We start from the raw sequence: 72,089 nt of genomic DNA, 5'->3' as shown, positions 1-72,089 counted from the left end.
TGAGGCAAGGAGAAGATTTGAGAAGTTGGTTTTCTCCATATGGAGTTTGAAAGGCCTGAGGGACATTCAGGTGCTTATGTTTATTTGGCAGCTGGAAATATGGACCTAGATCAGAGGGGAGAGGTCTGGGCTAAAGATGTAAATCAGAGTAGAATGTATACTAATCTCTACACTGAGAATAGAAGGGTCAGGAAGATCCCCTGGAGGAGGGCATGGCTACCCACTCCAATATTCTTGCTTGGAGAATCCCATGGACAGAGGAGTTTGGCAGGCTACAGTCCATCGGGTCACAAAGAGTTGGACACAACTGAAGCCACTTAGCACACATGCACGCATGAGAGTAGAAGTTGTGGGAATAGACTGACCACTCGGAGTGTATGGAAATGTAAGAGTTAAAGGGGAGACCTCAGCAAACCCTAAATGTTAAGTTGGTCAGAGAAAGGCAGAAGGGGCAGAGTATCAGAAGCAGATGGAGAAGCAGGAGAATGCAGCTCCCTGGCCATCAGGGAAGGAATGCCACTGATCCAAGTCCTCAAGGAAACCAAGTTGAAGGAGGAATGAGATTAGTCAGTGGTAAGGTCATGGTTGACACCGAACAGGAGTCACAGTGGAAGCTGATGTGCAGTAGGCTGAGAAGGAAGGATTAGAGACCCTCTTAGAAGAATAGGGGTGTGGGCAGAACATTGAGTCCTATTCATGGCAACTTACAGACTTTAAGCTATCAATATGAAGATTCTCAGATTCACCTGCCCTGCAAGTTCAATTCATTTGTGGTTTCCTGGGGGGTATGTGCTGTGTGCTTCGTCGTATCCGACTCTTTTGACCCCATAGACTGTAGCCTGCCAGGCTCCTCTGCATATGGGATTCTCCAGGCGAGACTACTGGAGTGGATTGCCATTTCCTTCTCCAGGGGATCTTCCTGACCCAGCAATCCAGTCTGGGTCTTTGGTATTGCAGGCAGACTCTTTACCAACTGAGCTACAAGGGAAGCCCCACCCCCATCCCCAATCTCATTCAAAGATGCTAAAGACTGAATGTGTCCTCCGAAAGTTCATGTACGGAAGCCTAATGCTCAGTTGGAAGTGGGGCCTCTGAGGGGTGATTAGGTCATGAGGGTGGAGCCCTGATGAATGGGATTCATGTCCTTAGGAAAGGACTCCTGAGTGGGCCCTTGCCCCTTCCACCACATGAAGGCACAGACAGCCACCTATGAACCAGGAGGTGAGCTGTCACCAGACACCAAGTCTGCTGGAACTTTGATCTTGGATGTCCCAGGTTCCAAAATTGTGAGAAATCAATCTCTGTTGTTTAGAAGCTGCTCGGTCTGTAATATTCTATGTCACAGACTGAATGGACTAAGGGATAAAGGGGTCTCACTAACAGATAGGTGTTGCCTGTTTTCCTCTTTCCTGTCCCTGGGTCTAAGGTAAACTGACAAACTGTAACTTGTAAGACATCCTTACTTATTTGCTAAATCTTTTCAGGGTAATTGCCAAAGGAGCCACCTTGTCATTTCAGACCTCCTTTGGTTTGCTTCAGGGAGTATGAAATAATCTTTCTTACAATTGCCAATAGAGTAGAAAAAAATAAACAAAGTCCAAGTCGGACAATGTGCCCCCTCAGGAGCTGGCCTCTGACTCCACCCACCTGCTCCTTTGTTCAAGGTCAAAGCCTTCCTCCTCCTGGGCAAGTCGCCCCCCTTATCTCTCCCCTCACCAGTCCCACTGCCCTCTTTCCCCTCCAGCTTTGAAGGTCAAGGGGATAAAGACTGAATGGGGCTAAGATGATAGAGTGACAGCCCCTCTGAAAAGGAAGATGGGAGGACTAAAGCCAAGCATGGCCACCGGAGAAGCAGGTGCCTCTCTCGAGACATGAAGCTGGGTGGTGCGGACCTGTGAAATCAATTTGCTCCTCTGTTTTATGAAATATGGTCCTATGAAAATGAAATGAAAATAAGCCAGGTCATCCTCTGCCTCTGTGGCCAGGGAAGCCCAGTGACTGCAGCCCTCTGCCACCCGCCACCTGCCTGCTAATTCAGTCGTCCAGCGAGGAGCCCTGGTTCTGACAGGTGGGCCTCCTGGCAGCGCACAGGGTGGGAGGGGGATGGAGAGCAGGGTCCCTGGCCTCTGGGCCTCCAGCCAGGCTGATTTCATTTCAGATTAAGAGCTGCTGAAATGCAGCGATCAATAACTCAGCTCTTTTGTTTGCTTGTATTTTCCAAGTCCCCAAAGAGATTAGATCTGATTTCACAGACCTTTAGCAAATTTAATTGTTTTTTATTCACAGTTGCTCAATACAACTCCTTTGAAGCTGGAAGTGGAGAGATCCCCTACCCCCGCCCTTCCCACCACCTGCTGCCACCTGCACTCTGGGTCAGTCCACGGTGTGAAGCCAGAGCCCTCAGGTACGCTGAGCCACAGAGGACCCACCAACCAGAGTACAGGTGCCCTGAGTCCCGGGTTCCTTCAAGGCTCCCCTCCACCCTCCCTCTGCCCTCCTCACTCACAGGGCCAACAAAGAAACACGTGGACACAAAATCAAGAACTTGCACTCTGTTTTACCAGCCTTCATCCCAACACCCAAATTGTAGCCACTAATTGTCTTCAGGAAAGTTGAGAAGGACAAGGTGACCTCTTATCCAAATAGGACCCTCCCAGCCTCAGCATGCACCAGACCCTCAATGACAGCTTCCAAGAGGTGACACTAGCTGGCTCCAAACACTGTCCCCCTGGGACCAGCCTAGACGGGTCCTCCTAGGTGACAACCCACTCTCTGCATTTCTCTGGCTTCATCAACACTTCAACATTTCTAAGGCTCTTGCTCAGGAAGGTAACATTTCCAAATAATTTTCTTATTATTTCCAGGAGCTTCCTGAAAGACCCATTACATCATCAACAGAAAACATCAAAGGCCAGCCTCCCCCAAGACTCTTTGTGTCCACCCATCCTAAGCAGTTACATGAGGATCCTTCTGGGTCCTAATGAGACCCTTCTTCACACTTACATGGAAAGACCCCCATAAAACCAGGCTTGGGCATCTCAAAAGCAGCCTGAACGTGCTCTTCTCCACAAGGGCATCCAGAAGACTGTGCAGAAACAGTGCTCTGCTTATAGTGGGAAGCCATGAACTTGGTGCTGTCACATAACAGGTTGGTTTAGTGACTTTGGAGGGGAGCTAGAATTCAGCCCCAGGCTCAGCCCTCCTTCCCCACTTAGATTTCTAAGTCTTCTTTATCTCATTAGAGGGTTTTAAATGTGTTTATTATTCATTTCAATGTTTTGGGCCTTAACATCAAAAGGCCGCTATTGATTGACATGCATGACCTCAGATCATTTGGACATGGTAGTCTGTAAGTCTCAGCAAGGAGTTGTGGCATGCTGTGTGGGCACTATGGCTTTGCTTTCTATCAAAACCCAGCACATACAGCACCTCACTTAAATTATTCCTGATCTACTCCCCACCAACCAAAAACCAACAACAACAAAAAATCCAACCAAAAGAAGCAAAACAGAACAGACAACCCCAAAGAGGTAAGTAACAAACATCTCTACTTTAAAGATGAGGAAACTGAGTCCCAGAATGGCTCCCTCACAGTGTGAAGACGGGAGAAAGTGAGAGCTCCAGTTCAAGCCTTTTCCTTCTTAGGCTGATGGTCTTCACAACAAAGTGCACTCAAATTTGAGAGGGGATACAAATGAAGAATAAGAGGATACAAAATAAAACTGAGCTCTAAGGGCTTCCCAGTTGGTGCAGTGGTAAAAAATTCTCTTACAAATGTAGGAGCTGAGGGAGACCTGGATTTGACTGCTGGGTTGGGAAGGTCCTCTGGAGGAGGGAATGGCTACCTACTTCAGCATTCTTGCCTGGAGAATCCCATGGACAGAGGAGCCTGGCCAGCTGCAGTCCAGAGGTTTGCAAACAGTTGGACGCAACTGAGTGACTGAGCACACATGCGCATACAAACACTGCAAGTAGACTGTAAACGATCAGCATGCTGGTTCACAGGCCAGTCAGATGTTCCAGGCATTTGTCTGTAACGATTGGAGGAAGTTTCATAACTCAGCTTGCCTGCAGGTCTAATGGGTCTAAGTGGATCATGAATCCCTGAGAAATGGGAAATCCTGGCTGGTAACATTTTGCAGTACAGAGAAGGCAAGCGGCCGGCAAGGACCTGCCCCAGGCAGCGTGAGTGACACCACCTCCAGGCAGCCTCCACCCAGGCCCACATGCAAATAACTTTGCAGGACACCAGGAGTCAATTGCTTTCCCATCTTCTATTTTCTCTCTCTTTTTCTTTAAAAAAAAGGGGGGGGGGGCTGCGGTTTGGTGCAGAAATTTTTTGCACTCTGCATTACTGCTTGATGTAATGGTGCAAAGCATTTTTCATTTATCATCATAATGCCAGTCAAAGAACTCCTGATAACGTAAACGCAGGAGGAAAGTCATCCGTACTTGTTGTATGGCAGCTTTAAGCTCTAGGTGTGAAGTGGGAGTCTACGGGTTAAGACTTTATCCCTAACCAGCCAGCCAGGTGAACCCTACATTCAGCCTCTTCCTGGAGGACCTCAGGGAAATGGAAACGCCCTACTGGTGAAAGACAGGAGCTGGGAATGCAGAGCCTGGATGCTGGTTTACTGGAGGAAGTCCAATTTGCTCCTACAGTTCCCTCCCTAGACAAGACAGGGAAAGCTGATGCAATCTGATCAGCCACGCAGAAGGAGCCAGGTACTTTATCACCTGGGGTATCCGGGATTCATCGACTTGCAGGCAGCCTGCCATTTTAGAGGACCGCGAGTTTGTATCAGAAGCACCCCTGGTCCCTGAGGAGGTAGTACTATCGCTGCTTCTCGGCAACAAGCCTCCCTCCCAGGCAGGCCAAACCCTTTAAGCTTCTACCCTGAACACCCGCCTCATGCTGCCTGGTTCCAAGAGAAGTTCAACAACGGTGTGGTCTCACAACAGTGAGCAAAGGACGAACTATACTTCTGGAGATTCTACTCGGCAGCACTTCAGACATTCTCATAGTGTCAGCTTTATTCTAGCAAATTTCTAAATGTAGGGAACCCAGGCATCAACAGAGCTGAATCTTTATCATAAATGTTTTTCTCCTCTAAAGTCACAGCAGTAAAGAAAAAGCATGGAGTATGGGAACAGTGAGAACTTAATTTGAACCCCTGACACCAGTTTAGTAAATAAGACCTTGGGAAACTTGTTTAACGTTCCTGAGCCTCGGTTTTCTCATCTGTAAAATGGGGTAATAATCCCTTCCACCCTGAGGTGATGTAAGAGATAAATGAAATGAAGGAAAGCAGCATCTCTCAGGTTGGGATGTGTAGAGGGACCACTTGAGTGTCCTGTTGAAATGCAGATGCTGATTCGGTGATGGGATGGGCCTAAGTGAGGGCATCTCTAAAAATCTCCCAAGCAAAGAAAACACTGCTGCTCCGGCACTGTGTTTTGTGTAGCAGAGATGTAGTGCTCCTAGGATGCTGCCTGGCACTTAATAAATGCTTAGCAAACATAGATCTTGTTATTGATTGCTTGCTGCTTGTAGACAGCTTCATTCACTGTTATAAAATTAGAAGCAAGAACAATAAGAGATATGTTCCCTGACCTTAAGCTGCTGATTTATTCAATATTCAAGAACTATGTACAATTTAGGAGAAATAAATTACATGTGTGAAATGTATCAAATAAGCAGGTAGATTTAAAGCAGAGGAGGAAAGAATAAGATCAGTCGTTTTCAGTGACTTCCTCTGTGTTACCTCCTTGATTTATACTGAAATACATCTGTTTGACAGGCAGGGGAAAGGAGGAGGTTCTACCCTGAGATTTCCTACTCACCAAAGTGTCTAAAATAGACCATGTTCTAGATGATCTGGAAGAGCAGGATGAGCCAGCTTACTTGGGCAGATTCTTGCTAACACTGGGGATTCTGAGATTTACCCAAGAAGATTTTCACAGAGTGGGTTTCAGAAGGACCTCACAGCTTTTGGTTTTCAATTTAATGTGTGCCTGATCGAGAATGAATGGTCTTTTTAAAGCCTCAGGTATTTGATAGCCATTGCTCATCTGACTTCCAAGCACCCAGCTCCAGGGGTGATGTCCTTCAACTTTAAAAGCCAAAGCCAAATGCTTCTTCCCAAAGTGAAACCAAAAATTGAAGGATACTTGACAAACCATTCTTTTTCCAGCATTTCAAAGAGGAAAAGCTTTTTACTCCTCTCCTCATTTTTTGATCAATTTAATTCTATCTCCCTATGGAGAAGGCAAGTTATAGAACATCTTGGTATTTGCTTAACGGGACTCTTCGTAGCCAGGTTAAGGGAAGCATGACTGCTGTTTCCCCCATTAGAGACAGTCCTTGAGCTCCTACCCTCTAAGGTCAGGAGGCACTTTGTGTGACGGTTGAGAACTTTGCTTTTCATATCTCAACTCTCATGATCACTAGACTTGTAAATCTGAGTGAGGTCATTCATCTTGCCAGCATCTAGTTCCTCCTGGAAGAGGGGACTTTGAAACACTTGTCTTATGCGGGATTGTAGGAGGGATTGCTGAAGCTGAAGCTCCAAGACTTTGGCCACCTGATGTGAAGAGCTGACTCACTGGAAAAGACCCTGATGCTGGAAAAGACTGGAGGCAGGAGGAGAAGGGAATGACAGAGGATGAGATGGTTGGATGGCATAACCAACTCAATGGACACGAGTTTGAGCAAACTCCGGGAGATAGTGGAGGACAGGCAAGGCTGGCATGCTGCAGTCCATGGGGTTGCAAAGAGTTGGACATAAGTTAGTGACTGAACAACAAATTACTGTTATCATGTGTATGGGTAGCAGGCTGTAATGAAGAGCTGTGAAAGGTGGTGCTATGACTGAGCTGTGTCTCCCCAAACTTCATATGCTGAAGTCCTAACTCCCAGCACCTCAAAACACTTAGAGCTAGGTTTTCACATGGATAACTAATATAAAATGAAGTCACACACATTGGCCCTAATGCAATCTGACCAGTGTCCTTATAAGAAGAGGAAATTTGGACAAAGAGATGTCAGAGGTACAGACACAGATGAAAGACCACATGAGAACACAGCAAGAGGGAGGCTGAATCAAGGCAAGGAGAAAGGCCTCAGGAGAAACCAAACCCACCAGCATGCTGACCTCAGGTTCCCAGCCTCCGGAATTGAGAGAATATAAATTTACTTTGTCTAACCCACCAGTCCATGGTATTTTGTGGTGGAAGCCTGAGCATGTTAATCCAGATGAACTATTATGCTCTGCCTCACATTTTGTTTTTGATGTCACATTTTTACATCTTTTATCTTATGTATCCCTTAACTGGGTCTTCCCTGGTAGCTCAGATAGTAAAGAATCTGCCTGCAATGTAGGAGATCCTGGTTTGATCCCTGGGTTGGGAAGATCTCTGGAGAAGGAAATGGCAACCCACTTCAGCATAATGCCTAGAGAATTCCATGGGCAGACCAGGGGGGTCACAAAGAGTTGGACATAACTGAGTGACTAACACACACCCCCATTAACTATTATAGTTTTATTTATTTACAACTTTTGTCTTTTAACATTTGTAATAGTTTTATAAGTGATTATTTACTTCCTTTACTGTGTATTTACCTTTCTAGTGTGATTTATTCTTTCCCATGTGTTCTTATTACTAATCAGTGCCCTTTCTTTTCAGCTTAAAGAAGTCCCTTTAACATTTCTTGTAAGACTGGTCTAGTGGCAATGAACTGACTCCTTTAGCTTTGGCTTCCCTGGAAAACTCCTGAGCTGTCCTTCAACTTTGAAGGATAACTTTGCAGGGTAGAGTATTCTTGGTCAGAAGATTTTTTTTTTTTTCCCCCTATCACTTTGAGTATCATCACACTACTTCTGGCCTGGAAAGTTTCTGCTGCAAAATCTGTGGATAGTCTTATGGGTGTTCCCCTGTATGTAACAAGTTTTTCTTTTGTTGCTTTTATTTTTTAATTTCTTTCTTGTTGCTTTTAAGATTCTCTCTTTAACTTTTGACATTTTAATTATAATGTGTCTTGGTGTGGGTCTCTTCAGGTTCTTATTTGGAACTCTCTGGGCTTCCTAGATCTATTTTCTTCCCCATGTTAGGGAAATGTTCAGTCCTTATTACTTCAAACAAGATTCTCTCCCTTTTTCTCTCTCCCCTTCTGGGAGCCCTATAAGGCAAACCTTGGTCTGTTTTATGTTGTCCCATAAGTCCCTCACTTTAGCTTCACTTTTTGAATTTTTTTTCTTTTTTATGCTCTGATTGAGCGCGTGCCTTGTCTTTGAGTTGACTGATCTTTCCTTCTGTTTGATCTAGTCTGCTGTTGAACCCCTTTAGTGCGATTTTCAGTTATTTATTATATTCTTCAGCTCTGTCACTTCCATTTGGTGCTTTCTTACATTTTCCATCTCTTTGTCCTTTGTGTTTATCCATTCTTCATTCCAGTTCAGTGTGAATCTTTATGAAAATTACTTTTAACTCTTTATCAAGTAAATTACTTATCTCCAATTCAATAAGTTTTGGTGTTCCCACCCCACCCTAAGGTTTTATCTTTTTCTTTCATTTGGAACATATTCCTTTTTTAAATGTTGCTTGAGTCTGTGTGTTGGTTTCTATACAGCAGATGAAACAATCACCTCTCCCAGTCTTGAAGGAGTGGCCTCATGTAGGAGATGAACCTTGTCGTTAAACCTTGCTCAGCTCAAACCTTTGTGCTTGTCCGAGTAGTTATGACTGCTGTGTGTGTGATTAGTAATGTCCAACTCTTTGTGACCCCATGGACTGTAGCTTGCCAGGGTCCTCTGTTCATGGAATTCTCCAGGCAAGATTACTGGCATGGGTAGTCATTCACTTCTTTAGGGAATCTTCCAGACCCAGGCATTGAAACTGCATCTTCTGCATTGCAGGTAGATTTTTTACTGTCTGATCCACCAGGGAAATCCAGCAGTAATTACAAAAATTGGAACCAGATAGGGGTGGGCACTCCTGTCATGGTGACATGGATTACTGCAGTCTCATGGGACCAAGCACACAATCTCCTCTGGCCTCCAGATCTAGGTGAATGGAGAGGTGTCCCTCATTTTTAATTTGGACTTGATTGGCTGCCTCTGAGTTGAGTCTTGGGGTGGGTGAGTCTGAGCACGTGAAAAATTTAAGAGCAGTTTCTCAGATCAATGGATTCTTGTGGGTCTCAGGACACAAGACCTATTAGTTTTCAAATTAGATGTTTTAGGGGATCATCTCTCAAGTGTATGTCTTAAAAGTTGGGGTGCCCATATGGAGTTCAAACCCCTCACTCCCCAGGGAGAACTTCTGGGTTTTAGTTCCCTCCTGGTTGTGGGATGTTACATCAGATGAGATTTATGGCGAGATTTTGTCCCAGCCTCTCCTCCATGCTTTGCTGTGATTTTCTTCTTGTTTGTTTGATGTGAAGTAACCACACAGCCAGCCTATACTTTTTTGTTTGTTTTTTTTTTTTTTTAAGAGAAAAAATTTCCATGTGCAGAAATTTTTAGACTGTAGACTCAGTATGTCTGTGATGTGTCCAGGGAAGAAGACGATTTTCAGATTTTCCTACTTTGCTCTTGAATGGATCTTCCATACCACAGAAATAAAATGGATCATAAAAGACTACTATGGCCAGCTATCCACTAACATATTGGATTACCTAGAATAAATGGATAAATTCCTAGAAGTACATAAGACAATCATGATGAATGAGAAAATCTGAACAAACCAATTACTAATAAAGAGATTGAATTAGTAATCAAAAGCGTCCTAACAAAAAAAAGCCCAGGACCAGAAAGCTCACTATCTGCGGATGACATGACATTATATGTAGAAAATTCTAAAGATTTCACAAAAATATTAGAAATAATAAACAAATACATAAAGTTGCAGGGTACAAAATCAATACACAAAAATCTATTATTTTTCTATACACTAACAACAAACTAACAGAATGAGAAATTTTTTAGAAACAATCCCATTTGCAATTGCATCAAAATGAATAAAATAACTAGAAATAAGTTCAACCAAGAGGGGAAAGACATGTATATTGAAAACTCTAAGACATTTATGAAAGAAGTCCAAGAAGACTAATAAATGGAATGGTTCAGAAGAATTAATATTGTTAAAATGCCCGTAGTATCCAAAGCAACTTTCAGATTTAATGCAATCCTTATCAAAATACCTATGACATTTCCATAGAACTAATATAAACCTAAAATTTATATGGAATCATGAAATATACCAAATAGACAAAACAATCTTGAGAAATAAGGAGAAAACAGGAGGCATCATGTTCCCTGAGTTCAAGCTATATTAAAAAGCTGCAGTAATTAAAATTGTGGTATTGGCATAAAAACAAACACACAGGTCAATGGAACAGAATAGAATGGGCTAAAATGAAGCCACTCCTAGAAAAAAACATAGGCAATAAGCTACTTGACATGGGTCTTGGCAAGGATTTTTTTAATCTGACACCCAAAGAAACAGTAGCAAAAGTAAAAATAAACAAGTGGGCCTACATCAAACAAAAATGTTTCTATACAGCAAAGGAAACCATCAACAGAATTAAAAGGTAATCTATTAAATGGGAGAAAATATTTGTGAATCATATATCTGATAAGGGATCATATCCAAAATACATAAAGAACTCATACAATGCAATACCAAACAATTTGATTTAAAAAAAAAAAAAGATATAAGATCTGAATAGACATTTTTCCAAAGACATACAGATGATCCACAGGGACATGAAAAGATGCTCTACATCACTAATCATCAGGCAAATGTAAATAAAAACCACAATGAAACATCATCATATACTTGTCAAAATGGCTATTATAAAAAGACTAGAAATGAAAAGTATTGGTCAGGATGTGGAGAAAAGGGAACCGTCACCCACTAAAGGTGGGAATGTGTAATTGGTGTAGCCACTATGGAAGACAGTATGAAGTTTCCTCAACAAATTAAAAATAGAACTATTGTATGATGTAGCAATTCTACTTCTGGCTATTTATTAGAAGAAAACAAAAATACTAATTTAAAAAGATATATGTTCCTCAATTTTCATTATAAAAATATTTGCAATAACTAAAATACAGAAACAACCCAATTATCCATCACTGGATGAACTGATAAAGACGATGTCATGCATATATACAATGGAATATTGCTCAGCTATAAAAAGAATGAATTCTTGCTATTTGTGACAGCATAGATGCACCTCAAAAGCATTATACAAAGTGAAATTGACCAAGAAATACAAATACTGTATGATTTCTCTTATGCATGAAATTTAAATACATACAAATATATGTGCGACCCCATAGACGGCAACCCACCAGGCTCCTCTGTCCATGGGATTCTCCAGGTAAGAACACTGGAGTGGGTTGCCATTTCCTCCTCTGATACTCATATTATATTATGTACTAAATATATAAAATACATTTAAATATATTTTACATATTATGAATATAAAGATATATAAAATAAGTTCATTAGATGCAAGAGCAGATTGGTGGGGAGGTTAAAGAAATAATTGTTCTTTTTCTTTAGTTTGAATAAATTAAATAATAAAGCGAAAGTCACTCAGTTGTGTCTGACTCTTTGAGACCCCATGGAGAGTCCATGGAATTCTCCAGGCCAGAATACTGGAGTGGGTAGCCTTTCCCTTCTCCAGGGTATCTTCCCAATTCAGGGATCAAATCCAGGTCTCCCGCATTGCAGGTAGATTCTTTACCAGCTGGGCCACAAGGGAAACCCAAGAATACTGGAGTGGGTAGCCTATCCCTTCTCCAGTGGATCTTCCCAACCCAGGAATTGAACCAGGGTCTCCTGCATTGCAGACGGATTCTTTACCAACTGAGCTAACAAGGAAGCCCCTCGTTAGTAATTAGGAAAAGGCGACTTCAAAACCATTTCATACCCAACCTGCAGCAAAACGCTGCAGTGTTTCAGTAACATTTGCTCATAAAAATGTGAAAAATCGTGAACTTCTATGACAGATGTGTAAAATGGTATGCTCATCTTAAAAAGAAATTTCAAAATGTTTAGTTAAGTTGAAAATAATACACCCATCATCTCAACAGCTTTAAATTATTTAACCTGTAGGAATTCTCCTACATGGACAAGTATGTTAATTGAGTCACTCTTTGTAGCCAGACACTGTTTTAGGTATTCAGAGCACAATGGCAATAAAAAAGATAAAGATTTCTGCCCTCATAGAGTTTATATTCTAACGAGCAGAATAAATACACCAATGTTAATAGAAAGCTATAAACATGTTGTTTTTTTTTAAAAAAGGAAAGAAAATCAGATATAAGACTCTAAAAAATTGTTTTAGTGAAATTTTTTTCTTCAGGGTTGCTCATGTTGCTGGTAATCTTTCAAGATGAGAGAACAGAACCCCATGGACAATTGACTTCTTGTTATCAAAGCCATAGATTTCCTAAATTCAAGCTTAGGTACCTTGTTTGTATTGCATCCATCTGGGCCTGTCATGTCACCTCCTTGGAACCTAAAGGCTACTTTAAAATTTACAGATGGACTATATCTTTCATCCTCTCTCTTTCAGAATATCACTGGCCTGCTGGCCACAGGCATAGGAAGTTCAGTTCAGTTCAGTCGCTCAGTCGTGTCTGACTCTTTGCAACCTCATGAATCGCAGCACGCCAGGCCTCCCTGTCCATCACCAACTCCCGGAGTTCACCCAAACTCATGTCCATTGAGTCCGTGATGCCATCCAGCCATCTCATCTTCTGTCATCCCCTTCTCCTCCTGCCTCCAATCCCTCCCAGCATCAGAGTCTTTTCCAATGAGTCAACTCTTCGCATGAGGTGGCAAAAATATTGGAGTTTCAGTTTTATCATCATTCCTTCCAAAGAACACCCAGGATTGGTCTCCTTTAGAATGGACTGGTTGGATCTCCTTGCAGTCCAAGGGATTCTCAAGAATCTTCTCCAATACCACAGTTCAAAAGCATCAATTCTTCAGCGCTCAGCTTTCTTCACAGTCCAACTTTCACATCCATACATGACCTCTGGAAAACCCATAGCCTTGACTAGACAGACCTTTGTTGGCAAAGTAATGTCTCTGCATTTGAATATGCTATCTAGGTTGGTCATAACTATCCTTCCAAGGAGTAAGCATCTTTTAATTTCATGGCTGCAATCACCAGCTACCCCACGCCCGAGGTCAGGGGCAGCGGCCAGGCGGAGCTACCCCACATCCAAGGAGCAGTGGATGTGCGGGCACAGGAGGGCCAAGAGGAGCTACTCCATGTTCAAGTTCAGGAGGGGCTTCTGTGAGGAGATACCCCTCATCCAAGGTAAGGAGCAGCGGCTGCACTTTGCTGGAGCAGTGGTGAAGAGATACCCCATGTCCAAGGTAAGAGAAACCCAGGTAAGACGGTAGGTGTTGCGAGAGGCATCAGAGGGCAGACACACAAACCATAATCACAGAAAACTAGTCAGTCTAATCACACGGACCACAGCCTTGTCTAACTCAATGAAACTAAGCCATGCTGTGTGGGGCCACCCAAGACAGGCGGGTCATGGTGGAGAGGTCTGACAGAATGTGGTCCACTGGAGAAGGGAATGGCAAACCACTTAAGTATTCTTGCCTTGAGAACCCCATGAACAGTATAGGAAGTTAGAGTTTCCTAAACTGGAGTGTCAATTCAGAAGGGTCATCGTCAGCATAAGTTCACGGTCAGAAACCTGAGCTGAGTCCAGGGGGACAGGAAGTGCCCAGTGGACTTGGCCAGCAGAACAGGCAGTATGGTACCTTCTGCAGCCAGACTGGACAGGGCACCGGGATGCAGGTGAGAAACTTTGTGGGGAGGAGACAGACATCCAGGGCACAGGTGTCTAGACGGAGATTCTGGCAGAAGGGACACAGCAGATCAGAGCTGGGCACACATTAATTTCTGAGACATTTGGTAAGAAATATTCATCTCCAACTCTGTCAGATGTTATGGTTATCCTTCCAAACAGCCAATCAGAATCCTAGGGATTCTTCTGCTCAAGCAAGGACAAAGCAGGACACCTACACTGAGGAAGCACATTGCATTGTGGCCAAAATGTGGGCTTCAGAACTGAACATGAGAACTCTACAGGTTATCTGATCCACCGATTCTTCAGCAGCTGATGCTTCTGACCACTGCCTGCTCACAGGATGGAAGAACAGCTAGTATCTCCAGAGAGCACTTAAGTCCTTCAGTAATTATGGACATAAAATGCATTTAGAAGTACAGCCCTTATTAGCGAGGCATTCACCATAACACAGTTAGGAGGAAAAGGAGAATCCTCATGTGTATTCACAAGAGGAAAAAATAGCTAACCCCAAATAATCACAATGCTAACTATGCATCTCTCTGAGGCTGAGGTGGAGAGTCCTTAATAAAGGTGTGTAGGTGAGTCAGCAAGTGCTGTGTTGAAACTTCAAGTAGAACGTGGGAAGCCTAAACCAGGCAGGATGGAGCAATAGTTCTGGGAAAGAGAGAGTCTAAGTCCTGACCCACAACACCCCTGTCATCTTCATCTGGAGCCCTTGGGGAAGTCTCCTGGAACTGCATATGCAACAACTTCCTATAAATGAGCCCTAATTAAGCCCTGGCTCCAGGAGTGCTGTCTGGAGGGTTACCAGATCATTAGTCTTGGTTTCAAAGAAAGAATCTATGTGGGGAAAAGGTCAAAGGGCCCAGAAGAACCGTCAGCACCATCCAATCCCTTCTCTGTCCTCTGGGCAGCACTGCGTGCCTGCAGCCCTACAAGAGAAGAACCATCAAGGAGGGGAGGATGCTAAGTCTTTCTTAGAAGTCTTGGTCCTCTCCTCCTCTGGGGAACCCTGTAACTTTCACAGGGGGAAAAAAATATCCAAGGGGCCTTTGGTCACTCCATGCCAGAAACACTCCACAGCCACGCCACCAGACTTGACACAGACCTGCATGCTGGGAGCCGGTACAGACCTGTCAGACAGATGTATGTGTTTATTCCAGGGTACAAATGGTTGATTTGTCAGTTAAACAACTGTTGGTAATTCCTCTTCTAGTGGAGTCCTCTACAAGGACTTCCAGCCCATCTCACACCCAGCATGGATCCGCATGTCTCCCCCAGGGTCTGAAGGGCAGACACACTCCATTGATTCTGAATAGAGAGAGAATGAAGGAAGGATTGAGGAGACAAAAAAAAAAGGCCAGAGCTAGAGCCTGGGTGGGACTGAACAGGGAAAGTTCATGATCATTTCACATGGTTAGACCAAGCAGCTGCCAACAAGCACTCACTAGTTCTAACAAGCTATCATTCTTGCCACTGTTTGCTATGTTCCTGAACTTGACTTTTATAAAGCAGAAAAAGAAATACATTCTTTGCCTGCTTTTTCTGGGTTATGTTCCTTCAGCCTGTCAAGAACCTTGAGACTTGTCGCGTCTCAAGCAGTTGGCTGCGCTGTTAACAGAAACAAACTTGAGCTGTGCTGTAATGTGGGCCAGTCTCAGTCCAGTGGGTCTAAACCAGGGGCCCGGGAGGGTGTAGAAATCAGGCCCTGACTCCTTAAGTGGTACTTCAGGCTACCCAATACCATCATTACTAGCTTCTGTATTAGTGCCTCATTGCTGCCAGGACGGATTACCACAAAGAGCATGACTTAAAACTGCATAGCTGTATTATCTTAGAGCTCTACAGGTCAGATATCCAACACAGGTCTCACTAAGCTGAAGTCAGGGTGTCCCCAGGGCTGGTTCTTTCTGGGGCTTCAGAGGAGAATCCATTTCTTTGCTTTGCTTTTTCAGCTTTTACAGGCTGCCCACAGGCCTTAGTTTGTGGCCCCTCTTTGCATCCATCCAACCTCCTGCTTCCACTGTCATAGCTCCTGCTACTGTCTTTGACCTTCTGGCCTCCCTCTTACAAGGATATTTATCATTGTACTGGGTCCACCTGAATAATCCAGGATCATCTTCCCATCTCCATTATACAACCACACTGGTGAAGTCACTTTTGCCATGTAAAGTAATACACTCTCAGGTTCCAGGGTTCAGAGCATGGATGAGTAATATTGTTCAGTTGCTAAGGCATGTCCAACTCTTTGCAACCCCATGAACTGCAACATGCCAGCCTTCCCTGTCCTTCACTATTTACCAGAGTTTACTCACACTCATGTCCATTGAGTCAGTGATGCTACCCAATCATCTCATCCTCTGACACCTTCTTCTCCTTTTGCCTTCAATCTTTCCCAGCATCAGGGTCTTTTTCAATGAGTCAGCTCTTTGCATCAGGTAGCCCAAGTACTGTAGCTTTAGCTTCAGCATCAGTCCTTCCAATGAGTATTCAGGATTGATTTCCTTTAGGATTGACTGGTTGGATCTTCTTGCAGTCCAAGGGACTCTCAAGAGTCTCCTCCAGCAATGGGGGACCAAAATGCATCTGCCTGCACTGCCATTTACAAAATTCCCTTGAGCAATTGCTTAAGCAAGAACAGGACCCTATACCTGGCACTGATCACTACCCACAACCCACAAAGGCAGGAAGAAGCTGACGGAGGCTCCCATGGTAGTAATAGAATCCTCTGGGGAGATTCCTGGACATGCATGGCTCTTGGTACTTGAGAAAGATGGGCATCCAGCCCTGACACACAGCTTCTCTTGCTCAAACACTGTCATATCTCACCCAAGTTACTACAACAGCTCCCAATATCTGCTACTGTCCTCCAATTTCATCTACACACAGCAGGTAAAAGAATCCTTTCATACCCCACACCTGTTTCCAATATCTTGCCATTGCATTTAAAATTTAACTAAGTTTTTTTATGGTTCTCAGACCCCTGCATGATCTGGCTTCTGTCTCCTTTCATAGTCTTCTCACATGCTCCTCCCTCCACCTCCTCTTTTCACTGCTGGTCTCTCTTGATCCCTGAGGTTCCAACTGAAATTTCAGTCCTCCCAGAGCTCCTCCCTGGATCACTTTTTCTCAGGAAATCCACCCTGTACCCTCCCCTGTTCTCTCTACTTTGCTCTGTACACGGTCCAAATGTACACACCATGTCACTCCCTATGACATTGCAATGTTCTGTTTATTTACTTGCATATAATAATAACTTTTCTTAGTCATATGTAATAAAAGTAAGACAAAAAATTACCAGCAATGCAACTGCTTTTGGTCGGACTAATACCTCTCCCACTAGACTGCAAGGCAAGGCAAGGACCAAGCTCAAGGCTGTTCTTTTCATCCACATACACTGAGCAGCTGGGTCATTTGGATGGATAGATAAATGGGTAGATGGTGAATGAATGGGAATTCAGATGCATCTATGAAAACTAATCAAGAGGAGATGCTCAACTCACTCTGTCCTGTATCCTGGTCTCCTAAGCACACTCGTGGGTGATTACCTCGGTCCATTTGGTGATGAAAACCTTATTTCAACACATGGGGGAATCAGTCTGGGGCATGAGCCCTTCTTAGTTTGATACTGTGTCCATCTTTCAATACACACGTGACACACAAATATCAACACAGAGGCCTTGGTCACTTATTTTGCTTCCTTGAGTTTTAACAGAGAACCAGTTCACTAACCAGGAAAATCTCATGTCAATTTTGTCTCTCTGAGCTAAACAGAGATTCCTACCAGGGTCCAGACAGCTGGCCTCCCACAGGAGACAAACAAGAACATTATGACATCTAGTCTGTGAGTAGACGGTTCGGCTTTGGGCCCAACTCAATCACGGCTCAATCCTCCCCCTTGTTCGCTCTGCACGGACCACGCCAGGTGAGCTCAGACAAGGTGTCTGCTCCTCCTCTACCTGCTCTAATTCGCTCAAAGCCCTGTCTTTGAAAGAACCATTACCAATTCCCTGGAGAGTGGGGGACAAAGGCGATTTGGGTATTTTTCTGTCACATCCCACCTGTGCTTTACTGTGATCATGATCTGAGCCAATAGCTCTTGGCCTGCATGGCCTCAGAGGGACCATTTCTCCAGGATGCCGATAAAGCTGGCAGGCTGTAGCCTGAGGTTTCTACGGGTTCCATAGACATTTGGTTCCTATAATTCCTCGAGCAACACAGCTCTGATGGTAGTCTCCCAGTGGGCTCTGAATTCCACTCAGAATTGCCTTGTTGACATTTAAAGGTCTCCATAAGTCTCGTCATGTGGCCAAGAGGACTGGATAAAATCACTCCTGCCTCACCACCTCATAGCTGGACCTCAGACAAAATGACTTCTGTCTGGAAGGCAAGCCCAAGTGCTCCCTTCAGCTCTAAAATTCTATGATCTTCTGATGCCTCCTGTTCAGCCAGTTGTCTGAACCCTCCCGACTGCCAATAACTCACAGAAAATCCCATTAAGAGAGCAAATGAAACCTGTAACCAAACTTTTCAGGAGGCTGCCACAACCTCAGGACATTTCCCACTGTGGTCGGTTTGTTTTCCAAAGACTTGCCCTGCCAAAGGGGGTCATTAGGTGGGACAGAGAGTACAACATCCTGCCTGCGTATGGTATGGATCAAGGGATGTGTGTGTGCAGAGCCACAGCCAGCTCTTCACAACCCCGTGGACTGCAGCCTGCCAGGCTCCTCTGTCCATGGGATTTCCCAGGCAAGAATACTAGAGTGGGTTGTCCTTTCCTTCTCTAGAGAATCTTCCTGATCCAGGGATTGAACCCTGGTCTCCTGCATTGGCAGGCATATTCCTTACCAATGAGCTACCTGGGACACCCATGAATCAAGGGAAAGAAAGTCATTATCTGACCTCCTGCCTGTGGGGACGATCAGGCCCTATCTTCCTTTAGGAAGAGAGATAGTCCAGATGGATATTGAAAGGCCATGATTGCCTTGGGTTCCTTGATTCTGTCCTTTTCTTGACAACGTTTACAACCCTCATTTTAACTTCCAAACTGAACACCTCCAGTAAGATAAGGAGTGTGTCATTTTCCTTCTAAATAAAAAATTCAGCATAGAAAAGTAGATTTAATGCTCCTTGACATAAATTCTCTAAGAGTTAAAGTGTACAGAGAACAACACAACATCTAGGACAGAACTAACCTTGGGACCCTTCTCTTACAGGGAAAGAATCCTGGGTCAAGCAGGAAAATGAAGTGCTAATCTGATCCTGCATGAATGGGAACTTGGGGACCTTTGGGTTATTGTGGTTTCAAAATGCTTTGCTAGGGCATTGCTCTCTGCAAGGATCCAACTAGGCCACCACACAGCTAGGTGTGGCGCCTGTGTGTGCCCTGCATGTCTGCCCCAGGGGATACGTGTTAAAGCCAATGAGCACAGCCCATGACATCTGGCAGGGACTCAGCTCCTCAAGCCATGCCAGAGAGCATCACCACACTGCTCCCATCCCCTGCAGAGCTCTCTACATTAGAACATGTTTTCCCCTCAGTGATTAAGTTTTCCGCCTATGCACAGAGGGCTGCATGCATGCGGGTATGCTCAGTCATGTCCAGTTCTTTTGCAACCCCATGGACTGTAGCCTACGAGGCTCCGCTGTCCATGGAATTCTCCAGGCAAGAATACTGGAGTGAGTAGCCACTCCCTTCCCCAGGGGATCTTCCTGACCCAGGGATCAAACCCAAGTCCTCTGCATCGGCAGGTAGATTCTTTATCACTGAGCTACCTGGGAAGCCTGGGAGGGCTGCATAGTACTTTGAAGTTTCCTCTAGACCAGTGAACTTATCTGTCCACTGCACACGAATAACAAATGCCTTAATGTCTTACAAAATTCAGCTCTTTCTGGAGGCAGGAAAGCCTTCCCTAACAAGGATAGGATACACTGTTCAGATCAAACAGATCCTAGTCCAAAATCATATTTCATTACATTCTGCCTTGAGTCCCTAGTTAGGGAGTGTGGAGTGGACGGGTACATAGTGCTATATTTAAAATGGATAGCCAACAAAGACCTATTGTATGGCACATGGAATGTTATATGGCAGCCAGGATGGGAGAGAATGGATACATGTATATGTATGGCTGAGTCCCTTCGCTGTTCACCTGAAATTATCACAACATTGTTAATCAGCTATACTCCAATACAAAATTAAAAAGTATTTTTTTTTAAAAAGTCAAGAAAAAATAAAATGGGCCTACTGACTCTCAGTCCTAATGCCACCAAAATAGGGGAGTCAGACAAGGGATATAGTGAGAAAACAGGGTTTTCAATCTTCCATTGAATTTTGCATTTCTCTGCCTCCCAATCTCCAGATCCAGCTCCATTATATAGACCAATACATCAAAAAACAAGACTACAGAGCCATTTAATTGGATTTTTAAATCAGGTCCTATTGGAGGTTCAAGTTCATTTGGAAGATCTTATGGTAAAAGCAACGGGACTTTCTTTGCTGCCCATGACATGTTCCCTGCTCCTGCCAGTGGAAGCCGAGTCTGCATCTGAGTCTGATTCTGCATCTGAGAGATATGACCCCAGTTTTGCTGGGGCCACAAGCAGTTCATTGGCCAGCCTGGTGAGTCCATCAGCAGATCTGTGGGTGGTGGACAGGCTGGGGAGCTTGCTGCGTGGGAGAGGGAGAGAGAGGAAGTTTGTGATTCTGCAAAGGTTTTCTTGGTCTTTTACTCAGCAATCTCTACAGTATGGTGTCTGTGCCAGTGAAGTAATAGTGGTGAAAAATGGTGAGCTGGAGACTTCCTTTGGGGTCCAGTGGCTAAGACTCTCTGCTCCCAACACAGGGGGCCCAGGTTTGATCCCTGGTCAGGGACCTAGATCTCTCACGCTGAAACTAAGATCCATAGCAGCCCAATAAATAAATAAAAATTACTTAATATTTAGGAAAAAACACAAAACAACAATGGTGAGCTGGCAGGCTACTGCCTTTACCATTTCGCATGCTTTAATTCCTCTCTGCCAGCTTCTCTCACCAACACAGAAAGGGATTTGGGAAATAATAGCCCTGCAATGAGATATGTGGAGCCTGCCAGGTGGGGCCATGATAAAGAACCTCTCTGCCAATGCAGGAGATGCTGGAGATGCAGGTTCGATCCCTGGGTCAAGAAGATCCCCTGGGGAAGGAAATGACAACCCAGTCCAGTATTCTTGCCTGGAGAATTCCATGGACAGAGGAACCCAGTGGCCTATAGACCATGCGATCACAAAGGGTCAGACACTACTGAGCGACTAAACACCACCAAATGAGATACTTGTCTGATTTTGGATCCGAGAAGGCAGGAGAAAAAGACTGAAAAAAAGAGAGCAATATTCCCAATTTGTGATCTCTCCCAGATAGGGTTGCCAGATAAAATACAGTATGCCCGATTAAATGTGCACACCAGATAAAAACCAAATAACATTTTGGCATTAATATGTCCTAAATATTGCATAATTACACAAAAATACTTTTCATTGTTTATCTGAGCAATACATTTAACTGGTATCCTGTATTTTTTCATTGGCTAAATCTGTCAACTTTCATCCCAAATATTGAATGTGGGGGTATTCTGTATACTCTATACCTTCTCCCCTCCTCTGCACCCATGACCAACATAAACACATAAAAACACCCAAAGCCTTAACTCACACAACACTAAGAACAGTCTAAATTACTGGGCAAGTCCGAGGATCTTCAAAGTTTAGGCCACGACGGTTGCTCTCAAACTTCATCGTGCACCAGTCACCTGGAGGCCTGATAATAACAGAGATTTCTGGGTCCCATCTCTATAGTTTCAGATGCAGTCAGTCTGGAGATGGGCTTGAGGATCTGCCTTCCTAACAAGCGGCCCGCAGTCATGATGCCCCTGGCTTGGACTCTAGCCTAGAGGAAGGAATGCTAGCCTACAGGGCAGGTACCCATGATTCTGGTTTCTGTTCTCTTCCTCACAGGGCATGCAACTCCAGATAAACAATTTAGAACCATTTTGCTTGGCTTTAATCATATGGTACATGTGAAACTCATCAGGATGACAAAATCAAGCAACATGGAAAGGAATAAGTTACTGAAGCACTGTCCTTAATGATCTCATCTGTAGGAGAGTTTATTAGCTTAGATTGATGGTGTTCAGAATGTGCTCACATGGCCAGGGCTCAGGGGGTTTGCAAACTTCCCTGAGGACCAAGCCCCATCAGCTCCAGGCTCTACCTGCTTCCACCAGCAAGTTCTCTATATTTGCTTTGTAAGACACTGGAGGCTGCTAGAGATGCTGTGTTTATAAAGGTGCCACTGGTTAAAAAAAAAGTGTGCAACCCATTGACTTAGAAAATCACTGAAGATCCTTCCTAAGAGTCTATGATTACAGCTCGACTCCATTCCAATTCCACCCCCTGTTATTTTCCCAGATGACCTGCCCTTGGATTCACTATCAATAAATAGTTCTATCAGTGTCTCAGGGAAGGAGCGTCCTGGCTCACACCTGTGGCCCCAGAATCACTGTCACTGTCCTGACTATCCTCAGTAGGTGGCAAGGGGCAGGACGGGCACACTGGAATCGGGTGGGTTTCAGAAATGCAAAGCTTGCTTTCCAAAGGCCTGGGCAGCTGTATTATACAGAGAACTCTGCTTGGAGATTGAAGGAATAGCATGCAAGGCTGTGAAGGGTTACAAAGAAGCTGCGAGAAATTAGGGATGTCACATACAGTGGGTGGGTGGGGGCACGGCCTTCTAATTAGAGAAACAGACATGCAGATTTTGACAAAATTAAAGAAGGAATGGGGAACCCAGTGTGCACCTCCGTCCATCAGCAGCAAACACCAAGGGCTCAGAGCATAGGGCCCACGTTGGGCGTGGGAGACAAGGACACACGTGTCATAGTGACGTCAGGGGGCTGGCCTTGTTCTGTCCCCCTCCTCAGCGCTCCCAAACTTGAGTAAAGTGGCCATCAAGGCCTCTACCCTGATCGGCCACAGCATCCCTGTCTCAGGACAGAGTCTGGTCTGACTTTGAGCCCTGGCCCCTTCCCAGGCTCAGTGATGCAGGGCCACAGAGAGGGGTCAGCTGCACCGAGGCAGCTGGAGGACAGGCCACCCACTTGGTCCTGGACAGCAGCCCTGACCCCAGCACTACCACACAAGGGCCCTTCTGTTCACTTCCTCTCCCAGCATCAGGGAAGGGGGCACCCTGCACAGTTAGTCTATTTTTCATGTTACCCTACCTTTGACCAGAACCTCCCGCTCTCCGCTTTCTCTGCATTTGGAGTTTTCTCCAGAATTCAAGGATGTCAGAAGAGGAAGGGACCGTGAAGATCTGTTTGCACACAAGGAGAGTGAAGTCGAGATTCAGAGTGTTTGGGGCTGTCCCGAAGTCACAGAGCCAGTTAGGACCACACCAGGCTGAGAAAGGGGGTCCCCCACCTGCCTGAGCAGGGTTTGTCACAGGTTTTCCTCCATCATCTGGGCACAAATACTATGATTCTTAATAAAATCCTTCAGAGGCGTGGGGCAACCCAGCCGTTGGTGTGTTTACCTTAGTTGACTCCAGCCACTGTCTGTCTCAGGCAGTGGCATTAAGGAGGCAGCATTGAACTGACCGGGCTTCCCTGGTGACTCAGCAGTAGAGTCTGCCTGCAATGCAGGAGATGCAGGAAATCCGGGTTTGATCCCTGGGTTGGGGAGAGCCCCTGGAGGACGGCATGCAACCTACTCCAGTACTCTTGCCTGGGAAGTCCCATGGACAGAGGAGCCTGAAGGACTACAGTCCATGGGGTTGCATAGAGTCAGAAATGACTGAGCAACTAAGACTGACTTACTTATTGAACTGACTATTTCTTTCCTCCCTTGGTGGAGGAAACAAAAAGTGTCCCTTCAGGGCCAGGTTCTTCCCGAAGCTCTAGGAGGGACAGGGGAGCTGCTTGGGTGATGTCAGGGTTGGATATCCAGCCACATCACCAGTTAGGTCCCCTGCTCATCTCCACACACTTGAGGACTGAATCCCGAAATCAAAGGAAAACACACTCCCAGTGGTTATCGCGCAAAACAGAAGAAAATGCTACTTAAAGGCAATCAGTTAGAATTACTTTCAATACATAAATATTTTGAGGAATGATGAGTTCATTTTAATTGCTTCCCTAACATTCATAACAGTATTATTTGCCAGCAGTGGCTTCTCCGAGGTGGCTGCCTCAATCCACCCCTGGTACCTGCAACCTTCCCTTGGAGAATCTGCCCTCACCTATCAGATGGACACATGGAGGAGGTGGGGTCCGGAGGTGAGCAGAGACTCACAGCAACCTCACAAAACCAGGATTCTGTGTCACTTTCACCCCAGTCCACCACAAGGTCTCATTACATCTGAAACACTCTCTGACCAAAGCTCAGCTCAGAATCTAAAGCCCCCCTCAGCACCAAACAGTTCTGTCCTAAGCGTTTACCATCTAAACAAACCAGTAGAAAGCAGGCATTTTCCCTTTCTGGTAATTAGTGATGATTCAGAAACATACACACACTCCCCCTAAAGACGCGGCTGCTTTTGCCAAGAACTACATTCGAGTGCATATTCTTCTATGAAACCACTTTGTAGATTTTATTAACTCAACAAGCCAAGCACAGATCCTGTTCTTATAAGCACAGAGAGCAAATCAGACCCAAGTGTCATCAATAAACCACAGCACTTGGAGAACAAATTCATTACTATCAATTACTCAGGAATTAATAAAACTCCTGCGAAGTATGGGAATGACTAACTTGATGCAGTGGGGAGGGGGGGGACATTCCAATGATTATCCGGAAGTCGAGGAGGCAAAGATTACAGAGGTGAATATTCCGGTCTTAACTGTATGTTTTAGGTTGAAAGTTCACAGACAAAGGAACTGTTTGGTCTATTTGCTTTTCTTCTTTTCTTTCTTTCCTGCCTCCCTCCCTCCCCCTCCCTTCCTCCTTCCCTCTATCCTTCACTCCTTCCCTCCTTCCTTCCACAAGGCATTATTTCCATAAGACTGAAACACCTGGAAGGTGCCCTGCCCCCCACTGACAGGTTTCCTAGGTCCCAGAGGCCAAGTCATCATTATCCATGATTAGCATCCACAGGCTCACAAGGTCACAGCAGATGCTGGCTTTGCTTCCTCACCTCTCACATCCCTTTGGCAGGAGTTCCCAGGCTAACACAGGACAGGAAGGAAGACGTAGGGACATAACTTTTAGGCCCAATATACTGAAGGGCAACGTGCCCTCAGAATTGCAGTGACACCGAGTGATGCTCTGAGCCAGCCCGACTCGTACTCCCCAGGCAGAGGGGCAGGGCTCTCAGGAGCTCTGGGTCCAGGGGTCCCCAGGCCTGAGGACAGAGAGGAGGAGCTACGCTTTCAGATCTAGCCATGCAGGGGGTTTGTAACAGTTCCTTTCAAGAAGTAAGACAAATTACTGCTTATGGTTTTGTTCCCTTTGCTGCATCAAACTGTCCTCAGGGCTCTGTTCCAAGCACATAATTGGGGAAGAATAAAAAAGTGACAGCCATGTGCTCTGATTTGCCCAAAATGCTCTCTGTGCTCTGCGAATCTGGCACGGTGGGCGGAGAGGTCCCTACCTGCAACCAAGATGTGGGGGCTCCTGGGGGTCCCTCCGCAAGTCTGCAAAACAAGCATCCTTAGCTCTTGACTTTAGGAACCCGGTAGCTGCTAACTGCAGTCTCCTCATTGTTAATTGGCTTCATCAGCTTGTATGCGCGTGTGCGTGCACGTACACACACACACACCTATCATCCAGCAGGTCCCTCATGCTCACCTTATGGAACAAAATCACTTGAACCCAAAAACTTTTCTTCCTCTTTCTTCTCCTATCTTTGGATTTTGGAGGCTAGGTTATTATATTAATATTTTATCCTCGAATCTTGGCAATCTTTAGCATAGACATGTGTTCAGTGTCAACTAGGTCCCAGGCATTGTGCGAGAAAGATGGATCATGCACACTCCACGCTTTTGAAAATCTCATGGAGGTAAAAAATGTCCACATAAACAAATCATTAAGACGTAATACAATAAGCACATTATTAGTGGCGCACCTAGACGCCCTGCAAGCATCGCAGAGAAAATGATAAAAACCCCCTGATGAGCTCGCAAAGGCTTCTCAGAGGCAGTGATTTTTAGGAGAGTTTTAAAGGACAAGGTGAGATTTGCCAAGTGGGGAAAATAGGGGAGAAGACTGGAGGGTGGAGTAACTCCGGGGGCAAAGTCACATCATACCATGTCCAAGCGGGTGGAAGTGCAAAGTGGCTGGGTAGGGACCTGGTGGCCCAGGAGGATGGGAATTTATAAAACTCAGGGCATAAGGACCTTAAACCATGCTGTGGTGTTCAAACTTTTACCATGGGAGAAACTGGGTGCCACTGAAGGTTTTTAAGCCAGGTGGGAGCACACATTTTTCTTAGAAATATAACTCTAAAGCAACAGACCATAATCAGAAATTGGGAAGATAATTAATCTGTTTATGACAGAGATTAAGGGTGAGTGCCTCAGTTAAAGACAAAATGATTACAAAGAAGAGGTTTCTATGGGGGATCCGGGAAGGGTCACAGGAGGAAGAAGGGGGCCTAAGAACACAGTCAGATGAAAACCCTTCTCATTCCTAGTCCCTCCATGCAGGTGCCAATTTGGATTGATCTGCTGGTCTCAGGGGCTTCCCTGGTGGCTCAGTGGCAAAGACTTCGCCTGCAATGCAGAAGACCTGAGTTCGATCCCTGGGTCAGGAAAATCCCCTAGAGGAAGTCATGGCTACCTAGTATTCTTGCCTGGAGAATCCCATTGACAGAGGAGCCTGGAGGGTTACAGTCCAGAGGTCGCAAAAGAGTTGAACAGACTGAAGTGACTGGCCACAGGATCAAATTTGCACCTGAAAAGCACCTTTCTCTGAGGCCAGACCTGCTCAGGCAGCACCTTGCAGGCTTCCATCCTCTTGGGACCCAGCCACCTCCCCCACATCCTGCAGCTTCCCTTTCTGACCTGCTTCCGTCTTCCTCGTAGACCAGAGTCCCGCCTTCTCTTCCCAGCCATGGTGTACTAATTGCTAAGATTCTAGGCCACGGGAGGCTGCTGCCAACAAAAAGATTAGCCCTTTTTACAGGAGGAGGCGATTAAAAAAGGAGAGATTTTTGTTTTTGAGGCAGATGAAAGAAAGCCCAAGGAGATGTGTGTTTGACCCTCCAACATGCTTCTCCAAGCCGCCCTCAGCAGTACTTAAAGGCGCTTCCAAGGGAAGCTTTATGAATGCAGAATGAAGTCGGGGCCATGTCTGCGCCAGAAGAAAGGGAGAAGGGATCCTTTATAGGCAGCCTCTCCTTGATGGCTGCGTGGCTCCCCCTGCCCCAGCGCTGCTGTTCCACTTCAGACGCCCGCCCGACCTCCTCAAGGTCACTCCACTCAGCAGGCCCCCTTGTGCCTCTCCCGGGGACCGCCAAGGAGCTGAAAGGGCTGGGGTTTGTTTTCTGCTTCTTCCGAGTCACAGCAGAGTCCTTGCCCCAGGGCAGAGACACTGAAGTTCCTAGCTGGGCAGGTCCGGCAGCTGCTGGGGGACCTGTGCCCCGACGGTAGAAGGAGCCCCCCCGCAACTGTGTCTGTCCAACTCTGCTTGCTGCACCCCCCGGGGGGCCATGGACATGGTCCTGGAGGGGCTTGGACCAGGGCTTGAATGAGGGCTCACAAGGCAGACAGGGAAGGGCCCATCTTTCCATCCCTATTGCTGTCTTCATCCTCCTGCTTCTAAGAGGCGCTTGATGCTAATACTGCCCGGCCTTTCCGCCTTCTGCCCTGCACTTAGCATCTGACCGTCACCTTCCTTACACGTCCTCACCACCGCCATTGGTGATTCTGGCCCTGGATCACATGTCTCTGGTTGGAAGGGACGGTGCACCTCCTCTGCTTGTCCTCATCTCTGCTTGTTTCAGAACCTGCTGGGCATCAAGCTTTGCACAGAGTTGGCACCTGCTCACTGCTTGCAAAGTCATTTCTTTTTTCCCAACACAATTTCTGATGCACTGATGGATGAATCTGCTTTGTGGTGAGAATGAACCCACCGAAGTAAATTTTGATATAAAGGAATTGCTTCCAAAGCAATGTTACCAGGAAAAAGACTCACAGACTTAGAGAACAAACTTCTGGTTGCTAGGGGGAAGAATGGGGGGAAGGGATAGTTAGGGAGTGTGGGATGGTCAATGGATGACCAACAAGGACCTACTTATAATACAGGGAACTCTGTTCAATGTTATGCGGCAGCCAGAATGGGAGAGGAGGTTGGGGGAGAATGGATACATATATATGTATGGCTGAGTCCCTTTGCTGTCCACCTGAAACTATCACAGCATGGTAAATCAGCTATATTCCAATACAAAATGAAAAGTGTAAAATAAAAAAAAAAATTAAGTTTTACCAACCCACGTGGGCTTTGGTTAGAATTTTTGTGTGCCGAAGGCTGTGTGGCTTTGCACAAATTATTTACCGTCTCTGAGCCTGTTTTCTCCTCTGTAAAATGGAAGCGATGCTACTGTATCTATTTATTTTTTTAATTTATGTATTTTCTGGCCATACCATGTGGCTTACAGGATCTTAGTTCCCCAACCAGGAATTGAACCCAGGCCCTCAGCAGTGAGAGCATGGAGCCCTAACCACTGGACCCCCAGGGAATTCTCAGGATGCTACTTTCTCTCTCATAAGCTTCTCATGAAGAACTTATCAGGCTCATAGTAAATGCTCAAAAAGTGGCAATTCTTTTTCCCCACAAGCTGATCATTGTAAACTAGAGAAGCATGGGATTAAGAATTTACGTGGATGGATCTTCACAACTCCATGCATATAAATAGCATGCATTTTTCAAGGCTCTGCTCAGATGTTACCTCCTAGAAAGTGAAAGTGAAAGTGAAGTCGCTCAGCCGTGTCTGACTCTTTGCGACCCCATGGACTGTAGCCTACCAGGATCCTCCCTCCATGGGATTCTCCAGGCAAGAGTACTGGAGTGGGTTGCCATTTTCCTTCTCCAGGGGATCTTAAGCTTTACCTCAATTCTTCCTCTCCCCAGGGCAGAATTACCTTTTTCTTTCTCTTCAGAAGTTCTAGAATTTCATAACTTCCCTGTCTTATATATTTATAGCTTTTGAACGTATAGATGATAAGCTTCCTACAGGCAGGATAGGGGTTTGCCCCTCTCGGTAAACATTTTGCACAAATGAACAAAAAGAAGAGAAGATGGGCATTTTGTCTCCCTTTCATCAGGGAGGGTGTTTCCAACAGGCTGTCGGCCACTCCTGTGCAAGACACTTGAAGAACACAGAGTGACCCGATGATGAATAGCAGGCTTTTAGTTTAGGGGAGGCCTGGAAATGCCCATTAAGGGGGGCATTGAGGCATTGCACATTAATCCTAAACATTTCCCCTTAAACCCAAATGAAGTAACTAACTGTTGCATAATTCAATAAGAAGCCCAGGCTGGGGGCCGTGTTCACTTTCCAAGTAACCAGTGAATAAGTACCATCCCCGAAACTATTAAGTTAATTTAAAATCCTGACAATTTAGCACCACTCTGGCGAGATAAGAACCATTTATTAAAAGACACAGTTCATTAACCCAAATGCTACTGGCATATTTGCTTAGAGAAAGGGGCGGGTCCAGCCCTCATCGCCATGGCCTTCTCCCCCGCCCAGGAGTCAGGGGATGGGGCAGCGGGGCCAGAAAGTCCCCGCCTGTGACATCCCAGAAGCGTTCCGGACCACATAGCTCCTTCCTCTCAATATCCAGTCCACCAGGGACCATCTCAGAGTCTTTGCATTACGGAAGGAAGGGTGACAAGTCCTGAGCCCAGAAGAGAGAAGAGGCCCAGAGCTTCATTTTGGCAGCTTCCACCTGTTGGACCTTTCTTCTCCCCAGGGCTCCTCCCTGGGTGCTCTCAGAGCCTCCACTGGGCCCAGTGTATGTTTCCCTCGTAACTTTTACAACCTGCCTTTCTGAACTCAGTCACTGGGTTCTCTGGGTGTGCAGACTGGGAGCTGCAATAAGCTATTTCACAACTGGTGCTGCCTCCAGGGCAGCGAATGCAGCCCTCGTGTCAGGACAGGCTGACAGCGAGGATGTGAGGTTCCCTTTGTGACATTCTTTTCTGGCTACATAATCTTTCCTTGGGATGAAAACACATTGAATCCCAAGACAGACACTGAGTCACTAAGGACTTCTCCTGAGGGCCTTGCTTTTTGTTTTCTTAAGCCCAGTCTTATAACTATCCTCTGGAAACCGTCAGGCCATTGATAGAAACAGAAAATGGAGGGGGCCTCCTAGGAGTGAACCAGTGCCTGGAATTTGCAACAGATGGGGGCCTTCATACTTAAAACATAAAATGGTGTCCTAGCCATTAACTGTAAAGAGTAGGCATCTTAACTTTCCAAACTGCTGTAATCAACCTGCAGACTGACTCAGCGGGAATCAAGGTAACCATTGAAGTTTGCCGAGGGGAGAGGTGAGGTTTTTGGAGGTGTTACGTGCAGAGTAGAATTCACACCTCTAGCCAGCACCCTGTGGCTGGGCAGGAGCCCTCATCTGATTCTCAGAGTGACATGATAAGTTTTCCCAATTGGCAAAATATTTGTTTGCATAAGTTATTTTATTTTAACTCTCCAAATATCCCAGAGAGATAAGGATTTCTGCATGGCCACTCTACAGTAAGCACACATAGTAAGTGGGGTTTAACAAACTGCTCAGTTTGTTTAAAAAAAAAAAAAAAAGGTGGACTATCTGTTCCTTCCCAAATTCTAACATTATTGAGTGATCATCTGCTACTTACTAAATGCTACCTTAAGTCTTCATGATCAAATAAGGAAGGAGACAATTCCCTTATTTTTTTCTCTTTAAAATATTCTTTAATATTAAATTATCATTCAGTTTGCAAAGTGAGCAGTTTAGAGAAAATCTGATGAGGACTGACTCTGTGTGTGTGCATGTTAGTTTCTGCTATACAAAGAAGTGAATCTACAATATGTAACCCTTTCTCTCTTGAACTAACATCTTAGTGGGAGGAAATAAGTGACACACAAGTAAACAAATTAACGAGCTAGCCTCAGGAGTGGTAGGGGCCTGTGTGATGGGTGGAGAATGTGTACCAGGAAAGGCTGGATCACATGGACAGAGGCTGGATGCAAACGGCCTCTCTGAGATGGAATTTCTGAAATCAGCCCTCCCTGGGCAAGTCTGGAGGGGGAAAGCTCCAGGCAGAAAGCCTGGAAGAACAGTCCCTGATGTCAGACAAGTCTGAGAGACAGAGGGCAGAGGACAGATCGAGATTCTGGAGCAAAGTCTCTGAGGAAGATGATACAGAAGAGCCTCTAAGAGGTGGCGGAGGGTCCTCTAGGGTCCTCGACATCAGAGCCTGCAGGGAGGAGTGTGGACTTTCTTCTTAGCATCAAGGGGGAGTGACAAAGTCTCATCTCTTCTGGAAAGCATTATTTAGGCTGCTGTTTGGAGAGTGGACTGTCCGACTCATGATGTAAAGGATGGATGGATGGTGTGGCGGCAGCAGAACTGACTACTTCATCAGTCCAGGCAGGATGTCAACAGAACAGGCAGGATGTCATGATCTCTCGGGTGAAGGCACTAGAGTGAAGGGAGCAAAAATGGATGGGAGATTTATTTTGCAGGAAGAACCAACAAGACAGGTAGACGGATTTAATGTTAGAGGTGAAGAAAAAGGAGGAACAAGGATAATTCTTAGTGGTTCTGTTTAAGGAATATGTTAAAAAGGGTGCCAGTGAGTGAGTCAGAGAAACTGTAGAAAGAATAGCCTCTGTGGCCTGCAAGATGGTAGGATAATGAATTCCATTTTGGATGCGTCAGATGGTAGATGCAATCCCTTCTGGGACACACAATTAACTTAAGTACTAATAAGAAAAGTCAAACACTTTCAGCTGGTCATATCAGCCTCTACAGATGCGAAGTTTTATTCTATTGCAAAGGACTTAGCAATTCCCTTGGCCTTTAAGTTTTTATATATTTCAACAACAAAATTATCAGCTGTGGGCATCCTTTCTGTATTAGATCCTATAAAGCCTTTAATTGTTGTGGTCATTCTTCCAAAGATGGATAGGACTTGCCTATTATCAAATTTACACCCTGCTGCTCTGTCTGTATGCATTTCTGAATACATGATTTTCATCCCAACGCTAAATCAATGTGTGATTGAAAGTATCATTTTTTGAAGAAATTTTAAATGGCAATTAAAACTAATACATGTCATGCCAACAATGCATATCACTGAAGGAAGTGAAGAAAATGGGACCAAGTTTAAATAAAAAATGTAAAAATCCAATGGCCTGACTCCCACATTGATGAGATAATTATGGGTTAAGGATATTTTCTTGATAAAATATATCTGAAGGAAATTCTTTCAGTTTACCATTTCTAATTGCCCCAATTAGCACATCTTGTCCAAATACCCAATGTCCTCAGAAAGAAGGGGGACACTGAAGAGCATGAAGGGCCCGTGATGGAAGGCAGAGAAAGAAGTAGCCACTATGGACACGTCTAAATATCAGAAATTTAAATACAGTGTCTCCATTTGCTGAGTGCCTGCTACATATCAAGCATGGTCACATATCACTTCATCTTTATAATAACATCTTTATAACTTAGACTAAAGGATTATGGCTGACCTAATGAGGTCAAATAACTTAACAGCCAGCACAGAGAACCTCAGAGTTTTGAACACTTGTTGCTTTAAAACCCATGTTTTCACAGAAAGAAACAGTTGAAAGAGGCATCCTAATATACTTTCCTGAGCAAAAGAGTGTGGCAAACACACTTTCTCAAATGCTACAGATCTTTATGGAATTAGACCTTCTTTGGGAACAGGTAGGTAAACCTAAGTGCCCTGGGAGTTTACTGGGGATGCTTTATAAGACCTAGAGGAATTCATTTTTCTTAATTACAGGCTTTTCTGATCATAAATATCGTTGGCTTTGGGGACATAGTGCTTTAACATCTACCTGTTTTCTCTCTCCATGCCACTTGCACTGTCTTTTTCTGTCTCTCTCTGTCTCTGTGCTCCATCTGACTCACTCTTTTTATGTTTCTCTATCTCCATGTGGGAAAGGGGGATGTTTATTAAGGGGGTGCAGTTTATTAAAGGGGGTCCAGAAACTTAAAAGTGAGGCCCAGGCAGAGGAAGCAGAAAGCTGGTTTTACTCCAAGCTCAAGGGAGAGAGAATAAATAATAAGGAACACACGTCCTAGATTTTCTACAATGTGACTTATTTTAAATGCTGTGGTCCACTGCCCACACATGCATACCTGCCCTTGTTGGAACCTTGGGGCCAACTTTTGGTTCAGCACATGGAGTTTCTCTGTGAAAAGATAAAGTCAGGCTGCCTTCCCTGGCATCCTCCCAGGTCACCAGATTCAGAAAGAAATGGGAGCAAAATGTGTCCCACGGCCATGATGCGTGGAAAAATTCTACATAAATTCCAGAACATAATCATCAGTATTGATTGTAGTTGATAAAACCCAAACTGAGAGAGAAGAAAAAAACTGCCCAAGGTCACATAACAGGTGGTAGAATCAAGATTCAAACCAAGGCCCCTATATTTCTAAACCCTGGGCTTGGCTCGATGCTAGAGGAAATTAGATCAAGATGCCATCCAGGGATAAAGATCATGTTTCTGAGTGGCTTTCCCCTGGTGCCTTAAGCTCAGAAAAGGAGCACAGTCTTCAGCCAAAAGGAGATCAGAACTTTAGTACACATTCTCATGAAAGCTGGTAAGAGCAGAACCCAAATGGCAACCTCTCAGAAGAGCTGGTTCATGCAAGGGGGCATGAAGAGAGACTGGAGAGAAGGGACAGGTGGCACAGGCCCTACAGCACTCTAGGTGTGCAAGGTCCCTTTGCAACTCCTCTGTGCCAGCTGTGGGGAGGTGGCGGGCACAGTGCCATATGCCCGCCCTCTCCCACTCACTGCAGTATTCTACCAACCAGCACTGAGCTGTGCTAAGGCCATCAGGCCCAGACATACACTAAGACCAGCCTTATGAAAATGATGCTAGTGAACATCAGAATGATGAAATGCTGGCAATTTTGTGTGGTCCAGTCAAGTGCCATAATCATGATCACCTATCATGATGTTCCTAGTCATGGAGTACACAGAGCCTAGGTCAAAAAAGGCTGCTGCCTGGACACCCACCCTTCCCCATCCACAGGAGGAAGTGTTGTCTCCTTGATTCTGGGAAGCTGGTGGGTGAAGAGGAGGGCCAGTCCCAACAGTCACACTCTCCCTTAAGCCCCTCACTGGCTTCTGAGTGGGTGGTAAGGATGAGAACAAGAGTTGACCACATAAGGACCACGACCTGCCTCATCATACTTCTCCACATTGGGGTCAGGGGTGAAGGAGGCTGTGTGTGCACAGGTAAGAGGCTATGTTTCCAAGGCTTAAATCCCCACTGGATGTCAAGTTTCTGGATACCCTGAACTACTGCTGTCCTCTACAGCTTTCCCACCTGTAACAATCATGATACATGGAGCACCCTCTTCACAGAAACATTGTAAACTTGTATAAAATAATGCATACCTGGTGTCTAGTGTGCTGTTGTGATTATTGGAGACTATTCTTTCAGGCTGTAAAGCCTTGAAGTCTTTACATAAACTTATGGCAGGTCTGTTCCAACTCTCAATATTCATAATAACCTCTCTGTCTCTCTTCTACCACTCGGCTACCCTTGAAGTAAAGAGGACAGGAAGGTCCAGAGGGAAGGAATCCTGGCTCGCATGGATTCTGTGACATGGGATAAATATCTTGGATTCATTCACCTTGGAATTAATATCCTGGCAGAAGACTTGGGATGAATGCATTCTTTCTAAAGGACAGGGGACCTAGCTTGGGCTGCAGTGTGAAGAGGGGACAAGAGTTTTAAAATAGGTTCAGAATCCACGCCATCAAGCACTGTCAGCAGATGGGATAGATATTTCTCAGCATATATGGCTTGTGTTATTTCTAAGTATATAGGGATGCTGCTCCATTTGATTTCATACACATTGATCACAGAATTCATGGTAGCTCTTATTGTGTTTTGTTTTTTTTTTTTCCTCAACCACTGGATACTAAAAGTAAAATTATTTTTATGTGGGCACCCAATACATTTTCAAGTCCTTTTATTTAGCAATTCTAAAGACCACCATGGATTGAAAGAAATGAGAAACCAGAAGGCCAAAGACCTGACCTTGGGCCTGAGTGATGCTCTTCTGATGGTCCATGGGATCTGGAGTCATTTCATTTCTCCCTGCCTCACTTCCCTGGGAGAAGTAAGCGAACTGGTGGCAACAGGATCTCTAGTGACCTGCTCTAAGGAAAGAAACCTAAAATTGGGTTAAGGCTGGATGCATGGAGATCTTCACTGAAATATTATTTATAACAGCCCCCAATTAGAACAACATAAATGTCCACACAGAGGGTAATGGTACTGTACATCTCCTTGATGGAACGCAATGAAACCAATTAAAATTATGTTCGCTAATACTATGTAACGACATGGAAAATTGCTTCTGATCTGTTCTTAAAAGAAAAAATGAGATATAAATGATATGATTACAACTACATAATAAAAACTATGGCAGAGAATAAGGGGGAAAAATGGAAGAAAATACATTAAATGTAATTGTGCATGAGTGACTTTAAATCTTCTTAAAGCTACTTTTGTATGGTGTCCAAATTATATTTAACAAGGATGCATTACTTAAGCTAAATACGTCAATAATAATCAGCTGAGAGAGTTAGGGTAAATATGTTCTAAGGCCTTTAGTTCTAACATCCAACTGCAACCATGACAGTTTAAAGAGACAGCAGATGTGTGAAAGCTTTTTCAAATGTGGACAGCGCTGAGTTATCATAACTCCTTACTATGATTAACTTGTACCAAGTCGGAACTGACACAAGCCCATTAACAAAGCCAAGGAGTGACTTGAGAAGGAGGCACACGACACAGCACTCTACTGGCTGCTAGAGTTCTTTTGGGCCCAAATATTCCTGATGCAACCTTTGGAGGAAGGAAAGTGATACAGCTTTTTGCTGTGCAGCCTCTCTGCCCTTTGTGTTGGCACGATTGTCAAGCCGGTCTTATTGCATTCCCAAGTGATGGGCAGAACAGATGGCCAAAGCCCAGCCTGGGGGCCAGTGTCTGCTTGGAGTGTCAGTGATGCTTACAGAGGAGGGGTGGAGAGGCATGGCGGTGGCCGTAAGGAGGGGTCCTGGGACCACGCAGGGAGGAAGACTGAACATGGTGGTCTTCTCTGTCAAAGACCCCAGGAATCTCACTTCCACACAGTAATGCCCGTATGAATGTAAACACACTGGGGAAGTAACCCAGGAATGGAATTTTTTAGCCCAAATTAAATGTTGCTAGTTAGAATTCAGTCACAACAGGAGCAGCTGCCGGATGATGTCTATTTCATCCAAGGTGTATCACCTCATTATCATTCATCAAGATCGTCGAGTTGGGGTGGGAACAAGATGAAGTCATACCAAAAAAAAAAACAAAAAAACAGAGAGAACCTGGACTTAAATGCAAGAGGTCTGAGATTGACCTGTGACCCTGGACAGTACGAACTACATGAACCTTGAACCCTACCTCTTTGAGCTTCAGTTCAGAAGACCCGGGTTTGATCCTTGGGTCAGGAAGATACCCTGAAGAATGGAATGGTTACCTACTCCCGTATTCTTGCCTGGGAAATCCCATGGACAGAGGAGCCTGGCAGGCTATGGTCCATGGAGTCGCAAAGAGTCGGATGCGACTGAATGACCAACACTGAAAATAAGGTCTAGTTCATAGTTCCAAATGCCTTGCACAAAGGTGCATGGAATCAAGAGAAATCAGAGTCAAAGGTGAATTAAATGTACATTTCTCTTCTAAGAATGCATTGTCTACTCTCCATATCAATTTCTGCTTGCTTTTGTTAAGAGTTCTAAATTCTAGGCCATGTTGCTTGACAAGACAAGGAACATCTAAGAGCTCAGATGGTCAAAGGGACCCTTTTGTCACTGCTAGGTTGAGTCACTGCCCTGGCCCTTTGGGACAGGCAAGAAAATCATAGGCTTTACTAGGTCAAAGGGCCTTATAGACATCAAGCCCAACAGTAAGAAACAAGAGACTCACAAAGATGAGGCAAGTGCTCAGAGCTGCACAGTTAATAAGTAACAGAGTAGATATTCAGGTCTATTGGGTTGGCCAAAAAGTTTGTTCTGTTTTTTCTGTAGCATTTTTAAGGAGAAACCTAAACAAAATTTTTGGCCAATCCAATAGAGGTCCCCCTCCCAGATTTAACATTCTTTTTGCTACGTAGATATTACTGATTCAAAATATACTTTTCTGACTTGAGAAAGATGATATAAAGCAACAGCTATGGAGGACTGCGAGGAGATTAAACCAGTCAATCTTCAAGGAAATCAGCCCTGAATACTCATTGGAAGGACTGATGCTGAAGCCGAAGTTCTAAACCTTTGGCCACCTGATGTGAAGCGCCAATTCATTGGAAAAGACCCTGATGCTGGGAAAGATTGAAGGCAAAAGGAGAAGGGGGCAGCAGAGGATGAGCTGGTTGGATAGCATCACTGACTCAGTGGACATGAGTCTGAGTAAAATCCGTGAAGGACAGAGGAGCCTGGCGTGCTGCAGTCTGTGAGTTCACAAATAGTCAGACACGAATTAGTGCCTGAACAACAACAACAGAAGTTTGAGAGCACAGACACTTGGGTATTAATGATGCAGGCTAAGAGGGCAGGAGAAGTGGGGAAGGGTGAAACCTGATGCTGTGCATCAATATAGCAGTTTTCAAAGCTGAGTATAATTTCAACTCTAATTCTTCCTTACAGATTTAACCTTATCTGTTAGTCAGGACAGACGTGGGCCCCATTTTGTACATGAGGAAGAAGATGAAATGTTTTGCCCACAATCTCAGAGCCCATTAGTGGCCAAAGGGAGACGAGTGGCAAGTAGAGAATTCATGTGCCCTGACCCCTTTTAACAGCTCATGTGCTGCCTGTTTGCGAGTGTTGGAAAAGCCATGTGGGCAGTTCTCAGCCCCACTTACCTCTGGAGTCCTTGATGCCCTGTTATCTTTAAGAACCACCAAACCATGTCAGGACCCTGGCTTAGCAGCTCCTCAGAGGCTGTTGCCCTGAGAGCTGTTGCCCCCAGAGTCCAAAGACATCAGAGTGTGTTGATTGGCCCAGAACTTTAAGTCACTAGGCACTTTTGCTACAGATAAATGTAGGCACACAAAGAACAAATGGGGTTGACATCTGGTACCAAGGATAGGGGGTGGAGGACAAAGAACAGAAGAAGCCAGGTGGGCTTTATCAACTCTACCATGCCTTTCCCCCGGCGGGCAGCACGGAGCCACCAGCCACTTGCCTCTTTACAGTTTTAACTAAAAGGAGCATTACAGAGGTGAATTAACATTTTAAAAGAATGTAAAAACTCAGAGCTGTTCTAATGATGATTAATGGAGAGCTATAAGGGGGCCTTGACCTGCCAGTGTCATTAAATGGATTGGCAGGTTTCTGAGCATTAATTATAAATAGCCACAGGAGTTCTCCCGCTTAACAGAATGATGATAAATCCAAGTCTCCGAGAGAGAAGGAGAAGAAAGGAAAGCAAAAAGGGGAAAAAAGTTTGCCTGTTTCTGTCTGCCCGGGTGAAGTGGGGAGAAGGCAGACAGTGAGCAGAGGGAACGAGATAAATGATAAATTAGGCCCTGCCAGTCAATCACATTTCCTAAATGTTTTATGTCCCCAAAGCTATAAAAGCAATATTCCTTTCTGCCCTTATTGGAAGCATTTCTGTACGGCAATCACATCAGTTTCCTTGGGGATTTCAACTGAAATGTGCTTTGCCTTTTCTTTTTATATTTACTCTCCAGCCTGCGACCAAGGGAGGGTCAGAGCCCGCATACAAATGGGCAGGAGAGAGACCCAGTGACCAGGAGGGGCTGGCAGGGGGCCCTGGCTCCTCCACTGTGCCCACAGCAGAGGCCCGGTGCTCCAGTTCCTGTCCTGGAATGGTCTCGTCCAGCGAGCAGGCGCAGTCCTGATAAGACCCGCAGTGAGGGCTCAGCACAAGCTTTACGGACTCCACACATGCCATGAGGGTAGGTGTGGGGTTGAGTCTGTTTTGCTCACTGCTGCCTGATCAGAACCTACAGCAGAGCCTGGTGCATCGTGGCGCCCTGCCAGTATTTGTTGAATCGGGGCATGAAGGAGGGAGTGATGAACTAGTTTATCTGTGACTAGGATGCAGAGAGAGGACCTCTGGAGGGGCCACATCCATTGCAAACACCTGAGCCCGGCAGAGCCTTGGGCAATGGGCGTTCAGGTCCTGGGCACAGCCACTGGCTCTTCTTATCCCTGGAATACGAGGGTGCCAGCTTCCCCCAGCCCATTCTTTGAAAACTCACTCAGATTCCTTGCATTTTGGAGTGGGCAGGGGACCCAGGGAGGTGCAGAGACTGAGCCAAAGTCACTCAGGTAAGTGTGTGAGCTCCAGCATGGGTCCCTCATAGAGTCCCCTCCCCTCCCCATCACCCTGCCTCTCTCCCACTCCCCACCATGACTTCCAGATTGCTGGCAAAAGCAATCTCAGCCAACTGGCCCTGCACCTCTGCATCTCCGAATGCTCGAGCCTGGGGATGTGTGGGTCTCCCAGCTTGACATGCCCAGTGCCTGGGTTTAGGTGATCACCTGTGGTGGAAGAGGGAGGCAGACAGGGAGAGGTCAGGAGAAGGAATGAAAGGAAGAAGCCCAAGCTAGGATTTGGAAGAATGGGTCATCCCTGGATGATGTTATATATTTTGTGTGTCGTTACTTTTCAAGGCTTTCCCTTGCAAGTCATTATTTCGACTGATTAGAAAGCAGTATTGAAAGACCTGCTTCTCTGGTACCGTTTTCCTCACATCCTATTAGTTGCAATACAATTACAAAGAATACATCAATTCCTGGCCTGCCCGCCGCCGCTGCCAGAGCCGCCTATTAAAAAGCGGCCTTATTAATGGAATTGTACATCTAGGATTAATCGGCTTGCGTGGGCCATTTACATTTCTCATTCCACAAGCACTTTTGTTTGCTTAATAGGCTGAAGGAGGTAGGAAATGACACAACAAAAGCCTCTCCCAATTGCCACGGGTATCACTGGGGGATGTAATATCCCCTCCTCCTTTCATCCTGAAGTGCCGCTCAGGGATAAGATCTGGCGCATGCTGCTGGGGAGATGCGGGCGGCAGCCAAGGCGCGATCAGTGGGGAGGGGATTGCGGGGCCTGGCCCAAGATGGTGTGCAAGCTCTGGCGAAGGAGATACAGTCAGAGATTCGCATACAGGGAGGTAGGGGGTGAGGGAAGGTCCAGGAGAGTGGGATCCAGGCAGGGTGACCAGCTGCAGGCCCGGCATTCACGAGACTGATGTACCCTACCTTCGCCACGAATGGCTCCTGCTCACCTGGTCGGCTCCCTCCGTCTACACGGTCCTCCATCATTACCCACCCATGGCTCAGGTGCTGTAGCGCCAAGTCACTCCTCTCCTGGGCCGAGCAAAGCACAGTTTCAATGGAGAGGGATGTGGGGCCGGTGGAGGAGGCCACACATGTCCACTGCTCTTTCTTTCTTCTATTGCTTGGAGGCCTCAGGACTGACTGCTTGGGCTTCTCTCCAGGACTTTGGAGAGGAGGGTTGAGAGCATCACAGCAGAGTTCTTGAGTTCACTAGATTCTGAGAGCCCAGCTAAGAGGCTGCTGTCTCTGTAGCTGTGTCTGTCGAGAAGTCCCAGAGATACCGGCCACCTGAGCGGGCCAACATGACGGCAGGGGAGTGGTGCTGGGATGGAGTGAATGGAGTAGGGGTGGCCCAGTTCCCCCAGCTCCGTCAGACTCTCTAGACAATGTGGAAACTACACCCTTACCCAGGCAGGTGCAATTACCCCCAGCACATCCTGCCTACAGGGAGTTTCCCGGGACATCAGAGAGAGGTTAGGACACCCCAGGGAAAAGTCACTCAAAAATCACAGACCTTGAACCTTTTCAGCAAACCCTGTCCCCAGAGAATCTGGCCTGTGCCGAGCAGAAGCAGGTATGGGATGAGAGGGACGTGCAGTATGTGAGTTCGGCACTGATGGGGCTTCAGCGTTGAGCCACGGAGGGGTTCAGTCTGGAGATGGACAGAGAGCGGACCTCCTCTCCAGGTAGAAGCCACACTTCCCAGCCGGGGCCAGGAGCCTACCTGCCCACCCTCTCCTCATGTCCTCTCTTCCACTTGCTCTCACAGGCTCATCCTTTTGACGATGATGCTTTATTGAATTTCCTTCTCTTTTTGTCTCTGGCCAGCTGGCTTCCCCCATGACCCATGGAGGTCCATGCAGGTCAAACATGATGGACAGCTGAGGCATATGAAGCCCCAGACCCCTTCCCAGCCAGGCGCTCTGGTCAGACAGAGGGCTCCAGTCTCTGATGGTGTTACCGTGGCAGCAGGGTCCATGATGGTGAAGCGCTGTAATATAGTATGACTTTGTGCCTTAATGAAATTTTTTCTAGACCACTAGGAAAAAAAGACTCCATTAACCACACTACAAAGGCCTCTACTTATTAGTATTTTAGAACAGTGGCACAACATTTCGTGAATCTAATTACTGCTGACAAATATGAAAATTGAAATCAAAGTTGAATTTTCAGCTACCGTGCCTCGTATGCCAGCCTTCTCTGACTTGGACTATTGCATCAACACATTTATTCTTCCAGTAGTTTCAGCAGAAGATGGGTGATTTTCCCTCTCCCTGCTGCTGCTCACTTGCCCCGCCCACCACCAGTCCCCACACCCTCCCCGGCTAGGACCCTCTGTATTTTGAAGCATTAAATCTGACATATTCATCTTGGTGGCCAGCCCAAGCTAACTAACTTCATGCTTACCTGTCACAGACGCAGCAATGGGCTAAGCTGAGAAAGCCTCTTCCCTCCACCCGTTTCTCCTCCCACCCCCAAACCTAGCCTTCTTTTTTTCAGATAAAAGTCATTTGGCTGATTTCAAATTCCTCGTGATATCAGGACCAAAAAAAAAAAAAAAAAAAAAAAAGGGGGACTTGTCAACACCTTTCTTTCTTTCCCCTATTAAGCACACTGTAAAAATCAATGCCTTTGTCACTTCACTCTGCTTGCGAGAATGTTTAATGGATGTCAAGGGAGCTAATGATCGCTGGTAGAAAATTCATTTTAGATTTGCTATTTATAAAGTGCTCAGTGCTCAGGTGGGAAATTAACATGAGGCAAGGAGCCGGCTGGGTGGGGGAGGGTGGGAGGCCAAGCGGGGCCCTGCCAGGCTGGCAGGCGCTTTGTGTGGGTGGCACCCAAGGGCTTCTTCGGGCAGAGGATGCTAGTGTCAGAGATGCTGTGGGGGTTCGGTACAAAGAGCACAGGCTCCGGAAACATCCAGACCCCGTGATCTGACCTTTCGGAGCCAAAATTTTTGTCAGTGATAAAATCCTATCTTGCAAAACGTGGCTCACAAGTTGTAGAAAAGGATTAAATAAAATATTACACATAAAACATTCACTGGTGACTGGCACCGAGGACTGGGACGTGTTTGATAGATGTTTCATTTTTTGCCCCAAAGGCCCAGGAGGGGACCGGGACAGGGGATGGTGAGCACAGAATTGCTCCGGGATCTGAAACTGGCCAGGGCTGCACTCGAAGACAAGCCTGCCAAAGAAGGACAAACCTGCCTTACCTGCCCATACCACGGCCCCCGCGTGAGCACAGTAGTCCCTGGTTCTCAGACTCCAACAACAGTGAGCATCAGAGTCACCTGGAGGGCTTCTTAAGCCGCACACAGCTGGGCCTCATTAGCTTCAGCGTTTTTGAGGGTCTAGACCAGGGGTCCCCAATCCTCTGGGCATCAGGGACTGGTTTAAGGTAAGATAATTTTTCCATGGACCCAGGTGGGGGAGAGTGGTTTGGGGATGATTCAAAGCGCATTACATTTATTCTGCTCTCCATTTCTATTATTACATCAGCTCCACCTCGGATCATCAGGCGTTAGATCCTGGAGATTGGGGACCCCTGGTCTAGAAGTCTGGGGTGGGGCCCCAGAACTAGCATTTCTGGCAAGTGCCCAGGCGGTGCTGCCACACTCAGAACCACCGTGATGGCCCTGCGAAGGGAACAGTTTCCTGAAAGACAGTGTTGAGCCACCGCCCAAAGGGCACCTCCTGAATGGCAAGTGGTCCCCGCCTGCCCGACCCCTGCCCCTCAAGCCAGTCTGGGACTCAGAAATGTCCAGCAAATCAGTGAAGGCTAGTTCAATCCCTCCCAAAGTTTACCTTGCTGGTGAAGCAGAAGAGCCAGGCGCTGGGTTCATGTTCTCATTTGCATCAACACAAGCCAAGCCTCGGTCTCCCCTCTGGGTGGCTGGTGCTTCAGGGGCTGAGTGGGTCAGCCCCCAACCCTCCAGCCCTCCAAGGCTGTCTCAGTTGCACTTGGCATTCCAGGTCCAAAAGCTCTGGGTTGCCCCTCACCTTTCTTCTAGTCTCCTCTTCCTGGCCTTCCCTTGGACATTTCTCTGTTCTATTTGGATTAACTGCAAATCTCCTTTGATTACTCGCTGTGTTGAAACAGACATCCTGTTGCCACGTGTTTGATGACTGAGTCCCGGGGGAGTTCCTATTTGCAAGGCAGCCAGTTACGGTGCACTCGGCCTTACACACACTCCTCGAGCTGCTAATTCATTGTCTAAGAAGTTGCTTTTCCGTTTTCTGATTTTTCAATAATAGGCTTCTTACCAAGCCCTTAAGCTCCAGAAATAAGCCTAAAACTACTTTTCCAGTCATTTACATAAACACCAGTGGATCAGGAAGGGAGAAAAAGGGACTAGTTTTGCATGTTACTCCTAAGGCTCTGGAAGCCTCTATGGACAGCCTGTCAAGGCTGCAGGTCTGGAAAAGTGACGTGGGAAGCGTGCGGCTCCCAGAAAGCCTGACACCCCGGCAAATGATAAATCCTGAAATTTCTCCTGACGCCCTGGCTGCCGCTTTGCAGAGCTGGGCTGATATTCTGGGCACCAGCAAATTGTTCTGTCAGCACACGGCTCCCTCAGCTGCATCCTGTTAGGAAGCCTGTCTTTCATCCCCCAGTCTTTGCACCACAGCCCCACCCTATGAAGCTGCATCTTGCCACCTGGGGCAGGTAAACCAGTGGCTGCAGAAAAGCTGCCCAGAGGCAGGGCCCCGAGGGACGGAAATAGGTCTCCCTGCAGCTGGCCCCTCATTCTGTTGTGGGATTGTGGGTTCGGGGGGTGGACCATAGTAGGTGCTCAGTTAGCTCAACTGAGGAGAGGGACTTCCTGGCACGTGGGCCACTTTGACCCACCATCTGTTTTTCTATTTCTCTTTCTTTCCCAAATGTGGATTTTATATATAATCCAATGAGCCAGAAAGAGAAGCCATCTCTTTTCTCCCCACTGCCAAACTACATACCTCCCCATTAAAAAGAAGAGAAACCAAGAAAACTTTTAGACTCTTAATTCTGATCTGGCCATTTTCCTGAGGTCTAAGATGTATGGACAAGAGGCAGGTGTCAGATGAACAGGGCACAAAACCAAGATGCCCCCTTCAATGTGAATTTCAGATCAACAGCAAATAAGTTTTAATATAAGTATGTGCTATGCATAATTAAAAGTTAGGCATCGCTTATCTGGAAATAAGTGGGGTGTCCTGGATTTATATCTACTAAGGCTGGCAACCCAAAAGGAAATTCTTATTAGTTTACATATTCCTATTGACTTGCCTGGTGACTCAGATGGTAAAGAATCCTCTTGCAATGCTGGAGACCTGGGTTCAATCCCCCAGTCAGGAAGATCTCCTAGAGAAGTGAGTGGCTACGCACTCCAGTATTCTTGCCTGGAGAATCCCCATGGACAGAGGAGCCTGACGGGTTACAGTCCATGGGTTGCAAAGAGTCAGACACAACTGAGTGACTAACACTCACTCACTCACTATATCTTTCGGGCCATCAAGTCTGCCTTGTCTGCAGGTTCTTTCCTAAGGTGGGAATATTCCAGAGAAACTGAGACCCTTCCCCTGAGGCCCCAGCAGGCCCCAGGGGAGTCCTTCCTTCCTATCAGAGTTCCTCACCTGTGCTGCACGACTGCCTGATGTCAGCGGTTCTCAACATTTAGGGTGACTCACCCATCTGAGGGGCTTCTCCAGACACAGGTAGCTGCCTTTTCGGAAAGCCCCAGACGTTCTGATTCAGGGACCAAGATTGGACCGGACATAATGGATGCCTGGGCTACAAGGCCGACTCCTAACAAGGAAACTGCCAAGAGGGATACTCTGTGGGTAGAATTGGTGAATCTGAGCAGGTCTCAAAAACCCTTTGTTCTTCTTTTCCAGCCTTTTAAACTCTGTTCCTGGCTGTCTTCTGTCTGCCCCTCTCAACATTGGCACAAGTGTGTGCAGGCTTGCACAGTGTTGACCTCTCAGGAAGGACATCCCTGGGTCGAGAGCTTTGCAGGGTCACTGCGATGTGGAAAGGCGTCAGCTTCCAGATCAGTGTGCAGGGTCAGTGTGCAGGGTCAGTTTCCAAGTCAGTGTGCAGGGTCAGTGTCTGGGTCAGTGGGGCTGGAGGGTAGCACGATAAGGTCTCTGGGAGACAGACCTGGACCCAGGCTGGGCAGAGGGGGAAGGGCTGCCTGTGCCAAGTTAAGGAACTTGGGCTTTATCTTGAGAGCCGCAGGCAGTTAATGGAGATTTTCAGTAAAGCACTCAAATGGCTAAATTTGTTTTTGTAGCAAGATAATCAGTGATGGGCAAGATGGAGGGATGCAGACTGGTATAGGAGACCCATTCAGTGGCAACAGTAGTCCTGTGAGCAATGATGGCAGCCTGAGCTGGCACTGGAGACAAAGGGAAGGTCAGAAACAGAATGGAAGCCAGTGGTGAGAGACTGGGGGAGGAGGGGAGGGGAGGGGTGTGCACATGCCGTCATGGGGAGAAACAGTCACATGGTCCTTCTGAACACGTGCACTGTTCAGAAACCTCCTAGGGTCCCTGGCTTTACTTTTTCAGTATGAATGGAGAGACGGATTTCAGAAGATAATCCACATAAACATGAAAACTACATTTCAACAAAGTTTAAATATCCCATTTACAGTTGAGGGAAATAAAGCCTTTAAGGAAAAAAAAAACAAAACAAAACCCTCAGTTTCTAAAGGCAGAGTTAACAGTGGAACTGCGATGAGAAAAGTTTTTGATTGGTGTGGAGATCAAGAAATATATTTTACATGGATGGGCTCTGCAAACTGTAAACGCAAAACTCTATCTCCGTAATTCCTTACAGAGTTCATGTGAGAACTGAGTTGGAGATGAGTTTTGACTGTGTTTGAGAGAAAGTCTAGTGTATCTCCTCAATGATGGGGAAAGAGATGGAAAAGACGGTGAGAGTAGATCATATCGTATCTTACAAATCTGGAGAAAAGAGGATCAAAGCTAACATTTCACAGTAACATAAATGGAGCATATCATTTAAAAATTATGAATCACTATACTGTACACCTGTAACATATAATATTGTACGTCAATGATGCTTCAGTAAAAACAATAATAATAACAATCATTTTAAAATCCAGAGGAAAAAGAATGCCATGAGGAAAGGCGTGATTAATACTATGTGGAATCCCTCTGATTCTATAGCCAGTTCTCTCTGTCATTATTCACACAACTATTATCAGTCCTTTTCTGCTTTCTGGGGAAAAAAATAGCCAGCCTATACAGTTATAGGCATACACAGGAAACTTACATACATGGATGTGCACACATAAACCTTCCATGAATTACACTCAGAGAAAATATAAGCTATCAGGTGCAAACTTCTTCAACTTCCTGTCACTAAGTTTCAAAGTTTACCTGCATCCATACAGTACCACGGACTGCTAATCAGCTCTCGTTTTTCCATTTGTCTTTATTGTGGCAAAATACACATAAAATTTACCACTTCAACCACTTTTAAGTGTATGATTCCATGGCATTAAGAACCTTCATGATGTTGTACAATCATAACCCCCATCTGTGTCCCCAGAACTCTCATCTTCCTAACAGAATCTCTGTACCCATGAAATAATAAACCCCCATTCCCACTCCTGGTAACTTCGATTCTACTTTTTGCCTATGAATTTCCTGTTCTAAGTACCTTATAGAAGTTGCATCATACAACATTTGTCTTTTTGTGTCTGGCATTTCACTCGGCATAATGTCTTCAAGGTTTTTCCATGTTGTCCAGGGGTCCCCAACCTTTTTAGCACCAAGGAGAAAGTGTTTGTTGAAAAGCAATTTTTCCACAGACCAGTTGGGGGTGGGGCTTGGTATGGGGTTGATTCAAGAGCGTTACATTTATTATGCACTTTATTTCCACTTCAGCTCCACCTCAGATCATCAGGCATTAGATCCCAGAGGCTGGGGACCCATGTTGTAGCCTGTGTCAGAATTTAACTCACTCATTTCCATAAGGCTGAATGACTTCTCATCGTATGTACAGACCACATGTTGCTTATCCATTCCTCCCTGGATAGGCACTTGGGTTTCTTCTGCTTTTGGTTAATGTGAATAATGCTGCTATGAACATTGGCGAGCAAATATCTGTTTGAGTGTCTTCTTTCAAATTTTGGGGGTATATACACCTAGAAGTGAAACTGCTGGATCATATGGTAATTCCATTTTTAATTTTTTGAGGAACCAAGATTTTTTGATTTTCCACAGTGACTGTACCACTTTACCTTCCCACCAGAACTGCTGCTACTGCTGCTGCTGCTGCTAAGTCCCTTCAGTCGTGTCCGACTCTGTGCGACCCCATAGACAGCAGCCCACCAGGCTCCCCCATCCCTGGGATTCTCCAGGCAAGAACACTGGAGTGGGTTGCCATTTCCTTCTCCAGTGCATGTAAGTGAAAAATGAAAGTGAAGTCGCTCAGTCGTGCCGACTCTTCGCAACCCCATGGACTGCAGCCTACCCGGCTCCTCCATCCATGGGATTTTCCAGGCAAGAGTACTGGAGTGGGGTGCCATCACCTTCTCCCACCAGCAGTGCACAAGTTTCCAATTCAGTTTCTCTATATTGTCACCATTTTTAAAAACTAATAACCATCCTCATAGGTATTAAGTAGTATCAATTATGGTATTTGCATTTCCCTAAGGACCAGAGATGTTGCAAACCCATGGTTAGATGCCACAGAGTAAGTGGTAAGGCTTTAACCATGCACTTGTATGGGGCCCCCTCCCATCCTTGTCAAGGGATGTTTAACCTCCTCCTTTCATAAGACACGAATTGGCTCCTAATATTCACCCTCCCCTTCTTCCATGGTCATGGGCCCCTGAGTTTGCCTGGGCATATGGTCCTCCAGAGTGGATGGTACCCTGCCCACACTGCCTTGCATCTCAGTGTGCCCGAGTGACTAAGCCCTGGCCCAGGGCTTGTGAGGAAGGACATTCTGTGACGGCCTCAAGGGAGGGAGCATCCTTGGGAGACAGTCTGTGTGTGCATTCTGCCCCTTATTCTTTCTCCTCTTCCATCCCATGGCCTGGCACAAGGATGCTGCCCTCTTAGACCTTGTACACTGGATCCAAACCATGGGAAGCATGGGGTCCCTGAGTGTCCCTGAGGCTGGGAACACTGCACCAGCCAGGTACACAGCGGGGTGGTTTTGTAGCCAGAGAGAGAGACTTCTATCTTCTTTAAATCACTTTCACTGTGTGGTTGTCATTTCTGTCTGAACCCAAAGGTCATGGATATTTTCAAATATGTGGTTCCTCCCTTACTTTTAATAGTAATGCTGTTTTTTTTCCTTCTCTGCAAGTCCCATTTTTCTTCCTGTGCTCAAGATTTGCCCACCCAGCCCCACATTCCTCCAGGGCCCTCACCTGGGTAACCACCTCCTATCTCCCCTCCACCCTCCCTTTTCCAGCCCTGCCCACCAGCATTCAGATCTGTCTTCCCTGTTTTCCAAAAGCAACAAACTTCTCTCCAACTACAACTCCCATGGGTGTCACAACTTTATCTCCCTTAAAAAAAAAAATTTAAATAATCATCCACATGTTTTATTCTCATCCCACTTGATCCCTACACTATGGCTCCACCCTCAAAGACTGTTTTCCCAAGAGAATAGAAGATATTCTTGCCTCTAAGTCTGATCTTAGTTGATCCTCAGCAATATTGATGTGGTGGCTAAGGCTCCTGCCTGCCCCAAACACACATCCTCTAACCCCAATGTCATCACACTCTCCTGGTTTTTCTCTCATGCTCTGGCCACTACTTGTCAATTGTTTTCCCAAGATCTCTTCCCTTCCTGATCCTTAAATCCTGGTTGTCTGCCCCATTTCTCATCATCTCCCTTCCTGGGTAATTCATTGAGTCTGTGTCAAAGACCCTCTTTGTTCAAGCTCAGGTATCTTCCAGAGTTCCAGATTCATCCAGCTAACTTCATATCAGAGAGCTCTGTGTACACTAATAAAACCATCGAGACCCAAATTGCTTTCATCACACTCTCCCTAAAACCTGCCTGTGTCCTATTTACCCAGATATGAGAAGTCCTCTTCCATTTTGCTTTCTCGTGCATCATTGTTTTTCCTCTCCATCTCCAGGTCCTATCCTTTAAGTCAGCAGAGTCCCCACATTTTTGGCACTGACACTGGTTTTGTGGAAGACAAGTTTCCCATAGATGGGGGGCAGTATATTTCAGGCAGCAATGTAAGCTATGCAGAGCAATGGGGAACTGCAGATGAAGCTTTGCTGTCTCTCCCATCACTCACCTCCTGCTGTGCAGCCAGTTCCTGACCAGCCATGGACCTTGGACAGGTAGCTGTCAGTGGCCTTGGGGGTTGGGGACTCCTGCTCTAAGTCCATGATGCTTGAATACCCACATCTCCTTGTCTCTGTCAGTCTCACCTGGTTAACTCATGCCTGCTTGGCTGCCACATCGTCTAGTCTTTTAATTCATTCCCACACTGCAACTGGAGTAACATTCTAACATTTTTAAGTAACCTAAATAATGTTATTTATCAATTAACACTGCAAGCTTAATCATGCTGCTTTCTGGCATACAACCCTTCCTTCCCTCAGAATAAAATCTTTAACAAGAACCATAAAGCCACTCAAGGTGTGACTTGTGACTACTTCTCTAACTGCACCCCTTGTCTTTCTACCTGCAAGCTGCCTCCACCCCCACTTTATCCCAGGAAACTACACAAACACACTCAGTCTAGCCAGATTGGTACCAGATTCCTAAATTCCTGCCATGCTCTCCTGTTTCTAGGATTTGGCATATGCCGATTCCTTTGCTTGTAATACTTCTCTCTCCTCTTACTTGGTTGAATCTAGCAACACTTGTGTCTCAGCTTTAGCATCTCTTCCTTCTAGAAGAGTTCTCTGACCTGAAAAATCTCGATGTGGCCATGGCAAGCAAGACTTGCTTTCATGCCAACACTTACCACGTTGTCTTGAATTGTTTTTCTTGACTGAATGTGAGAACTAGGACGTATTGTTTATGGCCAGCACACAGTAGGGTCTGAATAAATCACTCTGGAGTAGTTGAAATAAAAATGTAAGAACTCCGCTATACTCTTGAATCTATGATTTTGCTGTTTTTTAATCATTCACCTTGGCGATGTGGACATGAAAGTTTATATCACTTGGAAATGACAGGAAACTAATGGTGACAGCTCATCAGAATACAAAAATAGCCTCAGTGGATTTAAATAATGGACCCACATGCAATGAAATTTCAAACACATAAAAGCAAGGATGGGAGAGGTCGTGAATAACAGCAATTTAGACAGGGGAATGAGTGCAACTTCAATGAGCAATAGAGTGGAATATCTGAACAAGAAAAGAAATGAGTGTAATAATAAAGTGGTCTGATGTATAAAGTCCAAAGTGTAGTAGGCAATAACCCACTCCCCACTTTGCCAATCAAACTACAGCAGGAACAATCTGTCTGGTAATGTCTTTTAGTGAATCATCATCAAACTGGAACATGCTTAGAAGATAGCGATCACAATGATTAGTGGTTTAGAAGTTATACATGATAATGGTGATAAGGAACTAAGAATGTCAAGATAACTAGAGTCCATCACAGTCTTCTCTTAGAAGGAAATTGGATCGCACAATATTACTGGTACTTTGAGTGGCTCTAACTCAAGTACGTCAAGGCTGTATATTGTCACCCTGCTTATTTAACTTCTATGCAGAGTACATCATGAGAAGCGCTGGGCTGGAAGAAGCACAAGCTGGAATCAAGATTGCCGGGAGAAATATCAATAACCTCAGATATGCAGATGACAACAGCCTTATGGCAGAAAGTGAAGAGAAACTAAAAAGCCTCTTGATGAAAGTGAAAGAGGAGAGTGAAAAAGTTGGCTTAAAGCTCAACATTCAGAAAACGAAGATCATGGCATCTAGTCCCATCACTTCATGGGAAATAGATGGGGTAACAGTGGAAACAGTGTCAGACTTTATTTTTTGGGGCTCCAAAATCACTGTAGATGGTGACTGCAGCCATGAAATTAAAAGATGCTTACTCCTTGGAAGGAAAGTTATGACCAACCTAGATAGTATACTGAAAAGCAGAGATATTACTTTGCCAACAAAGGTCCGTTTAGTCAAGGTTATGGTTTTTCCTGTGGTCATGTATGGATGTGAGAGTTGGACTGTGAGTGCCGAAGAATTGATGCTTTTGAACTGTGGTGTTGGAGAAGACTCTTGAGAGTCCCTTGGACTGCAAGGAGATCCAACCAGTCCATTCTGAAGGAGATCAGCCCTGGGATTTCTTTGGAAGGAATGATGCTGAAGCTGAAACTCCAATACTTTGGCCACCTCATGTGAAGAGTTGACTCATTGGAAAAGACTCTGATGCTGGGAGGAACTGGGGGCAGGAGGAAAAGGGGACGACAGAGGATGAGATGGCTGGATGGCATCACTGACTTGATGGACATGAGTTTGAGTAAACTCCGGGAGTTGGTGATGGACAGAAAGGCCTGGTGTGCTGTGATTCATGGGGTTGCAAAGAGTCGGACACAACTGAGTGACTGAACTGAACTGAACTGGCATAAGTCAGAAAGAGGCACATTTTTGCTCCATGTAGATTTACTAGGATTGTATTCAGCTACAAGTAATGGAATCCTAATTATATGGAAATATTTTCCATAAATAATAAGTGTGGAAATACATATTGCACAGCTGGCATGACTGCTATGTTATCTTGAACTTGGGGGTCCTTCTGTTAGACGGAGCCATGTGAAATTGTTTCTATTCAACTATCTTTGATTAACTCAAACAGCAAATTCATTTAGTTCAACCTAAGAGTTTCTGTTTTGCCATTCTGGTTATAAGTGTTTTGTTTTGTTTTTTTTCATTTTTTTTTTGCCTTTCTGTTTGCAGGTTGATTCCTGGGCCCCCGGATAGTAAGCCAGGCTCTCAGTTAAGAAAAGATGTAGGAATGGTAGGGTTCACAAAGCACAGGCTTCTTGAGTACAACCCTTAACTGTCACCCGGGAAACTTCTGCCTGCTTTCCATTGGCCTGACTTGCATGGCATGACTCCTTGGCTCTAAGCAAATCTCAGAGGTGCATTTATAAACAAGCATACTGCTGTCCTGAACAAATTTAGAACACTGTGTATAAAGAGAAAGGGTAGAATTTATACTGAGTAGTACTTTCTTGCAGAGTTTATCTACTCTGAAATGGGGGCTGGTGTCAGTTATTCTCAGCTGTATCTGCACTGAAAGTCCTAAGTGTTTCAAAGTAGAGATGTCCTCACCCCATTCTGATCCATATACTGAGATTTTTTTGTGAGTTGAACGTGGGCTTCTAACAATCTCCACAGGTGATTCGGATAGACAGCCAGAACCAGGACCACAACTCAGACAGCATCTGCTCTCTGGGGGTCCTGGAGCTGGACCCAGGAATTATCCAACATTATTCAGGTGGGAGACCAGGCAAATTCCAAGGTACCTCCCACAACTCTAGAAAGTCTGTGAAAAGTTTCTAGACTTGATGATTAAACTATTTTAGCCTTGGACAAGGCTTCAGCAGTGCCAGAAAGTGATGAAAAAGTGGTGATAAGGCATTCAAATCCTTCTGTTAAGAAGTTTTAAGGGAGGAAGGAAAGAGAAATATAAAACGATTATTCTTGTTTTCAGAATTGACAAAACGGCTTATTGAACTACAGATGTCTGTGCATCACCAATTGCACTGAGAAAAAAGGCTGTCAATTAATCTTGCTGTGCCTGGGTCAGGTCTCTGGCTGTTTAGAAGACAGTCAAATGCCCCCGGGGTAGGGAGTGGCAAAGGAGGAGGCAGAGTAGGTTTGAAGAAGTGAGTAAGAAGCACTTACCTCTTCACCTTCTCTGGATAAAGAAAACCCACTAGTCACTCTCCTCTTGTCTTAGGTCTGAGTTTCCCTTGCCCTCTGATGCCACCTCAGAGAGCAGCCCCCTCCTCCAGGCTTCTGACCAGCTGACCTCTAGAGGGACCAATTCCTGCTCTTGGGTGAGTTTAGCCAGGAAGAATGAGAGCTCATTTCCGCTACCTGTGTACCTATAACATCTAGTTTATGGCTGGTGATCGCCAGCAGGGGTGACTGATGTGTGTAGTTTCATATTCAGAGTCTAAAAGAGGTCTTGTCAGAGGACGAGATGAGTTGAATCTGATAAACAGACTTCAGAAAAGGGCAAGTTCCAAGGTCAGGTTGTTGTGTGAACAGTATGACACAGTCATCGGAGAAGGAAGGGTTAATTATAGCTTGCCCAGATTCTACAGGGTTCTCTGGCTCCTGATAAACCTAAGGACACTTCTCTGTCTCTTTCTCTCCCCCTTTTGTTTTATCCATAAACACTGATCAGCTGTGTGCCAGGTACTAGGCTAGGTGCGCTGGCACACAGGCAGTCCCAGACCTCCCGGAGCTCACTGTCCACTGACAGAGACAGAGGTGTCAGCAGGGAACCACACAAACTCGCAATAGATGCAAAGACCGAAGGAAGCACCAGAGCCGTGGAGGGCAGAAAAGGAGGCAGTATGAGCTTTGGAGAGACGCTGAGCCAGGAGTTCTGTCTTGAATCATAGCAAGTTTTTGCCAGGTGGACAGGACAGCCATCAGTAGAGGGAGCAGGCACACACTTACCAGGAGGAAGCTGCAGCAAAGCCCTGGGAATTCAGGGAACCAGAGGACAAAGGGTTTGGAGAGAGGCTGGCACCCCCGGCTCATGCCTTTCCAGAGAGCAGCGATTTCATTTTATCTGGATTTAGAATCAGGTGAGGCTACATTCTATAATACTCAAAGCACACGGGGAAGAGATTTACCTTAAAAAGAAAACAGCATAACCAGAATAATTTTAGGAAAGGGCCATGGGCATGCTTTCTATGAATGATGATACAGAAAACAGGAGAAAAGCTTGGAATATTTAACTTAGGGAGAAGGGGAGGGAATCGTGTTTTCAAATATTTGAAGAAAAGTCATGTCGAAGAAAAACCAGTCTCGTCCTGTGGGCAGTAGTATTAGCAAGCACTCGTAATACTATAGGTGATATTTATTGAGAGCTTACTGTGTGCCAGGCAGTGTTCTGAGCACTTTCTCTGCAGTAACTTATGTAATCCTTACACCAGCCTTAAACCTAAGTCTCAGAATTAGCTCTGTTTTGTACAAGAGGGAACTGAATTGCCCTCAGAGGTTGATTAAATCGCCAAAAGTTTCAGCCTAGAAAGCGGCAGAGCCAAAGCTTGGACCCAGACCATCCAACGACTATGTTGTTTCCTCTCCAGATCGAGAACAAGGGGCTGGAATCAATAAGAGGACAGATTCTTCTCCTTTGTCTCCCTGTCTTCCTGATCAGTCAGATGCAGTAGCTCTGGAGAGAGGCAAGTTCCCCTACATTGGAGATAGAGGTGAGGGGACCACTGCAGCTGACCACTGGGATGTTAGAGCTCCAACAGAGGGATTGAAATAAACCATCATGAAAGTCTCTCTGGGCCTGAGCTGGTTGTGACTCTGCCTGGCTGACACAGCAGTGGAAACACTTCATGAGTTACCCAGGGACTGTACTTGGCACAAATCTGCACGGTAGCTCTGCTCCCCCTGTGCTGCCTGCACCTGCTGACTCCATCAAAACAGGCATGCTTTCCCTCCTGCCTGCGCTGCAGGGTCTGACCTGGCTGGGAGGCAAGAGCCAGCCTCCCTCAGCCTAACACAGTAGCTGCCAAACTGCCATTGGGGTTCTGAGCACGGAGCCTTTGTTGCCGGTGAGAAGGAGAGAGATGGAAGCAGCAGGCTGGGTAGCCGGTTCCTGGGGAGTGAGGGGGAGTGGAGGCCAGGAGAGAGAGATGGAAATCTTCACACTTATGAATGGAGCTTCTGCCAAGACCCACCATCACATAGCTTGCGCTAAATCAGGCTCCAACACATCCATTCTTGACCCACATTCACACATTCCAAGGCTCCGGAACTTCTCCTATGAGATCGATCATTCTCATTCCTGAGTCCCCCTACCTGAAATGCTGTGGCTCATTCGTCCTTCCCTCCCACCTGAAGGATGCCTTCTAGACGAGAAACACAGGCATGTGTGGGTACGTGATAGTGTGTATGATACAGTGTGCACTGTTTGTGTGCACACACACCACTCACATGTTCCGACTGTGGTCGCCCGTCTGTGGCTGTTTATATTCTTAGTTTCCTGCAAACAGACACTGCTTCTGAATATTTTCTCCTAGCACCACTACCTTTCAAGTACTAGACTCAGAAAGGCTATTTGCAGAATTGCAAAATGTGGGACGTGAAACTGGAAAATCTTTGAGTCTAACCGCTTAATTTTAGAGATGAAGTGACAGAGGCTCCTAGAAGGGATGTGCCTTATCCCAGGTTGGAGAATGTTTTCTGATAACCAAAGAGGTATGGCTTTCAAACCTGGCCATAGGTTGGAACCTCTTAGAGAGCGCTGGAAAATATCAGAACATGTCACAAAGAGATGCTGATGTAAGTGTTCTGGGATGGGGTCCAAGCATTGGCATTTTTATAAAGCTCCTCAGGTGATTCCATGGTAGAACAAATTTGAGGACCATTGGCTTAGAAAATGGGAGTATTGCAAACAAGGGCACATTGCACCAGTTGCATGAGGACCTCCTAACAGTAGAGGCAGATTGCTCCAGGTTGCTTGACTTGAAGAATCATGGATCCATGAGAAAGGCACTTACCTGTACTTCTACAGGGGAAATGCTAAGAAGAGTCACCCGCACTATGGAAATGCAGACAGAAGCAGCCAGGTGAGTAACCCCTCTAAAGTGTTCAGAGGGCAACCACAACACACACTGTGAGCAGAAGGGAAGCTCCATTCTCTTTGGGTGCATGCAGCTGAAAACACAAGCTGACGACTGAAAAAAGGCTATGTCCCAACCACAGTTATAGCATCAGAGAACAAATGAATGATGACGCTTGTCTGTCATTCTAGGAACCCTAAATCAGGGTGTGATGAGTGGGTAGCAGAGAAGGAAATGGCAACCCACTCCCGTATTCTGGCCTGGAAATTCCCATGAACAGAAAAGACTGGTGGGCTCAGTGCATGACTGAGCACACGAGTAGGTAGCAAAGAAAGGGTTCTCAGAAAGGAGGTCATCTTAAGTCCACCCTAAAATAGGAAACCCTCGGGGTCCCATGAACTGAACTTGTCTCACCCTGATCAGTTGCCTCAGCAAACCCCACCCTGCCTGCGTAAGCACCGCCACCCCTTGCTGTCTTTGGCCATCCAGTTCTCTGCAGAAGGCAGGGTACGAAGGTGTTGGACAGGCCGCTGGCAAGGGTGGCAGTGGTGCCAAGAACCAACCAATAACTTGAATGAAAATGACAAGAGCCAGTGGTCACCAAGCCAGCACCTCACAGCAGCTTTTGCTGTCCATGTGCCAAGGGAGGGAGAATCACACACCCCTGAGCCCTTCCCGCCAGGAGTCACAATGGAGCAACAGAGGTAGCACCTCTGACTCGATGAACCCAGAGCCTGGCTGCGCTTGCTCCCCCATGCTCCCGATCTAAAAACAAGCCTCCAGGATTGGTGTGCTCTTGCCACCCGTCGTAATGTGCACAAGCAACTGTGCAAAAGACTATGCCACCCAGCACCCCGCCACCCCTACTTCTGATATTCCTGCTGGTTCTTCCCAACGTGATTAAAAAAGATGACAAATCAAATCAAATCTGGGAATTGTACTCTAGTTGGTTTGGTCACTGATATATTCCCAGCACCTACAACAATGCAGGGAACGTAATAGGAACTCAATAAACACTCGCCAGGTGATTGAACCAATGCACAAGTAAACAACTAGATCTAGTCTGTGTTGAATTGGATTTTGGTGACACCACCAAGATGAAGCCAAGGAGGCACCTCTGGAGAGTGAATTTGAATGAGCTACTGAAGCCAAAACCAGTCCATCTTTAGAACAGTCCTTTATTACTGTAAAGGGCAATACTCTTCAAGAAGCCAAAAAAAAAAATCAAATTTAGTAACCTAAGATGTCGTTAGTAACAGAGCTGAAGAATGTGTTTTCCAATATTTGGTTTCTCAGCTTGACAGTCTCTCTTGAAATACTCTTTTCTCAGCAATGGAAATGTGAAGCGCTGTTGGTTTGTTTTGCAGTTTGCAAATGACTTACAGAGCTCTTCTGGCAGAGTTTCTGTTTTTCTTCTTGCAAATAAACAAAAGGCCATCTCTCTAATACGACTTAAGTGGGGGAGATTCTGTGATCTCCTGTCTTGGTTTGGGAAGGAAGAGAAAAGGAGGGGCAAGCAGAAAGATGAGGGAAGAAACTGGAACAAGTAGGGGGTACAAGTGGAACAGAAGCAGGAAAGAGGCAAAGGGAAAAGGGATGTGGAACCCTGGGGTATCAGACACGCAACAGCTGAGGACGCTGCCTTCAGTGGGATCCCAGCCGACCTTATGGACATGAACTCTGCACTGGTTCCTTGGTTCCCCCCCGCCCCCCCAACCATTGCAGTCTATCAGCAGGGCTCCTGTGACCTGGGAGGACAGACCCCCCCCTCCCCCCTCTCCCAGGCAAGCCCACATGAGGCACAGCAGCCCCTGCCAGCTTGACCCAGATCTGTCAGCTGATCAATTATTTTTCCCACGGAGGAGAAGGAAAAATGAAAGGAAGAAAGAATAAGGGACCATGAGAAACAGAAAAGGGAGGGCAGAGAAGAGGGGGAGAGGGGGCAGAAAGAGGGAGGGAGAAGAGGGGAGAGAGGGAAGGAGAGGGACGGTGGAGGGACGCGCACATCTCTTCTACGGACGCTCCTGTAAGTTTAAGCTGCCATGGCAAGGGCAGGCTCAGTTCAGAAGGTTGCAGAAACACACACACATAAATACATAAAACATAAGCTCTAGAGGTTGCTGAACGAAATCAGTCAAAGCAGAGGATGGGGGCCTCTTCTTTCCACCCTTTGCCAGTCCAGCTTGCATCTGGTTTTTACTCTCTGAAACTCCTGGTTCCTCCCATATCCCCTCCCCCAGGGCCCCGCCCCTCTGCCATGGGCCCCACCCCCTGACACCTCCTGGCAAAAGTCTTCCTCCTACTAGGAAAGGGTGAGGAGGCGTGGTCCCGCGTGTTTCCTCTAAATCCCCTCTGGTCCTCTTCCACCGCGCATCCTCTAAGAGAAGGAAGGCGGGGCCACCTGGTCGGCGGAGGAGACACCCTGGAGGATGTGGTACCCAAGACCCCATCGTACCTGCACGCCATCGATTACCTTATTTTTGCATGTTTTCATTTTTTATGTGTAATTAGTTTTATTGAATTTCAAATGACTACTGACATAAAGTAAACATGTAACAAGCCAGTAGAGCAGAAAGGAAAGGAGCTGCGTAAATACCAGCAGGCTCAGCGTGGAGCTCCACTTAGCACCACATGTTTGCTGCGTTACAAGCATTAATGAGTTTACAACCCTTGGGGGAGTTGCTCCCCGGCCTGGCAGACAGGTGGGGAGACTTCCCAGAGGGAAGTATTGTCGCCTACGGAAGTCATGGGGAACTTTGTGTTCGGATGTACCTGCTCCCCACCCAGCTGTGCTCAGGCCACCTGAAGCGATTGGAAATCAGTCAGACAGGCACGCCCATTACAGTGTTTGAAGGGTCCATAGGACCTCTGCTGAGGTTAAATATAAAGCAAAGTGAGTTTTTTTTTTAACACCTTCATCTTTCTAGTTGATGGGCAGGAGCAGGCCATGAGCTCCAGACATAAAATATCTGGAACAGAGACAAATCTTCGACACAGTCATCCTCTCCGAAGTGTTTCCACCATAAGGAGAGAGTGAGAGCATCGCACATCATTCTTCCAGCATCTTCCTACACATGCTGGAATCACCTGTCCTGCAGGTCACCCCTTCTTAGGATGTCCGGAGAGCACACCTCATCCCGAGGGATAAAACGTGGCTGAAGCCAACACTGGTGTGACCCGTCCATGACAAGCAGCTGGCCCCAGCCTGGGTTGCTGCACCTCAGGGCTGCCAGGGAGCAGGGGCAGATCCTCAGGGAGCTGCTTAGGGACAGTGCCCTTGGAGCACTCAAGCAGGGAACAAGGAGAGGCCCTCCAGGGACACAGCTCTGCACCCTTCAGCCCCGTGCCACAAGAGAGGCCACTGAGAAACCACGGAAGTCAGGGGGAAAGGCCACAGCTGCGGAGAAGGGTTTCCAGGGCTCACTTTGGCTTTAAAAGTGATGAAAGGGAAGAGCCAGCCCTAGGACTAGCCTGAAACTGCCACCCGAGAGCCCCCCTGGTTGGGACTCTGCGCCCACCTCCATCCAATGCCCGGAGGGCAGTCCCAGGGTGTGAAGAGTGGAGGGAAGCTGCAGTTCTTATGCACTCCACGACTTGCCCGTGGCCCCCCTGCCTCCCCCATTGGAAGCTCCAAGTCTGGCAGCTGGCGTTCACTTTGTGAAGCTCCTCTGTCATCTCCCCTTAATTTTTTTTTTGGCCATGCTTCCAAGTGCCCACAATGCTTACTTACATCAGGCCCAGGAGCCCATCTCCCCAAACTGATTTTTCACTCTGCCAGTAAACATTGTTATGGTCTCATCTGTCACCCCCACTCCCCCCATCTCAGAAGCGTTGCCCAGCTCAGGCTGCGGCTGGCACCCAAGTGTTTGTTGTGAGTGGCAGGAACTTGGCCGATCTGCCCAGCTGAACCGTGTCCGTGTCGCCGGTGCTCAGAGAAAGAGAGGGGAACCCAGCTCCATTTCTTCTCCCTTCCCCTCTGCCCTGCTGCTGTGTACGTGGGCAGGTAGTTGACATGGGATGTGAGTGAGGAGATGAGAGAAAATGAGAAAGGTAAGACAGGAATCTAGCCCAGCTCCTGGGAAGGTGTTGAAAGGAGCATTAATCCTTCGAAGGAGAAATGGTCAGGTTTCTAGAAAGAGAGAAGATGCCGTACACCAGCCATTCCTCTCTGAGCCTCTCCATGGCAGGAGGTGGGCGGTGAGCTGAAAAGGACAGCGCCTCATCCAGGAGCTTCTCTGGCTCCAGGGCCAAGGAGGAGTTCTGGCTAATCAACCCCAGAGGTCTTAGAGCCAGAGCCCCTGGGCGCTAATCACCCCCACCCTCCCCCTATCACTAATCGGGGCTGACTCCCTCCTCCTCTAAGCTGGATCATGGTGGCTGTGGGCTGGGGTGAGGAGCAGGTCAGGGAGGGGTCCATCAACCACGCCTAGCCCCCAACACCTTTTCAAGAAGGCAAGAAGCCCAGGAAGTAAGGGCTCTAGGAAAAGCCAGCCTAAAACAAAAACAGAGAAGAAAAAAATTGCCTTAGAATGTGTACTGCATTCTAACTAGTCCCACCGGGTCAAGGCAATAGGGGTGGGTTATTGCAGGCAAGACCTGGCTGCCTGAGTAATTCTGTGAGTTTGATAAGAGGTAACTGGCCCACCCCAGCTCCCATGCCCTGAAAGAAAAAACACACATCACCTTGGCTGGTCCAACTGCCACGTGGCTCGAGGGGGTGGGGGGGTGGGTCTTGGGGGTCACTTTGCCTTAAAATTGGGCAGCCCGGTTCTTTTCTGACACATCGAAGCCTATTGAAAGCTGGTTTGAGGTGGATAGTGCAAGTAATGCCATGATTCATCTTAGGAAATTCAGGATTTGGTAGAATGTGAGGAGGGCTGGGGTAACCCAGTCACCCCTATCCCCACCCAAGATGGCAGGCAACAAGAGTGTACAATCAGAATTCCCTGGGGGGAGAACTTCGCACCCCCACTTTCTTCTCATCGGTTCGGGAATGATTCAAAGTATGAGCAAATATTATGCTTCCCTGCATTTATTTCTGATGAAAAAAAAAAATCACGTATGCTAATTTATATGTAAATCCAGTATGGCCCTGGGGCTCCTGGCAAGCTGCCAGTGGGGCTGTGGATGGTGGAATTTTGGCAATTGTCTCCAGTCGGAGGTTAAAATGGAAGAGACTCAGACCTCAGGACGGATGGAAATGATGGAGGTCTTGGGACCTTCCCTGTCCCTTCCTCCGGGCCCCTCACTCCACCCCGCCCCCATTTGGTTTACATTTCTGTGGTTAGCATGATGGAAGCTGTTACTGGAGGTTGCCTGGCTCTGGGCTCAGTTTCCCCCGTGCCAGAGTTAGGGCCCTGATCTCACTGAGTGAGCCCCTGTTCACCCAAGTACAAGCAGGGGTGCGCGTGAACACACACACACACACACACACGCATGCTGCCTCTGCTCCATGTTATGTAAGAGGAATCAGTCAGGGCTGCCTCCACGTGGCCTCCTTCACGCTCACACCCACTGCCCATGGGGGAGGAGGGAGACCCTGAGGCCCGTGCCCCCCGCCCCCATGGCTGGGAGCTGCAGGGCAAGGAGATCCCATACGATGGACTTCCTTGCATCCTTGCAGAACCCTCCAGGGTCCCCTTCCCCGCTCTTTGAGCTCCAGCCGAGGGTTCGCAGGCATTTGATCCTTCCCAGCCTGGTCCTTCTGCCCACCTCCTGTGGGTCTGTGTGGACGCCTCTGCAACTCCAGCAAGGGGAGTCCCCAAAGACCACCCTCAGGGGGAACTCAAGGGACTAGCGAAGGGGACCGCAAGAGCCCCGTACTGCAGTGGGGAAGGGAACCGGATGGGTGGGACTCCCCAGCCTTCTCCACCCCCGCCCACCCGGAGCCAACTTTCCTCTGGGGACGCAGCAGCCAGCACTAAGCTCCCAAGTGGGGTCCTGCGGGAGATGGAGCTGGGCCACCCACCAGGGAAAGTTTCTCTGCCCACCTCAGTCCCTGAGAACGCAGGGGTCTTTAACGAGAAAGAGGCGCACACCAGATCCTCAAAGGAAGGACAGGGCGGGCGGGGTGAGCAGGTGGGCAGGGAAAGCGGTTGCTGGGAGGTGGGAGCCTGCTGGGAGCTAGGACAGAGCACTGGGCCCCCCCAACCCCCGGTGCAGCGAGGGGAGTCCAGGTTGAAGAGGATTCCCACCCACCCCAGCACAGCAGGACAACTCGGCAAGCCCGGCCCTGACTGCAGCCCAGAGGGCTCGGCTTCCCAGAGAAAGAAACAGAACGTTAGCATTCGACTCCTACTGCCTCTCTCCCTTCAACTTAGGACAGCTTTCCGGAATCTCAGAGCCCTGCTTTCTCCCGCAGCCTCTTCTCTGCTTTTTAACCACCCCCCACTGCTCTCCTCCACAAACACACCCCCAAACACACGGAAAACTAACCCAGCTGCCCAGCTCCGCTGCAGACTGATTCAGCCCTCGGAGCTGGCTTTCTGACCACAAAGCGTAGTTACCTGATTATGCCTAGCCTGCATTTTCCATTTGCTCCTTGCAGAAGCTTTGCAAGTTTACTGGTGGATAGATATTTAAAGTTTCCTCTCGAAATTTCTTCCCAGTACCACAAGCAACGCATTAGCTTCCCCGCCGCCCTCCGAATCCTTAATTCCCCGGCTTCCATGTGTCTCCATCCATCGTGTGTGTGCAAGAATGTACAGACAGCCAGGGGACCAGCACACAGCCACGTTGCCAAACAGGAGACCCAGACACACTTTACTTATGTACATACATCCCCCGCCCATTCCCCTAGCAGCCAGAATCAATCAATAGCCTCACAGCCTGGGAGGGAGGAGAACGTCCCAGCCATGCTGCTGGAACGGGAGCGAACGCTCTCTCCTCCACCTGCAAACCATACAGCAGAGCCGACTCGGAGAGTCTGCGAATCACCCACAGCACACTGTACAATTCCTGGGTCGGCTGCAGGCAGATCAATAGCAAGCTCTTACCTTGAAAGAGAAACAGAGCAGCCAGCGCCGTGAAGATTGCCCAAGAGATAGAATTGTGCATTTTTGCCTGGATGGTTTTCATGATTTTTTTTTCTTCTTTTTCTTCTTTTTTGTCAGGTTCGGTTTTCTCTTTCTTTCTTTCCTGACAGATTGCGTTGCTCTAGAGCTGGTGGAAGGAGGTTTAAATCCACTGTTTTGCTGAAGGACACCACAAGAAAGCCAAGGATGGGAGAGTGTGACTTCTCAGTAATTATCTCTCCTCATACTCTGGCACTGAGACACATCGTACAATCTGGCCCTGGACAGCCCTCCTACGAGCTGCAATCATTGGTTCTAATCCAAGGATTGACAGAGCTACAACACACGCGCGCGGGCACACACGCGCGCGCACACACACACACTCAGGAATCATTTACTGGGCAAATCAGGCTAGCTGATTAAAGAGACAGGAGCCTGGAGAGATGGCATGATAAATGTCACTTTGGCCCTTCTATATTACCTTCATTTTTTAAACTGACAGTCTCAGAGCCCCAAACATCAAAAAATCCCTTTCCTCTGGCATTCCCTGGCCTCCTGAACTCAGATTCCCTTTACACTGGAAAAATCCCATAGCCAGCCACTGCTTACTAGAAATTTTAAAGGGACATTTTCATGCTTGGTGAAACTCGCAAAGATGAGTCAAATTTCATTTGTTGGTATTTATTTTCCTCTCTGATGAAAATATCATTCAGTGACAGATTTTCTCTCTCTTTCTCATCTTTCACCTTTTCCAATCAATCTCCAATTTCATTGCTTGGAAAATAGTAAATAACTTTTTATTTTCTTCTCCTGTCACTCCTGTTTCAGAATACCAGAATTTTACACCTATATTTCGTTCACTTAATTTATTTCCTGAAGTCATCCATGTGCATATGATAACATGAAAAGGGAGAGGGCTCCTGAGATTTGAGGACTGCAGTCTGCACATGAAGAAGCTTCTCCAAGAGGGAGCAGGGGAGGAGTTTATTCTGTGTGCCTTGGGCAACCTACATGCACGACAACGAATAATGTAAGTGCTTGGAGCTTATTTAAACTGCAGCAAGACAGACTTAGGTTAGACACGCTGATGAACTTTCCAGATATAGACTTTGTGTATGGTTACCAAACGTCCTCGGAGAGCTGCAGATATGCACGTCCTTGATGATGGGTACACTATAACTCGGACAGAGATAATCTAATAGATGTGAGGACTTTTTGAGAGATCTTCTAAGGGCCATGAAAATTGACCATCTAGTTTGTGGTTTTTCTCTTATTGGAAGCAATTTTTATGATGTGAACAAAAATTCTGGAAAACTTAGCTGGTTCTCACCACCTTCCTTAGCTGATTCTGATATATCTGGTACCATCATGATGCCTCAACCCACATATTTTTGAAATGCTTCTTTCAGATTTCCACAGTAATTATTATACTTCCTTATAAACCCCATAATAATGTTAGTGTATATATCCCCGAGCTGCATAGAGTGAAAGTAGATACTGAGTGCACAGGTGAACTGGAAACAGCACTGCCGTTTTACACAAGCCCCAGAGGCACTGCTCACCCTGTGTTGTGTGTGAAGGAGAGTGCCCCCTGCAGGCGTTCAGCCAGGCAACTCCGAGGGGAAGGAGCATCGGGGTCTGGATATTGGATCCAGCTGGAGCTACAAACACACAGAGGAACAGTGGGCAGGTCACCTGGTCCTCCCTTCATACAACCAGAGCACTGTGTTTCAAGTCTCTTCATTTTAAAGGTGTTTATGTTAACAGATTTTTTTTTAAGCCACTGCAATCTAATTCACAAGTCCATCAAAATGTCCTTCCTATCTCTAACTCCCAAGGGACAAGCACCTTATCTCTAGACCAGTCTTGTGCAGTGATCCGCACAGTGACCTGTGCGGTTAGGTGCTTCAGAGCGGCTGTGGCCTCAGTGATAACTGCCCAGGACAGAAGGCATGGTGGCTTCATCATCACCACGTCTCTGCTCTCCAGAGTGACGATGAAGATGACGGGTCATTGGTAAGCTGTTAGGAGGAGAGGCAGACACACCAACACTTACAAGTGCCCTCACCCTGACCTGCAACAAATCTGTACGTTCACCACTTTCTATTAACCATCCATAAGTGTGACCACAATGATAACGTATTCTAGTCATCATTTACTGAGCATTTGCTGTGTGCCAGGCATGAGGGCCAGAGTTTCCTATACAATTTTCTCTTATTAAATTCTCAAACCCTATGAATGGTGCAATTGTCATGCCTATTTTACAGATGAGAACATTGAGACTCAAGGAAAACTTGTCCACAGCTGGTAAGATATGGAGTCAGGATGTGAACCTGGGCATTTGTCTCTCAGACCAACCTCTAAAATATTATCTTATGCTAAATACTCCAAGGGACTCAAATAGATATCAGATCTTCTTTTGTATAACCCCTTTGCTATTGTTAATAGCCTATGATATTAAAATTTACATGAAACAGCACAAACATCCACAGAGAAAATATAGGAAAACCTGTATATTACTTTTTTTTTATGTGGACTATTTTAAAAAATTAATTAATTTATTTTAATTGGAGGCTAATTACTTTATAATATTGTAGTGGTTTTTGACATACATTGACATGAATCAGCCATGGATGTACATGTGTTCCCCATCCTGAAACCCCCTCCCACCTCCCTCCCCATCCCATCCCTCAGGGTCATCCCAGTGCACCAGCCCTGAGCACCCTATCTCATGCATCGAACCTGAACTGGCGATCTGTTTCACGTATGATAATATACATGTTTCAATGCTATTTTCTCAAATCATCCCACCCTCGCCTTCTCCCACAGAGTCCAAAAGTCTGTTCTATACATCTGTGTCCCTTTTGCTGTCTCGCGTATAGGGTCATTGTTACCACCTTTCTAAATTCCATATATATGCGTTAACATACTGTATTCGTGTTTTTCTTTCTGACTTACTTCGATGTGGACCATTTTTAACGTCTTTATTGAATTTGTTACTCTATTGCTTCTATTTTACATTTTTTGGCTTTTTGGCTGCAAGACATGTGGAATCTTAGCTCCCCACCCAGGGATTGAATCCACCCTCCCTGCAGTGGAAGATAAAGTCTTAACCACTGGGCCAACAGGGAAGTCCCCCATGTATTACTTTTAGTAGTAATCAAGTTGCAACTAGTTGGCACAGACAATTAGTAATTTTATCCAAATGCCAAGAAGTGATAAATGGGTGTTTTCTACAACAGGTTTTAAAAGCCCTGTGAGGATGTTGAGAGTCATAATAAAATACCTTGAAAGTGAGGTAGAGACCAGATCTAAAGCAGAGAAAACAATATGTAGTCAAGAGACACCGTAAATCAAAAATAAGAGACAGAAAGACAGCACCTAACTTTGGGGCTCTTGAAACATGTTTGTGAGCCCTGATCTTGCCCTACTAGGTTGCAGTAAAATTTTTAAAAGATAAAAAAATGAACTTGGCACAAATTCTGATCTGTATTAGTTACCCTCTATACACAGATATTGTAACCATGCCTGGCACACACAGGCACACCCAGCAGACACTTGTCATCAACAGCAGCACAGCTTGTTGACAGCCCACACAGGCTGGGAGGGCACCTGCCTGGTCCAAACCCTAGGCTCAGCCTCCTAGGGGCCAGGGGAGCCTCAGCAGAGACACTTCAAACTCCACATCTGATATAGGGGTACTAGCTTTAACTCCATGACCACCACCACCATACATCATAACCATCAGCCAGTTTTCACGGTTTTGCCATTTTCATCAAGTTGAGACTGAAGTAGTCTGCCACGTGTCCCTGGGAGGAGCTCTTGGTGCTTGTGAACTAAGCTCCTGGCAGGCATTATTCCAGAATCGCTTTGTGCGTTCACCAAGGCGAAAGCTCTCCTTAGGGGCCATCAAACCACAAGTCTAATTTGGGCTCTGAGTACTGCTCGGTGCTAAGCTGTCTGGAGAGCTATAGCTCTTTCAAGGCTGGATTTACCACCGAGTAAAATTTCCCAGCGGCCCTCATGTTTCACAGGAGCACACGATGGAGAAGACATCTGTTCCCCTCCTCTGACATGGGCTGAGCGCATAGGCCTGTTGGATATTCAACATATCATTAATACAGTTACAGATGAGAAAGCCAGTCCCGGGCACTCCACACCCAGGGGTCTGTTCAACCAGGCCCATTCCTTACCTAATACATGGATCACATCGAGGCAGTCAGCAATCTTCCTTTCCTTTTTCCATCTAAATCTCAATCTTTCAGGCCCCAAGCCTGGGAATCTTTTCTGCTGCAACTGCCCCGAACAGTGGGTGATCAGGTCCTTGCATATGGGGTGGCCTGGGTCCAGCAGAGATTCTGTGCTCTGGAGGTCCTGATTAGGGGAAGCTCTGATTGGAGGGGACTCTTGGAAATCTCGGCTCCTCACTCAACAATCAGAACTCCTTCCCCTGAGCTCAAAGGCTCAAGTACTTCTCATCAGGTGTCTGCAGGACAATGAGACTCATTTCTTGGATCAGCCAGATGCATGATATACACCATTTACTTCCCAGTTCAAGGGTGAGAGGAGAATGAATGGTCTTAAGACAAAATTAACATCAGAAAAGGGTCTCCTGTTCTAGGCAGAATGGTATTTTCTCACCCTCCACACTCTTTGATGTTAAGAGAACTTTAGTGAGGAAGTGATTTTCCTGTTTGCAGATAAGGAACGAGGAGGAGGAAAAAGGAAGGGAAATGGATGAAGTCTGTAACTTCTGAGGAGAGGCAGCCAGGATGGCATTTCATACACCGTTCAGCATCAATAGCTGAAGCTTCTGTGCAGTGAGCAAGAGCAAGTGGGGACTGATTCTCTGTGAACTGGCCACGTGCTCCTGGCCCCTCGCTGAACTGGACAGCAAGCCCTCCAGCCCTAGGAGGAGGGTGGCAACCAATCGCATGTGGTGGGCCAGATCCAAGGCTGGAGAGAGAGGCCCTTGGGGAGGAGAAGGAGGCAGGAGGAGGAGAGTGTGTGGGTGGGAGGAGAGGGAAGGGGTGTGGGCAGTGGGTTTGATTCCTCAAAGCTATTATGGAAAGAACCACAGGGGCTTCAATCTAAAGAGCAGCCCTGACATCATGTGCAGGAGTTAACAAAAGCCGCTGCTCCACTCTGCTCCACCTGCTGTGGCCGTGCTGCCTGGCTGAGGCTGGACGGGGATGCACCACCTCCGGGGGAGGGATCTGCCCACCCTCCCACACCCGGGCAGGAGCAGGGGGCCGGCTCTGATTTGCAGGTGTCACTTTGCGGGGGAGAAAGCCATGGTGGGGAAAAGGTCCCCACCTTTTCAAGGGGTCTCCCTGGAAAGCTATCTGGGGCGTGACTCCTGTGGATAAGGTCACTTTTGACGTGAATGGAGGTGATATGTCCCAGGTACCAATAATACCAGAATTCTGTGGGATCTATTTTGAGAAGTCAACTTCGAGCTGATTTCCTGATGTATTGATAATTTGCCTAAGCTGATATTACAATGAAGGTTGAACTCTTAGCAGCACAGAGATTAAGGACACAGAGATTTAAATCCACATTCCTACAAGAGGAGCACGGTCTGTGTTTTCTAACTGGAATTATAAGCACAGGCATCTGGCATCGGTTTCTATGAGTTATCATCATCATCTCGAAAAGAAGCCAGACGGCACAGTAATATAACAGAAAGAATTTAGCATTTAAAATCAAAAGACCTGGATTTGAGTCTAATTCCGTTTATCAGCTTCAATTCTGCAGTCCTCGATTTTCTCATCTCATCTCCGCCCATCTTGTCCTTAAAGTGGAAATAATAGTGTCTACTTCAGAGAGTCGATGTGGATGAACCAAGATGAAGACTCTGAACGATATGCTATGATGTCTAACACACACATTGGCTCCAATGTCTTTATAACCAGCTTGCTCGAGAAAACCAATCACAGTGTTGGGTAATATTCAACGTGAACATGGCAGAGAGTCACTGCCTCTGGATGCTCAAGGTCAGCAGTATTCTCCAGGCTTGGGGAAAGGGAGACTTGGCACACTGTCCCCCCACCCGCCCCCAGGAATCAGCTCCATGTAGCTGGAACATTGTGTGTGAAGGTGGGCAGGCGGCCCAGGGCTGGCCAATCAGTTTCTCCCCTGAGACTTTTCTAGGTGCTGTGTGGAAACAGGCAGTGCTCAAGGGGACAACTTTCCTAACAGGTGGAGAAAGTCTGCAAGGAAATGAAGTGAACCAAAACCAGGATGAGAACTGATGGGAGAGGGTGTCACGGGAAGTAGGACAAGTCAGGCCTGAAGTGAGACACGCACCCTTCTTTGCTTAAATTATCTTGGATTGAGTTTCTGTCTCTTGCAACCGAAAGTGCCCAGACAGACAAGTCCGCATTGGGGTGGATGAACACAGACTGCTTTTGCTCCATCCCCATCCCCACACGACTTCCCCTATAGATGGCTAATGTCTAGACGTTGTCTGAAGTCCTAGGTAAAAATGTACGTGTCTGTGGTCTCTTACTAAAAAAAAAAGGGGGGGGTTATTATCAAATTGGAATTAAAATAAGGTCAGAGAAGAAGTCAAGATGGACCAAGACCCTCTTCCTGAAGGTCGGGGTGAAGGGAGTGAGCCGCCATTTAGTGAGCATCCCCGTATGTTGGAAGCAGCGCTGCAGGCTCGTGTATCTTCTCACTTAACCCTCACAGCGTCCCTGGAGGCTGAATGCTCTCAACCGTCGCCGGCAAGTAGAAAGACTGTACTGTGTCCACAGCTGCCCAGGTCCCCACTGGCCAGGCCTTCTCCGCACCCAGACCCTGCTCTTTGCCTCACACTGGTCTGTAATGCAAGTGAAACTGAGTCCCAAGGTGAACCCATCAGGGTGATCAGTGAGAGCCCTGAAAAAGGCATCAGCTTTGGTCCACTTTGAATAAAAGAAGTGGGCAGTTCATCCATACTGCATAGGACCACTGGGCAAAAAGCTGAAAGTGAACCTGGGGCTCTGGGGAGGTCAGGGTGACCCAGCCTGGTGGGTCTGAAGCTGTGTGTCCAAGGGTGCTGAGACAGCGTGTGATCTGATCTTCCCCTGCGTGCGGTCTTTTTTTTTTTTTTTTTTTAATTTTATCAGTATTGTTGCTGTTCATTTGCTATGTCTGACTCTTTGAAACCCTATGGACTGCAGCATGCAGGTCTCCCTGTGGGTCACTATCTCCCAGAATTTGCCCAAGTTCATGTCCATTGAATTGGTAATGCCATGCAATTCCTTATATTTGGAATCCACCCCCCCCCCAAAAAAAAAATTGGTACAAATGAACTTATTTACAAAACAGAAACAGAGTCACAGATGCAAAAAGACAACATAGGTGGGGGGTCTGTCTTGATGGTTGAGAGGTTAGGTGTGAATTAAATGGAGAAGCAAAGTTGCAGTGATCTGAGACAGTGAAAGCAATGAGAACTGGCATTTCTGGAGGGTACTCTGGCAGGACACACAGTGAGCCCACACCCTCCCTCAGAGGAGACCCCTCCCCACCTGGCCTTCAGGGCTTGGACAGCTGCCCGTCCAGTGCGTCTCCTGGTCTAACTGGGCGGATTGTGGGGCAGCAGCTCCCAGGCTCCTCCAGGTGTCACACACATGGGTCCCGGCAGGATCTGCAGCCTCTGCCCTGGCATCTGAACAGAGGGCAGAGCCAGGCTGAAACCTGGAGGTGGAAGGGCCCCTGGGGACCTGGAGCAGCCCACTTCCCTGCGTGGGGGTTCATGACGCCCCTTGTTCAACAATAAAATATCACTTCACTGCTTTTGGCCACGTCCCTCCATGTAAATATCTAATCTGATGACTTTCTGGGTAGGAGGAGTCTCTGGTTTGAGGAAAGATTTATCTGTTTCTGGGGCTTCCCTGATGGCTCAGATGGTAAAGAATCCACCTTCAATGTTGGAGACCTGGTTTCGATCTCTTGGTTGGGAAGATCCCCTGGAGGAGGGCATGGCAACCCACTCCAGTATTCTTGCCTGGAGAATCCCCATGGACAGAGGACTCTGGCAGGCTACAGTCCGTGAAGTCGCAAAGAGTCGGACATGACTGAACGCCTAAGCGCAAGAATCATTTGGCCTTATGCTAGCGTAGAAACTTGCTGAATTCTACTAGCCAGATTTGGGGAAGACTGTGAAATACATGGCATCCAGGAACGTGTCCATGGACCTCCCCGACGGTCACTTCCCACAGAGAGAGGGTGTCTGGAGAAGGGTGGTGACCTGCTCAGGTTCATTTGAGTTAAAGCAGAACCAGGAGCAGAGTGAGGCCTTCTGACTCCTTGTCTAGTGTCATTCCTTTCACTCCAGGGTGTGTCCAGGTTCCCCAAACCAAGATGCCCAAGAAAAGAGCCCTGTTTGCACACTTATCCAAATTGTGTTCTTTGTAACTGAAAGCCCTGAATTCTTCAACGTGTGGCCATACCTGGAAGGGGTGGATGAGTTCAGGGTGAAGGGGCTTCAGCTTTGTCACAAAGCATAGGCTGTGAAAGGAGAGGTGACCATGAGGAATCAGGGCTATGGGGGAGACGGGAGGAGGGCACGAGGGTGGAGACCCCAGGGGCTGGGCATGCCAACAGTGATACCTGACTGAGCCTTCCTGGTGTTCCTAAGGCAGGAGACAGGAGATCCAGTGGAAAGAAGGCACGGCGTGATATTCCTATCAAACTCCTGGTGTGTTCACGTGCTGTCCCTGGAACCAGTGAGAGTTTTGGGGCCAGCATCTTTAGACAGGCAGCCTGGAACCCACCAGGTTGGGTCACCTTGATTTCCCTGGAGCCCTAAGTTCACCTCCAAACCTTTGCCCGGTGGTCCCACTCAGCATGGATGAACTGCCCCCCTTCTCT

The 72,089-nt window shown here is 46.6% G+C and overlaps 2 long non-coding RNA genes and 1 pseudogene across 3 annotated transcripts; all 3 read right to left on the bottom strand.

The window, feature by feature from the left end:
• Window positions 1-21,231: 21,231 nt before the first annotated feature.
• LOC129653677 (uncharacterized) lies at window positions 21,232-24,475 on the bottom strand. The gene is made up of 3 exons (XR_008715195.1): window positions 23,699-24,475; window positions 23,105-23,196; window positions 21,232-21,642 (listed from the first exon to the last, which is right to left on the bottom strand). It is a non-coding gene; the product is annotated as an uncharacterized LOC129653677 (long non-coding RNA).
• A 5,724-nt stretch (window positions 24,476-30,199) lies between these two features.
• On the bottom strand, window positions 30,200-44,001 carry LOC129653676 (uncharacterized). 2 transcript variants are annotated; one of them, XR_008715193.1, is made up of 3 exons: window positions 43,247-44,001; window positions 40,382-41,424; window positions 30,200-31,507 (listed from the first exon to the last, which is right to left on the bottom strand). It is a non-coding gene; the product is annotated as an uncharacterized LOC129653676 (long non-coding RNA). The 2 variants fall into 2 exon arrangements; XR_008715194.1 differs by lacking the exon at window positions 43,247-44,001 and adding an exon at window positions 42,655-42,757.
• Window positions 44,002-48,123: 4,122 nt separating this feature from the next.
• On the bottom strand, window positions 48,124-48,238 carry LOC129654410 (uncharacterized; annotated as a pseudogene).
• Window positions 48,239-72,089: the final 23,851 nt, after the last annotated feature.

The sequence above is a fragment of the Bubalus kerabau genome, chromosome 5, assembly GCF_029407905.1.
Source record: "Bubalus kerabau isolate K-KA32 ecotype Philippines breed swamp buffalo chromosome 5, PCC_UOA_SB_1v2, whole genome shotgun sequence".
Taxonomy (NCBI): domain Eukaryota; kingdom Metazoa; phylum Chordata; class Mammalia; order Artiodactyla; family Bovidae; genus Bubalus; species Bubalus kerabau.
This window is presented reverse-complemented; position numbering and strand designations above follow the sequence as displayed.